The sequence below is a fragment of the Cucurbita pepo genome, chromosome LG07 (genome assembly GCF_002806865.2).
Source record: "Cucurbita pepo subsp. pepo cultivar mu-cu-16 chromosome LG07, ASM280686v2, whole genome shotgun sequence".
NCBI classification, from domain to species: Eukaryota; Viridiplantae; Streptophyta; class Magnoliopsida; order Cucurbitales; family Cucurbitaceae; genus Cucurbita; species Cucurbita pepo.
This window is the reverse complement of record NC_036644.1, coordinates 5,479,212-5,546,129: the sequence shown is the minus strand read 5'-3', so window position 1 is coordinate 5,546,129 and position 66,918 is coordinate 5,479,212. Positions and strand designations below refer to the sequence as shown.

Genomic DNA, 66,918 nt, shown 5'->3' with positions numbered 1-66,918 from the left:
TTTTTTTTTTTTTTTTTTTTTTTTTTTTTTTTTTTTTTTTTTTTTTAACAGCCAAAACAAATAATAAAATCATAAATAAATAAATAAATCAATCAATAAAAATAATTATAAAAAATAGTTAAATAACAATAATAAAAAATAAATAAATAAACAAAAAAATTATAAAAAAAAATAGTTAAATAACAATAATAATAATAATAATAAGTAAAGAAAAAAAAAAAAAATCTCACTTCTCTCTACTAACCTCCCTCCTTTCCCACAGTTATCTCTCCTCAACCCATCCTTAAGCCAACGCAAAAAAGAAACAGAAAAACAACAATTCTAAGATTTGAGAAGAAGTAAATGGCTTTTAAAGATTGCAAATTAAGAGATTTTGGTCAGTTATTACCTATCTCAGATTTCTTTTTCCTTTATAGTTATGGTTATAATAAATTAATTTAGGAATCTTCTTCCATATTTTACCAGGTCATGTAATAATCAGATCCTTTAGTTGGCAGATCTATAAACGGGAAGATCGTAACCCAACAATCGACTTAAAATTGGCTAGTAATATCTGTTTACAAAATCTATTTACAGAATGAAAATAATGAGAGAGAGAGGGAGATGGAGGAAAGATTGTTGAACAGAATTTAACAATAAAACAATAAAACAGGAAATATTAGATGTCAAGTAACTCCCTTAAATTTTGTAATATCAGAATTTTACTATGGCCAATCTAAATTAGAGAAATAATTTTATAGAATTCAAACTTGAAACTGATGGCATGGACTCACATAGGTTGACTTGGATTTCAAAGGACGGAATCAAACTTTCATTAAGGATATATTCGTGACAACGACTTAAGCTAACCAGGTAAGTGGCTTTACTATCGACATAGTTATATTTGACGTTGACACGTGCCTATGGTTCTGCACGTGTCATATATACTGATATGTGTGAATTATCTGTGAATCGGTATGCTTATATTATGTTTATGTTATGTTATAATATGTGAATTGTATGATAATAATTGTGGTACGATGTGTTCAAGAATATGTTTGAGATAGGATACGAGAAGGATGCACCAAACGAAATGTAACGATAGGAGTAAGATACATTCATGAAACATTAAGGTTAGGTTACATACCGGAGTGCTATGGATAGGAAAGATTGATGAAAGAATACGGTTAGGTTATGGGTAGAAAGGGATAGGTTTGTGATAGATTGATAGAACGACAGCGTTAGGGTACGTTCTTGTGACGATATGACTAAGGTACGTTACGTAATGATATGTCTGTGATAGGTATAAGAACGTTAAGGCTATGATAAGTTAGGGAACGATATGACCACGAAGTGTTTACGATACTCAATGTTTATGATACGATATATTGTGATGTGATGTGATGTGTCCTGTTTAGATTGTTTTGTGTGACCATTGAGGTAATTGTTGTATGAATTGCACGTTATAAAATGACATGTTAAAAGCATGGAGCGTTATGTTATGTTTTCTAAATTGTATGTATACAGCATGTTATGAATGACATGATATCACGACAAATGAAATGAAATGTAACCCCGTTAGGATTATGTATGATACGTAGACTGAAGATGAGAAATGGCATGTTAAGCATGAAAGATGATAGTGGGGTTATATTCATTAATGATAAAAGTAAAAATATTTGGGACCTCATGCATTATGTGTGCTCAAGCATTTGGGAGATACCCCTATTCCATCACGAGGGTACGGACGCATACATTCAATGGCAGGACAACGATCGTTATGTTTGCATAGCGCTACCGTGACGGTTACTAATTCTAACGGGTGTCCGGCCTAAGGAGCTCCCAGAGTATGCTCGCCGAACAAGGAAAGTGGCCCAGCGGTGTGCGAACTGACTGGTGAGCTCATACTTGCATGTATGATCTGTGTGTAGAGTATATGGTACATGTCCAAATTACCCATTAGAACAGTACCGTAGGAAGACAGATTGAAAGATAGGTCCCATCATCTCGTTTGCATGTGATTGTTGCATTTAACCTCAATAGTGGAGTCACTTACTGAGTATTTCTTTAGATACTCAAGCCATGTGCTACTACATTTTTCATGTTAAGGTAAGGCATTCTTGTACGGCTGACGATGACATAGCAACTCGAGACCATGACACATGCAACAAACGACTAGAATAGGATGTTTTTAATTTAAACTCTTATTTATTTGATTTAGTCGTTTGTTGTATCATTTTAAAGATGTTTTCGAAACACGTAAGTCCATGACTGTGTTTTAAGATAAAGGTTATGTTTTATGGAATTTAAATGAAGTCTTCCGCATTCAATGTTTATGGTACGTATACAGTATCGACCTTAAATTAAGCAGAAAATTTTGGGTCGTTACACTTTTATTAAAGGAAAATATATTGTATTCATTTATTATTCTTTCTTTTATTGTTCTATCATAGCTTTTTCGGTTTAACAACTCTGATCCTTTCTTCTCCGTGGCTTCCGAATTCTCTTATCATCTTCTTCCTTTCAACACTCTAATTCATATGATCACCATCAAACTTTCTTCCTCCAATTATCTTTTTTTGGAAAAACCAACTTCTCCCTCTCCTTGATAGTAAAGACATACTGGGCTATGTTGATGGAACTATGGTTCCCCCACCTCGCTTTGAACTAGAAACCTCCTCAACACTCAACCTCAAATATTTGGCGTGGAGAGCAGCCAATCAACGACTTCTCTGTCTCCTACTCTCCTCTCTCACTGAGTAAGCCATGGCTGTTGTCGCTGGTCTCTCTACTGCATATGATGTTTGGCTTGTNTGACATGATATCACGACAAATGAAATGAAATGTAACCCCGTTAGGATTATGTATGATACGTAGACTGAAGATGAGAAATGGNTGCTGAGTATGCCCGTGTCTTCAAAAAAATTTGTGACCAACTTTCTGTCATTGGCAGACCCGTCGATGACATTGATAAAGTGCACTGGTTCCTTTGTGAACTCGGCACCGAATTTTCAGCTTTTTCTACTACTCAACNATGAAAGATGATAGTGGGGTTATATTCATTAATGATAAAAGTAAAAATATTTGGGACCTCATGCATTATGTGTGCTCAAGCATTTGGGAGATACCCCTATTCCATCACGAGGGTACGGACGCATACATTCAATGGCAGGACAACGATCGTTATGTTTGCATAGCGCTACCGTGACGGTTACTAANTCTAAAGCTGAAAGTTTTGAGTTGTTCCAGCACTCCCTTGAGTTCTCTAACTCCTCTTCTACAGCATTCACAGCCACTAATCGTGGTCGAACCTATGGAAACCACCTTACTTCCTCTAACAACCAGCGAGNAACAAGGAAAGTGGCCCAGCGGTGTGCGAACTGACTGGTGAGCTCATACTTGCATGTATGATCTGTGTGTAGAGTATATGGTACATGTCCAAATTACCCANAAACAACTCTTCCAATCGAGGACGAACCCACTCAGGTCAGGGTTGTCGACCACCTCACTGCCAAATATGCCGCATAGAGGGCCATTATGCTGACCGCTGCAACCAACGATATGTTCAACCTGATTCTTCTCATGCTCACCTTGATGAACCCTTTAACACGTCATGTTCTATTGCTAGACCCAATGTTGCTCATTGGTTTCTGGACATTGGGNGTATTTCTTTAGATACTCAAGCCATGTGCTACTACATTTTTCATGTTAAGGTAAGGCATTCTTGTACGGCTGACGATGACATAGCAACTCGAGACCATGACACATGCAACAAACGACTAGAATAGGATGTTTNTAGGAAACGATGCATCCCTACCCATTACCCACACCGGTACTCTTTCTCATGTTCCAAATATTCACTTATTAGATGTCTTGGTTGTCCCTCATCTCACTAAAAATCTTCTTTTCTAAATTAACGTCNGACCTTAAATTAAGCAGAAAATTTTGGGTCGTTACACTTTTATTAAAGGAAAATATATTGTATTCATTTATTATTCTTTCTTTTATTGTTCTATCATAGCTTTTTCGGTTTAACAACTCTGATCCTTTCTTCTCCGNCTCCATTACATTTACTAATAATCTTATTACTATCCAGAATCGTTAAACAAGAAGGGTGGTGGCAACCTGTAAAAGAGATGGAGGGCTATATGTGCTGGAGCGCGGCAACTCTGCTTTTATTTCAGTCCTTAGAAACAAATCTTTACGTGCTTCATATGATTTATGGCATGCTCACCTGGGTCATGTGAATCATTATGTTATTTCTTTTTTAAATAGAAAATGTCATCTTTCTCTTACGTCTTTATTGCTTTCTCCATCATTATGTAATACTTGTAGTCTCATGTGTTAGATCTTATTCATTGTGATCTTTGGGGTCATTCTTCCGTTAAATCAAATTCGGGTTTTCTTTACTATGTTATTTTGATTGATGATTACGATTCACTTGGTTTTATCCTTTAAAATTTGAATCTGATTTCTTTGATATTTTTCTTTAATTTAAAAAATTTGTGGAAAATCAATATTCTTCTCGTATCAAGGTATTTCAAAGTGATGGAGGTATCGAATTTACTAGCACTTGTTTCAAAACTCATTTACGTAATTTTGGCATCCACGATCAACTTTCTTGTCCATATACACCTGCACAAAATGATCGTGCTGAGAGAACAACGTCATGTGATTGAGACTGGCTTGGCCCTTCTCTTTCACTCTCATCTTTCTCCTCGTTTTTTGGTTAACGCCTTCAGCACTACGGCTTATATTATCAACCGGTTGCCTACTCCACTTCTTGGAGGTAAGTCACCATTTGAACTCCTCTATGGTTACACTCCACATAATGACAATTTTCATCCCTTTGGTTGTCGTGTTTATCCTTACTTGGGTGATTATATGCCTAACGAGCTTTCTCCCACAACATTCCCTATAGTTTTTTGGGTTATAGTCCTGCTCATAAAGGGTTCCGCTATCTTGATCCCGCCACCTATATATCACCCGCCATGCTCAATTTGATGAAACTCACTTTCCAGCTATCCCTAGCTCAGGCCCAACCTCTTTCCTCTCTTCCTATTTCAAATTTCTTGGAGCCACATCTTTATCATATTGATTCATCTCCCCTACCACTTCATCATCGCACATTCCTTGATCCAGTTCATCCCCGTGTGATATTTGTTCTGACCTTGTGGATGAGTCTGTGCAGGTTGATACTTCTCTTGCAGGTTCCACTTTGCCACCTTCGACTTCTGATTCGACCTCTATTGAACCTACTATTGATTCCTCTTCTTTGGGCACTCATCCTATGATTACACGAGCCAAATCTGATATATTCAAAACTCGTCATCCAGCAAATCTTGGTATTTTGGGCTCATCTGGACTTCTTTCTGCTCTTCTTGCATCCATTGAGTCAAAAGGATTCAAATCTGCGGCTAAGAATCCTGCTTAGGTTGCTGCCATGGATGAAAAAATTGGAGCGTTACAACAAAATGGTACTTGGACTTTGGTTACTCGCCCTGCCAACACCAACATCGTGGGTTCTAAATGGGTGTTTCGTATTAAATATTTACCTGATGGATTCGTCGAGCGTTTCAAGGCTCGTCTTGTTGCCAAAGGTTATACTCAGGTTCGTGGTCTTGACTACACTGACACTTTCAGTCCGGTTGTCAAAGCTACCACTGTCCGTGTTGTGCTTTCTATTGGAGTCACAAATAAATGGTCTCTTCAACAACTTAACGCCAAAAATGCTTTTCTCAATGGAACTCTTATTGAACGTGTTCATATGGAACAACCTCCTGGGTATATTGATCCTCGATTTCCCACTCATGTTTGTCTATTAAAGCAAGCTCCTTGTGCCTCGTTTCAGCGTTTTAGCTCATTTCTTCTCACACTTGGTTTTTCTTGCAGTCGCGCTGACACGTATCTTTTTGTCTTTCATCAGCAATCTAACCTTATCTATTTGCTTTTTTATGTTGATGACATTATTGTTATTGGCACCAACTCATCTCTTATTGACAGCTTTACTCGCAAGCTTCATTCTGAGTTTGCTACCAAAGATTTGAGTTCTCTTAGTTACTTTCTTGGTCTTGGAGCTTCACCCACTCCTGATGGTCTCTTTATTAGTCAGTTAAAATATGCTCAAAATATTCTTACTCGTCCTTAGTTGTCGATAGCAAACCAATCCACACTCCCATGGTTGTTTCTCAACACCTGATTGCTGATGGTTCTCCTTTCTCTGATCCTACTCTCTATAGATCTCTTGTTGACGCCCTTTAGTACTTGACTATTATGCGTCCAGATATTGCCTATGCTATCAATTCTGTCAGTCAATTCTTGCATGCCCCTACTGCAGATCACTTTCTTGGTGTCAAACGTATTCTTCGCTATGTCAAAGGAACACTCCACTTTGGTCTTACCTTTCGCCCATCCACCGTTCCTAGTACGCTAGTCGCTTATTCGGATGCTGACTGGGCTGGTTGTCCCGATAATCGTCGTTCTACATCCGGCTATTCTATTTATCTTGGTAACAATCTCGTTTCTTGGAGTGCCAAAAAGCAACCTACTGTCTCACGCTCCAGCTGTGAATCTGAGTATCGTGCTCTTGCCACAACTGTTGCTTAACTTCTTTGGGTTACACATATTTTGCATGACCTCAAGGTCCCTATTTCACAGCAGCCCTTACTCTTATGTGACAACAAAAGTGCTGTTTTTTTTAACTCTAATCCCGTTTCTCACAAGCAGGCCAAACATGTTGAACTAGATTATCATTTTCTTCGAGAACTTGTTATCACTGGCAAACTTCGCACACAATATGTACCTTCTCATCTCCAAGTTGCTGACATCTTCACAAAAAGTATTTCTCGATCTTTCTTTGAATTTTTCAGATCCAACCTTCACGTTCGTTCAAATCCAACACTCAGCTTGCAGGGAGTGTTAAGGATAGTTGACCGTTCATTATAGATATTTGCCTTGGTGTAGTGGTTTCAGCAAACATTAACATATGTGTTCGATGAAAATCCCATATTGACTAATTTAGGGAATGATCATGTTTAACTAACACTGTGGACCGAGAAAACTTGCCTATTCTTATTTAACCTATTTTTATATTCCTTCTTATTTTTTAGAAATTTGAGAATGAATAAATAAAAAGTAAATAGAATAACCCAATCCATCTTTTTATTAAAAAAAAAAAAAATGATAAAAATAGAAAATTAAAACAGTTAGAAACCAAGCATAAGCCACGTGAATTTCACGAACCTTAACCACATATCGTTATCCAATGAGAGAGCAAAATATCAATTATTTAATTTTAATTTCTTTTTATTTCAAACATTATCCAAAAATAATTTAATTTTCATATAATATATAAACAAAATACACGTAGTCTTCTCCTTTTGGAAGCTCCGGTACCTGCCAACGTAAAAAACAAGCTCGAAGCCTGGCTTAAACTTTAATGTTCATAACCAGACACCTTGGATCGCTCTCCAATGCCGATCTCTCCATCCCTTCAACTCCTTCGATTTCCTTCCCAGCCACTATCCTCATCCTCTCACCACCGTCTCATCTCTGATCTTGCCTCTGAATCGCGCTTCTTCCGTTCTCCATGGCTTGCCTCTTTGGCTCCGTTGCGGAACTGCCGGATGAAGCTATCTTCGACAACGAAATGTTTCTCCATGTCCAATGAGGATGAGAATTGGAGTGATTCGGAAGCGTTGGTGTCCGATTTGGACGAAGGGGGAGATCGCGAGGATGATATTGGTGTTCAGCAAGAGAATCCTGTGGCCACTGTTGCTTCTGCGCAGAGGATTGCTTCCTCGTCGCCGAGTGATTATCTGTCGCTGGCGATCCGAGAGCTGGTTTATGAGGTTTGTTTTTTCTTTTCTTTGATGCATTTTGCTTTTTGTGTGAATTGTGACGTTTAATTGCGTAGTGAATTTCTTATTTTCTGTATCTTTTACTGTTTGAGATCTATGAGAGCCTGTTCAAATTACAAGTCTGCTATTGCCTATTCGTCGTCAGTTGCTAATTAGGGCCAACTTTCTTTTTTTGTTAATGTTGAATAACATTTTGTGGAATGACTTCCTGACATTCTAAAATCACATTCGAATTTTGATGTTAAGAGTGCAAAAGGTTTATTATTTAATTTCTAAACAGTTTAAAGTGCTAATCCACTAGTAATTTATTGTGTAGTTTTTAACTCGCTAAACTTTTGATCGTGAATGTAGTATATCTCATCAATCAAGAGGTTAGGGGTTCAAATTCTCCTACCCAATCGAATCCCATCACCACAAATGGTTGAACTAAAAAAACTCATATTTTAAGAATCTCAGTAGCCATCATGCACTGTAAAATCATAGCCCGATCATATAAAAGATGCAAACTTATGACTTTTGAGAAGTTGAACGTCTGATATTTTCCACAAAATCCCCTTTAAGGGCTGCATGTTTACAAAATTTCAGCTTATGTTAAAACCTTGTGTTTAATCTTCCACTGAATGAAGGGTTAGTTATCGTTTCAATTCCTCATATTAGATCTGGATCTTGATGCCTCAACCAAATGGTTTCCTGTTAGAGATTTATTTGAGGATAAGGGGAAGTTTTTACTCTCAATGCTCATCTTTATTGTCAACTTAGGTGGTAGAGGTTAAAGCCAATGGAGCCATATCCACTAGGAAGATTAACAGACGCCAGCTGTTGAAGTCAAGTGGTGAGTAAACATTTCCTGAAATTTTAGGTTCTCGTTTCAATTCTTAGTTTCTGGATGTGTACTAATAAAAACTTGAGTCTGTATTGACTTCTTCTCTATACTTCCGCTCTGAAATATCAATTGCTACTGGATGTCTTACTGGTCATCTTTAACCCTTCACGATTTTTAACCGTGGAATGACAAATAGGATATTATGCTACATTTTATTAAGAAACTATATATTTTCCATTCATTATTTTTCTCTTGTGGACATTGTTTAACCATCAGGGCTTCGTCCACGTGATGTTCGAAGTGTTGATCCATCTTTATTTTTGACAAACTCAATGCCTACATTACTGGTATATTGATTTCCACTTCTATAATTCCGTTGATATTCTTTTGTGATTTGCTTTTCATGTTGAATCATTAGCATTTGGCATAAAAATTTGAAATCAAGAAATTGACCATAAATGATACTCAGCAAAGTTTTTCTTTTGTGGTTCACATCGCAGGTTCGTGAACATGCTATTTTGCTTAATCTGGGTTCGCTTCGAGCAATAGCTATGCGGGATTGTGTCCTTATATTTGATTATAACCGGTATCCATCTAACTTAAAAGTGGCGCCATATTTATTTGTCATACAAAATTCGACATTGCAATTCTCTTTGCATGATATTTTCAGTCCTGGAGGACAAGCTTTTATTGAATCATTGTTGCCTCGATTGAACCCAAAAAACCTGAATGGAGCGCCAGAAATGCCATTTGAACTTGAGGTTAGTAATTCTTGTAAATATATGTATGCTTGCTTCATATAATTAAAGTTGGCAGATGAAAGAAAAATTAGCTTATGAATTGCGATATTTCCGTACATCTAACAATAAGAAGTTTCCTAATTAGAATTTGGTCCAGAGGAAGCTTACCCCTAGAAGCAATGAAAAATTACCACTACCTTTGAGATTCTTATACCATTTGAAGTTGCTGAGAAGATCTAATTATTATTGTGAGCAGATAGATCAGCTTTTAGATTTGGTTTTGTTCATATATCCTGATCATAAAGGTTTACAAATTAGAATCTTGCATTGAGAGGTCAGTGAAGTGTTCCTACCAATTCTGAAGCTTACATTGAATTTTTTCTACGATGGAGGTCCAAAAATCAAATTTGTTTAGATTACCGTTGAGGGGAAGACCCAAATAGGAAATCGGCCATTTCTCAATGCTACAACCTGCTATGAAGTAAACTTCTGCACTTCCAGATCATCTTTGAGCTTCTTATATCAATCTTTGATTATTGTTTAGACCTGAGAAAGGCTAAAAAATTTGACGATATTGAACGGATTAACAAACTCACTTCAAGAGCAATTGGAAAAAGAATAGTACAAAACTTCATAGAGAACCATTTATCCGACCTTGTTTATCCATTAGTAATCATGGTATTGATCATTTGGTCTAACTCCCCTAAAGGGCTTCATTTTCCCCTATGATTTTCCATTAGTGACACTAGAATAACTGGCACTGAAGAGACAAGCATTCACCCCACTCTACATAGATCACTAAAGCTTTTGGCTTCCATGATAGCGTTTACAAACTTAAACCAACTTTACGAAAGGCCTTTTCCGGATCCAATTTGAGGTTTGATGTGTTCAATTTCCTTTTCTAAGCATCACCGAATTCTAGACAATAACAATAATTTGTTTTCTCCCGAAAAACTGATTGGTATTCTGAAATTGTTTAGATCCTTTAAATATTTCAATAAAAACTTTGTGGGTACTGATTTTGAACTCAGTTACCTTTTTTGCACCACAGTTTCTTGGAATAAGAAAGATGTACATCTATTTGATGCTCGTTGCTCTCTTTAGTAGTGTCATTTTAGAAAAGATCGTGGAACAATTTCAAAAACTTAAGCACAAGAGTGTTGCAATCTTTTCTGAAGAACACTGCTATAAAATCACCTAGTCTAACGGCCTTGCACATACCACACTTTTCATGTCTTTTAAGATATTGCCTCCATAAAACTTTTCCTGCAGCTTCCTTTACCGATCAGAAATAGAACTCCAATGAAGATTAGACCGGAAGACCATGTTCTGGGGACCTTAGTAAAAAAGGAATTGAAGAAGTTAAGAAGCTCATCTTCAATCTCCCTATCGGTTACTGAGGTTTCTACTTTTAAATTAGCAATCTATGAGACTAAGAACTTCTTCTACCTTCTATTAGCCGAACAATGGAAGGAAGAGATCATGGTGCCATTTACATTTAGGTCTTTGCCTCCAAAAGTTTCTTCTTAGTGTGAAATTGAAAAACTGGAACTGAGGTTGAGCCTAGTGTCCTCTGGATGGTCTAGGGAATAAGAGTCCTCTAAATTGTAGAAGGCCTTTTATAACGAAAACAAGCCTTTTTATAGTTGGTGAGAATTGCCGACAACCTTTTTCTTCCAAATCTTGAAGGATGATTATAAAGCTTTCAATTTTTTTTTTTTATAAAATGTGGCACACCCAACCTTACCATAAATGCCGGAATTTTTCTTGATGATCACAAGTCACATGTACTTCTAATCTGAAAGAGGTGAGCCCACATTTGAATCCCTCAGCTCTCGAGTATGATTTTAAAGCTTTCAATTTTTTTCATAAAACGTGGACGCCCAACCTATATGCCGGAATTTTTCTTTATAATCACAAGTCGCATGTTTTCTAATCTGAAAGAGGTGAGCCCACATTCGGATCCTCCAGCTTTCGAGTAGGATAGGAAATGATTAGTTGTTTACTCTAATCTTGAATCATTGACGTAGCAAATTTAGGGCATCACTTTTGATTGGCAAGAAATCTGTCAAGAGAGTTTATCAGCTTGTCAAAAACCTTCATATTCCTTGTTGGAATATAGTGTAGTAAACTCGAACAGAGAAAAACCACATATTTGAAGGGAAAGCGTTATATTTGAGGAGAAAGCTTGACAAAAAGAAAAAGAAAAAAGAAAAAAGAAAAAGGACAAGACTGCAATGAAAGTTTCTCATAATTAAAAAAGGGTTAAATGACAAATTTGGTCGATGTGGTTTTGAGAATGCTAGAACTCAGTCCCTATAATTTTAATGTTAGAATTAGTCTCCATAGTTTGATAAAATCTCTATAAATAGTTCCTTCTGTAAGCACAATATATGAAAGGTTTAACAAATCATAGGGACTATTTGTTAGGTTTTTTTAAATCCTAAGGATGAGATTCTAGCTTTTAAAACCATAGTGATTTAATTCTAACTTTCTCCATAGGGATCAATTTTATTATTTTTGGACTAGTAATGGAAAATGTCTTCCTTGAATCGGTGGTGCCAGTAGTTCATGGTCATCATGTGAGCTTTTGAAGCATATTTTCTCATAATTTGCATTAGTTTTGCTTCTTTGTTATTGTTTTTTTTACGTTGCATTACTATAGTTTATTAAAGATATTATTTTACTTAACTTTTCTAGGTTGTTGAAGCTGCATTGCTTTCACGAACACAGCGTTTTGAAAAGCGACTAATGAAAGTAGAACCTCGTGTGAGTATGGAAACATAGTGAGTATATATATAAATAGTACTTCGTTTTCTGTTTCTTCCATTTAATCTTGAGATACACATAAATAACAGCGGCCAAACGATCAAAGGATCAAATAGATTGGAACGAAAGAGTCTGAGATCGGATCGGATCGGATGAGATACATCTTGATTGGTTTCACCACCCTAGAGATTGGAATTATATTCAATTTTTATTCGGTGGGACAAAAAAATAGATTATTATTTAATTTAAAATTTGCAATCCTTTTGTGCTTTCTTCAGGCCTTTGGTTCTATGTTTAATGGGTATTAATTTCAATGCTGAGGTGTTCTTTCTTTTAGAACACTCTGATCGTTCCGATGGTATTTTAATTATCAAATGATAAACATAATAATTAAAAAAATTACCATACTTAAATTAATGGATTCATGGAATATAATCTTAAAGAAGTGTTAGCCTTTATTATTTCCAATCTTTCACAACTGTAGTGATGAACATTACAACTGTAGTGATGAACATTGTTTTGCGAGCTAAAAAAAAAGAAAAAAAGAAAAGGAAAACTTATTTATAAAGTGCGTTTGGTTTCAGGTTCGAGCTCTACTTGAGGTATTGCCCAACAAATTAACTGCTACTGGGTTGGAACAACTTCGTATTAGCAAGCAAACTTTGGTATAGTTTTTTGAATTTATTCTGATAGAGTAGTTCAAAGTATATCTCGCTGTGATATCCAAAAATGAGTAGTTTCAATCTGATTACCTTCTATTCCATATTTGGACGTAAGGTTGAATTAGGTTCCAGGGCAGGGGCTCTCAGACAAATGCTTCTTGATCTTCTGGAGGATCCACAAGAAATACGACGTATCTGTATTATGGGAAGAAATTGCACTCTTAATAAGAGAAGTGATGTTGTGGAGTGCTCTGTTCCGTTGGATAAGCAGATTGCAGATGGTAAGTCATACACATTCAATTATCACATTCATGATTATCATCAGCTTTGATTTCAGTGTTCAACTGTTTTTTGTGATATTTATTGAACTTTTATCTGCAGAAGAGGAAGAAGAAATAGAAATGCTGTTGGAAAATTATCTCCTGAGGTAATTTTGATATTCGATAAGCCAGATTACACAATTCTAGAGAGCTAGCTTCAAATATTTCCATACAAGTTGTAGTCTTTTCATTTTTTTTTTTTTTTTCTTTTTATATGATAAAACTTGATAGTCTTTGGGTATCGTCTTTGTCCTTCTTCAGTATTGGCAGTTTGTAACTTCATATTTGGTTCAATGAGAGTTTCTGTTGTCTGTCGACCAAGTAAACTTGTGTTTGAAGTAAGTCAAGAACATATTTCTTTTGATTAACAAAAATACCTTTCTTAGATCTTGCAAACTCTATCCCTAAAAAATACTTTAAGACATCCAAGCCTTTGATCTGAAACTCACTTTGAACCTTTTTTGTTCCTAAAATCAACCAAACCTTCTTCATGATTACTTCTGAGAATGTCTTCAACTTAAACAATCAAAATAGCATTTTTATTATTCTTAGGTTGTTTATAGAAGATTGTATGGTCTATTTCACTTTAGAGGTATCGTGATAGCTTTTTCAAAGCATTCAAACCAAGCTCTTGGAGACTGTTTGAGACCATATGATGATTTCTTCCATATGTAAATGTAGCAATTTCCAAGTTCCATTTCAAATCTTGGTGGTAAACTTATAAACACCTCTTCATCGAAATCACCAATGAGAAAAGCATTCTTAACATTTAGTTGTTGAAGTACCAATCTAAATTAGAGACAAGATGGAGTTGATTTTTGCGGTGGGAGCATAATCAATTTCATAAATTTGAGCAAAGCCTTTAGCCACTATTCTAGCCTTGAATCTTTCTACACTGCCGTGAGTTTTAACACCCATTTGCATCCCATGTCCTTCTTATCCTTTAGTATCTTTCTTAATAGCAATAGGATTAGAAATAATAGGCCAGATATTTTGAACATTCAAATGATCAGAACAAAAGAAGTATTACCAGTCCTTTCATCATCGAGATCAGCAGAGAGATTTCTAGCATCATTGATCGAAATTTCAAAATGATTTTGTGTAGAATCAACTCTCTGGTCTTGGTTGCTTCGATCGATTGCTGTTCTCATATAAAACTTCAACTTAAGAAATCGACCTCTTTCAGATTTAGGAAATCGATCTATGCTTCTATCATCAATCAATTAAAAAGGGCCACTGGATAGAGTAGAAAGAACTACTTCGGATCAATATCCTGTTTGCCTCACTTTGGGTAAGGGATCTTGGGGTCCCTCTCCTTATTAATGAATTCTAGGCTGAACTATCATTCCTTCTTGCGGATGGTTGAAAAATGGTGGTTGAAAACTTCTTTACATGGCTGGCCAGGACACGACTTTATTTAGAAACTAAGGGGGCTTAAGAAAGAATTAAAGTTGTGGTGCCAGCTCACTTTTGGTCACCAGAAGGAACTGAAAATTAAACTTCACAGTGAGCTCATGAACATTGATTTAAAGGAGGAAAATGCTCAATTGACGGAAGCTTATTTGAAGAGAAGGTTAGAGATTAAAGCAGACCTTTCGTCTATTTCAGTCAATAATGGTATTTTTCCTTCTATTAAGTTTGGCTTTGGATAATGAAATCGAGAGCGAGTTTATTGATTTCTTTCAGAATTTATTTAGTAAAAAGGCTGGTGTTCAAACTTTCCCTGAAGGGATTGATCGGGAGTCCAATTTCCGACGAGCTTTACCGAGATAAAAGTCTACAAAGCTATGACTGATTTAGGTACAAAAAAAAAAAAAAAAAAAAAAAAAAAAAAAAANAAAAAAAAAAAAAAAAAAAAAAAAAAAAAAGAAAAAGGAAACCCAGTCCCAGATGGTCATACAGCTGATTTATAATCGAAGGATTTTGGTTTTTTTTATGGAGAGAGTGTATTAGGGGTACATATGTTTGGCTAACTACTCCATTATTATCAATGGCAAACCTAGAGGTAAGTTTCAGGCTTCTAGAGGACTTCGACAAGGCGATCCATTATCACTCTATGTTTTATCCCTGGGATTGATTGCATGAGCAGAATGCTCTTGACGGCAGAACAAAAAGGGCTGATACAAGGCTTCCATATTGGTTCGTACCCACAATTGGTATCTCATCCATCTCCAATTTTCAGATGATACAATTCTCTTATCCTCTCCAAAGTAATCATATCTTGTTAATCTCTTCCGAATTGTTCATGAGTTTGAGGATACATCAGATCTGATATTAATTGCTTAAAGTTAGAGTTTTTGGGAATTGGAATAGATTTACAGCAAGCTGCACATCATGCTTCATACTTCGGTTTTAAGCTTGATTGTTGGCCGACTACCTACTAATTGGGTTACCGCGTAATGGAAATTCCCGGAACCTCGCCTTTTGGGCCCCTATTATTGAAAAAGTAGAGAAACAGCTACTTTCTTACCAATTTACCATTTCTCCTTGTGTTTTGCTCTGAATAAGGTTACCAAATCAATAGAGAAACTATACAGACACTTTCGATCGGGGGCGGTATTGAGAAGAAGTGCAGCCACCTTATCAAATGGTCTTCCATACAAGTTTTTATTGAAGATGGAGGTCTGGAGGTTTTTGATATTCATAAGAAAAGTCTCTCTTTTAGCAAAATGGATTTGATGATTTTATCATGAAAAAGAAGCCACTTGGAGGAATATTATAGCATCCAAGTTTGGCACCAACAATTGCAACCAAAAACTGGGGAGCTACTCATTGCACACATCCAAGGGTCCTTGGGCTTGGTAAGAAGACTTTACTTTGGAAAGACACTTGGCTGGAACCAAAGAACTTACAAACACGCTATCTTTTATTTCATTTGTCCCAGAGAAAGGAGGCAGCCATTATTGACTTGGGCTTGGAATCTGTTTCTTGAGGAGAAATTCTAGAACCGGAAATTAATAACTGGGCTACTCTTTCTCATCTTTTATCATCTTTCAGCTTCTTGCAACAGGGAGATAGAGGAGTTTGAACTTTAAAGAAGGATGGATTGTTCTCCACCAGATAGGTTGATAAACTGGGTTTGAACTTTAAAGATAGATGAGTTCGAGACCGATTTTATTTTACTGCAACTTGAAACACCTTCAAACTAATTGTTGTATTTGGTACTACTTGCCTATTACTTGAGTTGGCCAACCAATGTATGATTTTATTCACGAATTTGTGGAATGAATCGTGCAAGCTGATGCAGTTTTTTCCCTTTTGCATATGCAGATGTGAATCTTGTCATGGTCAGGCTGAAAGGCTTCTGGATTCTGCAAAAGAAATGGAAGATTCAATTGCCGTCAATTTGAGGTCTAAACTACCTTACATTTACCTGTTTAATTGGTTCTCAGCTTGTGTGTTTCTTGTTATATTTCAGAATTCACATCGAAATAAACTGAGGTTGAAAAAGGGAGTCATCATAGGTTTGACTGTGTAGACATTCTCAGAAGCGTGACAGTAACATATAGATCACTTAGCTTAATTATCATAATTTCCATGAATTATTTTATTTTCTGAAAAAAAAAAATGATCCGTGAGTGAAGACATATTTTTTGTGGTTAATCATATCCCTATTTCCTGTATCAGGAGAAGCTTTGAAGAATAAGTCTTGTTTTTTCTTCTCTCTCTTATTCTTCAAATAATGAATCAAAGTTTGTTAAGCATGTTTTAGTAGCCACGTAACTGTTTATGTTCCCTATTTTGAATTAGCTCGCGGCGACTTGAGGTTAGCAGGGTGGAATTGCTTCTTCAAGTTGGGACATTTTGTGTGGCTGTTGGTGCTTTAGTTGCAGGTATGCTCTTTAAGGGAAAAAAAAAAAAAAAATGCTATCTTTCATATTCAATTAGGAAATCGTTTATGAACCGAAGGTAATCACCTTCCAGAGAAAAACAGGTGAGGAATATTGAGTTGAAGAGATCTAAATCGTTCTCAAAATCAGGTTGAAGATGGTTGGGAGGGAGTCCCACGTTAGCTAATTTAGAGAACGATCATGGGTTTATAAGTAAGGAATATATCTCCATTGACATAAGGCCTTTTGGGGAAGCCCGAAGTAAACCCATGAGAGTTTATGCTCAAATTGACAATATCATGTCATTGAGGAGTGTCGTTATTCCTAACAAATCAATCCTAACCTTGGTAACATAACCCAAAAGAAGAATCACAATTGTAATAGGCAGGCAAAAAAGAATAATATACAGAAAGAGAAAAAAGGTAATTTACAGAACTAAATGCATGGAATAACTTTGACAAAAGAATTTCGCTTCCAATTGTACTTTAGCCATTGTTTTTCACATCCATTTTGCAGGAATATTTGGCATGAACTTACGATCTTACCTTGAAGAACACGTGGTACATTCTTTAAAAGCCAGTTTCTAAACAATATTCAAGTTCATTCAACATGGCCAATTGTCTTAATTCTATTACGTATTGTAAAATTGATGCCCCCTTGTCACGATGCGTGCAGTTTGCCTTCTGGTTAACAACAGCTGGGATTATTGTGGGTTCGGTTGTGGCATTCTTTCTCGTTTATTCATATTTCAGAGATAGGAGAATCCTATAAGCTAAATAATAATTCAGGTAGAAACAATCTCCTCATTTGAAACTGTACCTCATAAGTTTCTCCAACTTCTAACTTTTTATGTTAGTTTAATTTTTATCTCTTAGCTCTGAAATGTTCTACGAAATTTGCATAAAAAACCATTTTAATTATGTTACTAGTTTTGCAATAGATTGCCTGATAGAAATCCCTCTTTTGTTCATTCGTTTACTGATTGTCTTAGGTGGGTTAGTATTTGAAATCATATCTAGCAGTTTCATTGTTAGAAACAAGGAAATATGTTGCAATAAATGGAAAGGTTTAGAGATCATGCTTTATATCAGGTTACTTATTTACATATTTTGAATGCTCAGCAAAAAAAAAAAAACTATATTCGATCTGAATCTCATCGGTTTGCACAGGTCATTCAACCACCCATTGTTGGATGTGCTAAATATCCCATTGATGCTGCAGCAGCGGAGGTTGCATTACGTGGGATTACATGAATAACATATTTTCTTATAAACCACGAATTTCCATAATGGTACGTTATTGTCCACTTAGAGCATAAGCTTTTATGGTTTTACTTTTAATTTTTCCAAAACTCTTGTACGAATGGAGATATTATTTTCTTGTTTTTATGAACAAAGTCATCCTTTGTTGGAAAACCCAACCAAGAGATGATAATATTTAATAAAATTATGGAATTATAAATTTAGAAGAAGTAAAAAAACTGCTATTTACTTTTTCCAAAATGCATCCTAGTTAATTCATAAGTAAATTTGATATACTACAGATGTAGATTTAAAAATTAAATGATTACGTATGATTTACGGGATAGATCTACGCTCATGTTAATCATGATTTTGTATGATTATGCATATATTATACGAGACACCAGTATGATGGAAAGTTCATTTATGAATGCATATTTCGTGTGAAGTTAAAATCATGAAATGTATGGAAATATTTATGTGCATCATATTATTGAACTCACAATAAATTATTTGTGTTCCTTTCTTCATCGGTTTCAACTATGTGTAAGCATATGCTAGCATACGGATTCGTTTGCCTAATGGGTCAATGTACACGTGTGTAGCCTATGTGTAGAGAAGTACTATGCATCTAATCATATTCGAAAATGAAAGTAATATCCAAAAATGAAAGTAGAGCTCGTCAAAGACTTTAAGCCAAAATACCAAATGCAAATATACCAAATGCAAATGAAAGTGGATCCATTTTTTTTTCATTCCTGAGGAAGTGCATCATAGAGAAATGATAGACTCGAAGACCCTGAAAATGCAAAACCCAAATTGGTGAAGAATATGGTCCGTGGGTTTTACAGTCCGTCCCCATTAACCGCTCGGGCATCGACCCGGGAAGAATCAATTCCAGATTTTCCCGATCTAAATAAAGCAGGTTTTACATGAAGAAGATTTGGCTCAGCATGTTCTATTCGATACGGGTAGGAAAAGAACCCAACTCGATATTATTAAAAAAATAGATCAACAAATTATTGAAAATTGTTTTTCTGTTTTTCTCGCCAAGTCGAATTGCTTTATCAATGAACAATTTTAATGTATATTATGTGTTTGTATTTTTTAGTCACTCATTGAATAACATCATATACTCATTCTTTTCCTAATATTATTTTCAAGTAACGGCAATGAGAATATAAAAATAAAGTACTTTTATAATTACACCTAACGAAATAAAATTATAAGTGTCATACTAAAACATTTTAGTATGACAAGACGAGCGAGTAGAAGATTTTAGACATGTAGTTTTTGGATTGATTAGGTTGGTGACTTGAATAATCGAAATAGAGTTTGTAATCCAACTCAATCCTCTATTTTCGAGTTGTATTGGATTGTTGGATTATTTTTTAAAATTATTTAAGAAAATTCATAATTAGAAAAAAAAAAATCTTATTTATGTACGATGCAAATATCAAACATTTCCAAGTCGCAACATACCACTAATATACAATTTGTCAAATAATCTTCTTAATAATTTTAAAAGTAGGATTGGGTTATAATTTTTTTTTTTTTTTGAGTTGGTTTGGTTGACCCAAAGATAAAAAAATCTAACTCCGAACCAACTAGAATTTTCGGTCTTAAAAAATTTAACCCAAACTCAAAGTTAAATAAAAATGTAACAAAACCCAATTTTTATAATTTTGATTATATAGTCCGAATTGATATAAGATTTCTATTGTTTTTCTCTCTTCTTTCTAATACTTGTTTTATTTTGAAAATAAAATTGATATATTTGAAATTATTTTTCACTCCTATTCTTCACCACCACCAACTGCCACCATCCGTCACCGACTGTAATGCTTTTACTTATTTTTGTTTTTGTTTTGCGATGTTAAATGATTTAGACTTCTATTTCTTTGGTGTTTTTCCTGTTTTCTTTCATGTTCTTGTGGGTTTCTTTCTTTATTTATGGTCATGTCGATACCATCGTCTTCCATTCGTTAATTTTCGTGTCGTTATTGTTCTTGTTGTTGTAGCAAAGTGGTTGTTCAGTTGTTGTAGGATGGTTAGATTTCTCTGTTTCTTATGAGTTAAGAGGAGGATGAAAGTGATGGATGGTTGAGTGTTTTTTTCCCACATAATTCTATTTTGGTTAAGTACCATCTTCAATGTGCAACAGCTTCTAATGTTCAAAGTTTTAATTCTCGATCGGATTACCTATGAATTCTGATCGAGATAATCCTACTAGAAACGAACGAAAACTCATGCCCAAACTCCTAAACAATAGCGTCTCGTAAATGTTGAGAACGGTTAGGAGGAAGTTCTACCTTGATTAATTTAGGGAATTGTAATAGATTTATAAGTAAGGAATACATATTCATTGGTACGAGGTCTTTTGTTGAAGTCCGAAGGAAAGCTATGAGATCTCATGTTCAAAGTGGACAATATCATACTATTGTAAAGAGTTGTTATTACTAATATGGTATTAGAGTCATGCCCATACCCTTGACTTAACTATGACAATAGAATTCTCAAATGTTGAAGAAAGAAGTTATGAGCGAGAATGATCATGGGTTTATAAGTTTTTATGCAAGCAGAAGAACCTTGTTTTGCAAACTATCGACGTTGTGTGAAATATTTTCTAGAACAACATATTAAAATGAAATCTTACGAAAATGAGGAAAAATCGAGGCTAAATCTTGAAATACTTACTTCTCGATCTTCCTTAATTTTTGTCAAATTAGGATGATTCAAATGTCCATTTAGTTCTCCTATAGCCCTTAAGCAATTCTTATAAGGGAACTTTGGCCAAGTTTAGAGTCTGAATTTGCAGGAACGTAGATGATTGTTTCTCCTTCTTTCGGCCTCTCAAACCCTAATTCCTTTTCTCGTTTTATCCTTTCCTTTTTTTTTCTTTCTTTTATTATAACATAATCTCCGGTTTAGTCGGTCACAAACCTCTCTACCTCATCATGATCTTCAGCCTCTAAAACCCCGAATAAAATTTTAGAACTTAAAACTTAAAAGAAAAATCAGATATTTAATTCTCGGAGGAGCTTGAATGCACGAATTGATGTGTTCATTCAAAACGTAAGTACCTCCACTAAAACAATTGAGTCCTCCAATATAAATTGAACTAATTCGACATTCTTACCATAGCAACTCAAAATAGTTGCATTCTACTAACCGAAGAAAAATAATAGGAAATTTCTTACAATCGTAAGGAAAAAAATAGGAATTTATATATATTTTTATTAATTGATACTATAAATTACAAGATTATTATTATTATTATTATCATTATTATTATTATTATTATTATTATTATTATTATTTATTTATTTATTTATTTATTTATTAATACTTTTATAAGATATGTTTTTTTCGTTAAAAAAAATAGAGTTTTAAAAATAGAAAATTGATTTTCCAGAATACCTCCAAATGGTCACAATCTGCGGAGGCGATAGTTTAAGACGGGTCAGCCTTCCCGCCATTTTCGTCTAAGGAAAAAAAATTGAAAATAATGTTGAGAGTGGGATTTGAACCCACGCCCTTTCGGACCAGAACCTTAATCTGGCGCCTTAGACCAACTCGGCCATCTCAACTTCATGTCCTAAATGGTAAATTTAATAAACTAATATTATATTTAAAGGGAATTAATTAATTAAACTCTTTAAATAATAAATTTTCATTCATAAACTATAGATCACTCCACTACAGACATGAAATGATATCACTACAATGTATTTATCTTATAATTATTGTATTTCATATCTAAACAATGAACATCGAATTCAAACCATCATTTGAAATATGTTGACATTCATTGAATCAAAACAAGTCGAAGCACATACCATTCGAATGATTACGACCTTACACTTTAAAAATACAACAATCGGGTGGAAAGAGAGATATGATACAAATAAAGTAAGTCTCTCGAGTCTTTTCTTTAGGTTAACTATTATGTGCGGGACATAAAACCATCAAATAACAAGTAGTTAATCATCGAGGTAGACCCGAACGAGCTACAACGTGGGTCTTTAATAAACCTACATATTAGGGTTCGAGGGGTCCTTTTCATGTTTGTTAAAGTTTAATGCTACACTATTCACTTACAGGTTGGCCATATGATATGATATATAATGTTCATACTTTCTCTCCTTTATTTCTTCAAATCATTTTTTAAAATTAAAATTAAATTATTAAATGCGTTTTTTTTTGGAATTAAAAATAAATTAGTATTTTTAAAATATATATATATATATATATATATATATATATATATATATTTACCATGCATTAAGTTGATGAATAGTACCGTCCAATCATGGATGAGTACGGCTTGAGTTCCTTTAAATGAAGAGAAATATTGATGNTTATTTTTTACTTTTTTTTCTCTTTTCAATTTTAGGATCTCATTTAATATAAAATTTAACTATATTTATTAGATTATTTTATTTAACTAATAATATTAATTTTAATAATATGTTAATTTATAAGTTTGGTACAAATAAAACTAAATTTTAGTTTCTTTATCATTTTAAAAATTAAAATTCGTTTTTATAAAAAAATTATAGATTATTTTTAATATAATATTAAATTATAAAAAATTTAGATATGTGACAAACTCAATCAACTACCTGAATCCAGATTTGGGTTGGTTGAGTTATAAACTTATTCCTCAACCGATAACCATCTTTCGGCTAACCGAGTCTCCTCCGTCCCTCGGGACCAACAAGGGGTAGTACAGGAATATTCACCTGTTGTCCATCGACTACGCCTTTCGGCCTGATCTTAGGCCTTAACTCACCCTCTGTGGACGAACCTTGCAGAGGAACCTTTAGGTTTTCGGGGCATTGGATTCTCACCAATGTTTGCGTTACTCAAGCCGACATTCTCGCTTCCGCTTTGTCCACTACTACTCGTGTGGGTGCTTCCCTTTAAAGCGGAACGCTCTCCTACCGATGCATTTGGATGAATTTAATGTAATAAATAAAAATTTATAGTTTGAAATTTATTGGTAAATTTAAAATATACTGTTTTTTTGTTTATGATATTTAATTTTATATTTATATTTTTTTTATTATTTATTGTTTAACCATCCTTCAAAATAGGTTTTTTTTTTTTATAAATGTATTAAAATTGAGTTGCAAATCTTAATTGATTGAAAATAAATAAACAAATATTTTTAAATAAATAAATGATATTTTACCGACTAACCTTTTACTTTTGTTAAAAACAAAAATTTAAATAAATGACACTAACAACTCGAACCAACCCAACACAAAAAATTTACGGTTGAGTTAGGTTGGGTTCATTATATAACCAGCGCTAAAATTACAACCTGAACAATCAGATCGAGTCTGAAAAAATGTATCAACCCGATCCGACTCAACCCACGAACACCTAATAAATTAGAATAAGTGATAAATATCTAATTTTATGAGTATTGATTCTTCTAACTGTATGTTGAAAATTTTGGTATTAAGCTCGAGCGCTACTATACCTTGTTTGATCGATCTTGTAGTCAAATTTAAATATTTTAAGACGGTGATCGACATTTAATATATTATAATTAACAAGAAATATTATTGAATGGTGAAATAAATGGAGAAAAGAAATGTCTACATCACATACTTTCTTATTATAAAAAATAAAATAAAAAAATAAAATAAGAATCAAAATATTTTTATATTCAAATTAAAAGGTTACAACAAGAAAACCCAATGTGGGGTTTGTTAAATGATTGGGTGTGGTGAGATCTATAAATAATTACATGGGGAACATCATGGGAAATGAATTATTTCCATAATTAAAAAAAAAGAAAAAAAATTGCTATAATTAATTAAATGAAATTAAGTTAATTAATTAATTAATTACTTGATTAAAAAGGTGCTCTTTGAGGGATGCCTTTCCTCCTCCTTGAATTTGAATGTGAAGGATGCGTGTGATTTTGGTATATTTCACCTTCTTGGTTTCTCCTTACACGCAATTCTTCTTCTTCTTCTTCTTCTTCTTCTCCCAATCTTCTTCCTATTCTTTCCCTTCTTCTCGACACCTCCTCGTGTTTCTGCTCGTTCGGGTAAAAGTTTGAATCCTCGTTCTTGACCTAAGCCACGCATGAAAACGGCAGTTGATTTGATAGTATAAAACCCAAAACGGAGATTCAAATCTAAACTACGCTCGAGTAGGTTTGCAACTTATGGAAAAGAGTATTTTCGCCGAAAGCTTATAAAGAAGAAGAAATGGTCCGTTAATACCTATAGTTACATTATTGTTTTCCATAATAGCACGGACCCACTCGAGGTTAGGTAAGTTATAATGCTATATTAGGTCATTTTATAAAGTAGGTAAATTATCAATTTCATCATTAGATATGTCAATTTCATGAACTAATGGGTCATTTTATCAGTAAAATTTAAAATAATACATAAAGTATCAACTTGAGCATAGTTCAATTTGAAGTCAAAGAAATTTACCTTGCAACCAAGAGAGCAGAAACGAAAGGGATCCAAGAGACATCTACTACAAATCTCACACACGTGGGTGCCTCCTTTACTAGCCGAGCTCTTCGGCTGAGGTCTTTCATTCAAAAACAAAACTCTCGCGCTGTTTATCACATACGTTTGAATTTCACTTATATCCAAAACTTTCTCGATCTCTGCTACTCTTACCACATCATGGTACGACGATCTCCGAATCTACATGAATTACAAATTCAAGAGGCTAAAAATTGATACCCACATTGTGAAATAGAGGATCATGTTCGATTATGATAAGGAAAACCGACCTGAATAACATGGTGATCGTGGTGTAGGTCGGATCGGCAATAGAAGCAGAACGAGCGATGATGACAATCGAGGCAAAACATATTGCATTCACTTCTCGGAGCGTCTTTATGCAAAGGACACACATAGAAAAACGGCGTGGACAGTAAAGATTCGAGCCATGTCGGGATTACCATTCTTTCTTTGTTTTGTGTTTGGTTCCCGAGAAAATCCCAAACAATCCCAAGAAAATTGGGTTTTATAAGCATTGCTTCATTGCCATAAAGAATGGAAAGGGATGAGTGAACTGGTTTTGGATTGAACGGTCAGGATTGGGAGATGGTAGGTCAAGTGGAATAATGGCCTTTGGATTGCATTAGGAAAGGGGCGTGTTTGGATCTTACGCTATAACTTGGTTTTTTTTTTTGTTGGTGGCCTTTGGTGAGTACGCAAAGTCGGCAAATAAATAAATAAATAAATAAATAAATAATAAAGAAAATAAAAGTCTGCGTTTTGGACGGAGAAATTAAAATAAAAATGGAATTAATTGATTAAAGGAATAAAATAAAGGAAAATAAAAGTGTTGTTTTTATCCTTTACTTGACGAGGGTTCGATACTTGGTAGCGACTTTTTTTTTTACTTTCAGTTAGATTTTCATTTCAAGGTTTGTTAAGGAAAGATACAAGTACAAGTATTCTATAGAGAATAAAACAATGCCTTTCTACAAGGGGGTTTTTTTTTTTCTTTTGTGTGTTGTTATTATGATGAAATTACAATAATACCCCCGATGTTTATCTATTGTTTTCGTATGGATCTGGTTGCCACTTTTTGAAGAAGGTCGACAACAAGAGTAAAATTTGTTTGAAAGGGGAAGAACGCATCCTACAAGATGTGAAAATTTTGTAGACGTTAGTGGTGCTTGCCTCACAAACTCTGATGCTTAAATTAGCGAGAGATTTAGAAAAATATGTGAGTTCGTGAGGCTGGGTGGAACTTACATCTCTCCAATATAATTAGGATTTCTTTGGTTCCTTGTGTTGGATCGGTATGACAACCCTAAAGGGGTGATGTAACGCCCCAGATCCACCGCAAGCAGATATTGTCCTCTTTGGGTTTTCCCTTTCGGGCTTTCCTCCAAGGCTTTAAAACACGTCTGCTAGGAGAAGGTTTCCACACCCTTATAAATGGTGGTTTTTTCTCCTCCCTAACCAATATGGTACATCACAATCCACCCCCCCTTCTGCGCCCAGCGTCCTCGCTAGCACTCTTTCCTTCCTCCAATAGATGTGGGACCAATTGATGTGAATAAGATTTTAACCATAAAAGTACTTAAGCATGCTTCATTTTTCTAATTACGATACTTTTTAAAGATGGGTAGAAAATGATAATTAATACAACACAATAAACACTTACAACATCCAATAAATCAGAATAATAATTTTGAAATTAAATAGAAAAGAGTTAGAAAATATAACACCATAGTTTTATAGTAGTCTGGTCAAACTTGACCTACTTCACTCCTCAAGTGACTCTTGAGAATTTGAATAAAAAACTTTCTCGATTCTTTCCACGGATTAGAGACCAACCCGCTCTTTTTACGAGTTCAAGAGCAAACTCAATTCTTTCCGCAGCGTAGGATCAAACCCGTAATACAAGTATTTGAATTTTGTAGGAACACACTACAACTCTTTAAAACAGTAGATTTACAATTTGAGCACTCACAACTAATATAATATAGTAATAATAAAAATCAATGTGAGTAACGGTTATATTCAAATTTATATTAAGTATAAATAATTTTATTTAGAAATGTAAAAAAAAAAAAAAAACTAATTCTTGTCTCGACCGTAATTTCTTCATTTTAACTATGATTTGAGTGACTATGAAGTCGTCGAAATTTAATTTTTGTAAGGGTCAAGTCCACGTTTATAGATATTGTCCTCTTTGAGCTTTCCCTTTTAAGGTTTAAAACACATGTGACGGGTAAATATTTTTATACCTTTATAAGGAGTGTTTGGTTCTCCTTACGAACGAATGCGGGATATCAGACTTTTAGTCTTATGGGAGTGTAAGGCTATTGTTCGAGTTATACTTTTATAGACTATTCCATTAATTTATCATCTGTTTTTTAGGTACTAATATACTTACATATAGACCATAACACCAAACCCCAAACCCAAACGAGAGTTAAATACCCAAATTTTAATTTAAATATTTGACAAATTATAATCAAAACGATAATTCACACAACGACCGCTTGGAAACCAAAAAGCACTTACCATCCACGTGGACACAAATTAACAAACAAGACCGACACGTGTCATCCATGTGTCCTCTCCGCCGATTCGTGCAAGCTTTTGATTTTCACAATATAAGTTATAACCACCATTTAAACTAAATTCCCTTTAGAAATATTGGGAACGACGTGTCGTCAAAGCTATGCCGCCGAGGCGATCCCGTAGAATTGTCGGTTCTGTCGTCCGGACAACCACCAAGGTAGTGGAAGAAACTGTGCATGTGGCTGTGGTGGAGGGAGAGAGCCAGGATGTTACTCAAGAGCCAGCAACGGCGGAAACCGGCGGCGATGGAGTGTTTCGGAGGAATATTCCGGTGGAAGACCCCCAAACTTCGCCGGTGTGGGGAGATGTCAAGCTGACAAGGCCTGTAGATTCCACCTCAGAGGTCACGGAGGACAAGGATGTGACGGGGAAGATGGAATCTAAAGCCAGGAATGGTAGTAATTTAACATTACAATAATGCTAATAGTTTGTTTAGAGTAAGTCCTAACCTTTTGTTTTGCAGGTGTCGTTAGGTATAACGACTCTCTATAATAGTAAGCATAAGCTCTCATGTCTTTGCTTTGAGCGTCTCGTACCAGTGGAAATGTATTTCTTACTTATAAATACATGTCCATTCACCAAATTAGCTAACGTGAGACTCTCCCTCAACAATCCTCCCCTCGAACAAAATACACTATAGAGCCTATGGAGCCTTCGAACAGCTTGCCCTAATCGAGGCTCGACTTCTTCTCTGGAGTCTTCGAACAAAGTACACTTCAACATTTGAGTCATTTTTTACTACACTTTCGAGAGCCTCCCCTGAGGCCTATGGAGCCCTCCATCATGCTCCACTAATCGAGGCTCGACTCCTTTCGGAGCTCTCCATCAGGCTTCTCTAGAATTTNTTTGGTTCCCGAGAAAATCCCAAACAATCCCAAGAAAATTGGGTTTTATAAGCATTGCTTCATTGCCATAAAGAATGGAAAGGGATGAGTGAACTGGTTTTGGATTGAACGGTCAGGATTGGGAGATGGTAGGTCAAGTGGAATAATGGCCTTTGGATTGCATTAGGAAAGGGGCGTGTTTGGATCTTACGCTATAACTTGGTTTTTTTTTTTGTTGGTGGCCTTTGGTGAGTACGCAAAGTCGGCAAATAAATAAATAAATAAATAAATAAATAATAAAGAAAATAAAAGTCTGCGTTTTGGACGGAGAAATTAAAATAAAAATGGAATTAATTGATTAAAGGAATAAAATAAAGGAAAATAAAAGTGTTGTTTTTATCCTTTACTTGACGAGGGTTCGATACTTGGTAGCGACTTTTTTTTTTACTTTCAGTTAGATTTTCATTTCAAGGTTTGTTAAGGAAAGATACAAGTACAAGTATTCTATAGAGAATAAAACAATGCCTTTCTACAAGGGGGTTTTTTTTTTTCTTTTGTGTGTTGTTATTATGATGAAATTACAATAATACCCCCGATGTTTATCTATTGTTTTCGTATGGATCTGGTTGCCACTTTTTGAAGAAGGTCGACAACAAGAGTAAAATTTGTTTGAAAGGGGAAGAACGCATCCTACAAGATGTGAAAATTTTGTAGACGTTAGTGGTGCTTGCCTCACAAACTCTGATGCTTAAATTAGCGAGAGATTTAGAAAAATATGTGAGTTCGTGAGGCTGGGTGGAACTTACATCTCTCCAATATAATTAGGATTTCTTTGGTTCCTTGTGTTGGATCGGTATGACAACCCTAAAGGGGTGATGTAACGCCCCAGATCCACCGCAAGCAGATATTGTCCTCTTTGGGTTTTCCCTTTCGGGCTTTCCTCCAAGGCTTTAAAACACGTCTGCTAGGAGAAGGTTTCCACACCCTTATAAATGGTGGTTTTTTCTCCTCCCTAACCAATATGGTACATCACAATCCACCCCCCCTTCTGCGCCCAGCGTCCTCGCTAGCACTCTTTCCTTCCTCCAATAGATGTGGGACCAATTGATGTGAATAAGATTTTAACCATAAAAGTACTTAAGCATGCTTCATTTTTCTAATTACGATACTTTTTAAAGATGGGTAGAAAATGATAATTAATACAACACAATAAACACTTACAACATCCAATAAATCAGAATAATAATTTTGAAATTAAATAGAAAAGAGTTAGAAAATATAACACCATAGTTTTATAGTAGTCTGGTCAAACTTGACCTACTTCACTCCTCAAGTGACTCTTGAGAATTTGAATAAAAAACTTTCTCGATTCTTTCCACGGATTAGAGACCAACCCGCTCTTTTTACGAGTTCAAGAGCAAACTCAATTCTTTCCGCAGCGTAGGATCAAACCCGTAATACAAGTATTTGAATTTTGTAGGAACACACTACAACTCTTTAAAACAGTAGATTTACAATTTGAGCACTCACAACTAATATAATATAGTAATAATAAAAATCAATGTGAGTAACGGTTATATTCAAATTTATATTAAGTATAAATAATTTTATTTAGAAATGTAAAAAAAAAAAAAAAAACTAATTCTTGTCTCGACCGTAATTTCTTCATTTTAACTATGATTTGAGTGACTATGAAGTCGTCGAAATTTAATTTTTGTAAGGGTCAAGTCCACGTTTATAGATATTGTCCTCTTTGAGCTTTCCCTTTTAAGGTTTAAAACACATGTGACGGGTAAATATTTTTATACCTTTATAAGGAGTGTTTGGTTCTCCTTACGAACGAATGCGGGATATCAGACTTTTAGTCTTATGGGAGTGTAAGGCTATTGTTCGAGTTATACTTTTATAGACTATTCCATTAATTTATCATCTGTTTTTTAGGTACTAATATACTTACATATAGACCATAACACCAAACCCCAAACCCAAACGAGAGTTAAATACCCAAATTTTAATTTAAATATTTGACAAATTATAATCAAAACGATAATTCACACAACGACCGCTTGGAAACCAAAAAGCACTTACCATCCACGTGGACACAAATTAACAAACAAGACCGACACGTGTCATCCATGTGTCCTCTCCGCCGATTCGTGCAAGCTTTTGATTTTCACAATATAAGTTATAACCACCATTTAAACTAAATTCCCTTTAGAAATATTGGGAACGACGTGTCGTCAAAGCTATGCCGCCGAGGCGATCCCGTAGAATTGTCGGTTCTGTCGTCCGGACAACCACCAAGGTAGTGGAAGAAACTGTGCATGTGGCTGTGGTGGAGGGAGAGAGCCAGGATGTTACTCAAGAGCCAGCAACGGCGGAAACCGGCGGCGATGGAGTGTTTCGGAGGAATATTCCGGTGGAAGACCCCCAAACTTCGCCGGTGTGGGGAGATGTCAAGCTGACAAGGCCTGTAGATTCCACCTCAGAGGTCACGGAGGACAAGGATGTGACGGGGAAGATGGAATCTAAAGCCAGGAATGGTAGTAATTTAACATTACAATAATGCTAATAGTTTGTTTAGAGTAAGTCCTAACCTTTTGTTTTGCAGGTGTCGTTAGGTATAACGACTCTCTATAATAGTAAGCATAAGCTCTCATGTCTTTGCTTTGAGCGTCTCGTACCAGTGGAAATGTATTTCTTACTTATAAATACATGTCCATTCACCAAATTAGCTAACGTGAGACTCTCCCTCAACAATCCTCCCCTCGAACAAAATACACTATAGAGCCTATGGAGCCTTCGAACAGCTTGCCCTAATCGAGGCTCGACTTCTTCTCTGGAGTCTTCGAACAAAGTACACTTCAACATTTGAGTCATTTTTTACTACACTTTCGAGAGCCTCCCCTGAGGCCTATGGAGCCCTCCATCATGCTCCACTAATCGAGGCTCGACTCCTTTCGGAGCTCTCCATCAGGCTTCTCTAGAATTTTCGAACAAAGTACACCCTTTGTTCGACACTCGAGTCACTTTTGACTATAACCTGCTCACAATTTTTTTTATTCGACGTTTGAGGATTCTATTGATATGACTAAGTTAAAGGCATGAATCTGATATCCTTTTATGAACCACAAATCTGTACAANTTTGTTGGTGGCCTTTGGTGAGTACGCAAAGTCGGCAAATAAATAAATAAATAAATAAATAAATAATAAAGAAAATAAAAGTCTGCGTTTTGGACGGAGAAATTAAAATAAAAATGGAATTAATTGATTAAAGGAATAAAATAAAGGAAAATAAAAGTGTTGTTTTTATCCTTTACTTGACGAGGGTTCGATACTTGGTAGCGACTTTTTTTTTTACTTTCAGTTAGATTTTCATTTCAAGGTTTGTTAAGGAAAGATACAAGTACAAGTATTCTATAGAGAATAAAACAATGCCTTTCTACAAGGGGGTTTTTTTTTTTCTTTTGTGTGTTGTTATTATGATGAAATTACAATAATACCCCCGATGTTTATCTATTGTTTTCGTATGGATCTGGTTGCCACTTTTTGAAGAAGGTCGACAACAAGAGTAAAATTTGTTTGAAAGGGGAAGAACGCATCCTACAAGATGTGAAAATTTTGTAGACGTTAGTGGTGCTTGCCTCACAAACTCTGATGCTTAAATTAGCGAGAGATTTAGAAAAATATGTGAGTTCGTGAGGCTGGGTGGAACTTACATCTCTCCAATATAATTAGGATTTCTTTGGTTCCTTGTGTTGGATCGGTATGACAACCCTAAAGGGGTGATGTAACGCCCCAGATCCACCGCAAGCAGATATTGTCCTCTTTGGGTTTTCCCTTTCGGGCTTTCCTCCAAGGCTTTAAAACACGTCTGCTAGGAGAAGGTTTCCACACCCTTATAAATGGTGGTTTTTTCTCCTCCCTAACCAATATGGTACATCACAATCCACCCCCCCTTCTGCGCCCAGCGTCCTCGCTAGCACTCTTTCCTTCCTCCAATAGATGTGGGACCAATTGATGTGAATAAGATTTTAACCATAAAAGTACTTAAGCATGCTTCATTTTTCTAATTACGATACTTTTTAAAGATGGGTAGAAAATGATAATTAATACAACACAATAAACACTTACAACATCCAATAAATCAGAATAATAATTTTGAAATTAAATAGAAAAGAGTTAGAAAATATAACACCATAGTTTTATAGTAGTCTGGTCAAACTTGACCTACTTCACTCCTCAAGTGACTCTTGAGAATTTGAATAAAAAACTTTCTCGATTCTTTCCACGGATTAGAGACCAACCCGCTCTTTTTACGAGTTCAAGAGCAAACTCAATTCTTTCCGCAGCGTAGGATCAAACCCGTAATACAAGTATTTGAATTTTGTAGGAACACACTACAACTCTTTAAAACAGTAGATTTACAATTTGAGCACTCACAACTAATATAATATAGTAATAATAAAAATCAATGTGAGTAACGGTTATATTCAAATTTATATTAAGTATAAATAATTTTATTTAGAAATGTAAAAAAAAAAAAAAAAACTAATTCTTGTCTCGACCGTAATTTCTTCATTTTAACTATGATTTGAGTGACTATGAAGTCGTCGAAATTTAATTTTTGTAAGGGTCAAGTCCACGTTTATAGATATTGTCCTCTTTGAGCTTTCCCTTTTAAGGTTTAAAACACATGTGACGGGTAAATATTTTTATACCTTTATAAGGAGTGTTTGGTTCTCCTTACGAACGAATGCGGGATATCAGACTTTTAGTCTTATGGGAGTGTAAGGCTATTGTTCGAGTTATACTTTTATAGACTATTCCATTAATTTATCATCTGTTTTTTAGGTACTAATATACTTACATATAGACCATAACACCAAACCCCAAACCCAAACGAGAGTTAAATACCCAAATTTTAATTTAAATATTTGACAAATTATAATCAAAACGATAATTCACACAACGACCGCTTGGAAACCAAAAAGCACTTACCATCCACGTGGACACAAATTAACAAACAAGACCGACACGTGTCATCCATGTGTCCTCTCCGCCGATTCGTGCAAGCTTTTGATTTTCACAATATAAGTTATAACCACCATTTAAACTAAATTCCCTTTAGAAATATTGGGAACGACGTGTCGTCAAAGCTATGCCGCCGAGGCGATCCCGTAGAATTGTCGGTTCTGTCGTCCGGACAACCACCAAGGTAGTGGAAGAAACTGTGCATGTGGCTGTGGTGGAGGGAGAGAGCCAGGATGTTACTCAAGAGCCAGCAACGGCGGAAACCGGCGGCGATGGAGTGTTTCGGAGGAATATTCCGGTGGAAGACCCCCAAACTTCGCCGGTGTGGGGAGATGTCAAGCTGACAAGGCCTGTAGATTCCACCTCAGAGGTCACGGAGGACAAGGATGTGACGGGGAAGATGGAATCTAAAGCCAGGAATGGTAGTAATTTAACATTACAATAATGCTAATAGTTTGTTTAGAGTAAGTCCTAACCTTTTGTTTTGCAGGTGTCGTTAGGTATAACGACTCTCTATAATAGTAAGCATAAGCTCTCATGTCTTTGCTTTGAGCGTCTCGTACCAGTGGAAATGTATTTCTTACTTATAAATACATGTCCATTCACCAAATTAGCTAACGTGAGACTCTCCCTCAACAATCCTCCCCTCGAACAAAATACACTATAGAGCCTATGGAGCCTTCGAACAGCTTGCCCTAATCGAGGCTCGACTTCTTCTCTGGAGTCTTCGAACAAAGTACACTTCAACATTTGAGTCATTTTTTACTACACTTTCGAGAGCCTCCCCTGAGGCCTATGGAGCCCTCCATCATGCTCCACTAATCGAGGCTCGACTCCTTTCGGAGCTCTCCATCAGGCTTCTCTAGAATTTTCGAACAAAGTACACCCTTTGTTCGACACTCGAGTCACTTTTGACTATAACCTGCTCACAATTTTTTTTATTCGACGTTTGAGGATTCTATTGATATGACTAAGTTAAAGGCATGAATCTGATATCCTTTTATGAACCACAAATCTGTACAATCGTATGATACTCTCATAAACTCTTATTCGTATGATACTCTCATAAACTCTTATTCGTATGATACTCTCATAAACTCTTATTCGTATGATACTCTCATACACTCTTATTCTAGTCAACGTGGGACTCCCTCCCAACAATTCTCGACAGGTATTAGAGAAAGTAGAAAGAAACACGAGAAGAAAAAGGAGAGGGAAGTAAAGAAGAGGAGAAGGGGCGGGGGAAGAGAAGGGTACAAGAGGTACGTGTTCAGGGTGCTGAAGCAGGTGCATCCGGAGGTGGGGATATCAGGGCAAGCCATGGTGATTTTGAACAATCTGATGAACGACATGTTCGAGAGGCTAGCTGAGGAGGCCACAAAGCTCTCCAAATACACAGGCAAGCCCTAATAATATTCAAAATAACACACTCCTTAAAAACGACCAATTCTAGTAACCTTTGGATTGTGGTAGGCGGGCAGACGCTGTCATCAAGGGAGATACAGGGGGCGGTGAAGTTGGTGTTCCCGGGAGAGCTAGGGAAGCACGCCGTTGCTGAGGGGACTAAAGCGGTGTCAACTTATGTCTCTTATGATCATAGGAGAACCCGACCATAGTTATTACAATCTTTTTTTGTCGCTCATAATAATCATTTTGTATTGTAATTACTTCTCCTTATGTGTCTCTTTTTTTAACTTTGGTTATTGTAAAAAAGGATTAATATGAAGAATTATTTAACTTCAAATTGGGTATTTTATGATATTTATTGTTAAGTATTGGAACGAAGGTTATTTGACATTTTGAAGAAACCATGCAAGTGGGACGGTTGAGACCATTGTGTTATATGAGTGAATGTTACAAATAGATAGTCATAGTTATAGAGGCCGGTTGGGCTTTCTTCTACTTTACATACTTGAGGCTAACCAATGTCACTCGTTTATAACCAATATTCTATATTTCATTTTTTCTTTCTTTTTCTTTCTTTGTTTTTTTTATGTTCATAGATTGAAACTGAAAAGTTTGATGGACTCAATTTCAATTTCGATATCGTGTTGTTAGATTAAAATTGAAAAATTTGATGGACCCAATTTCAATTTCGATTTCTGAAAGATGAATATGGAAAGTTATTTGTACCCGAAAGAATTTCAATTTCGATTTCTGAAAGATGCATATTGAAAGTTATTTGTACCATAAAGATCTTCATGAACCTTTGTCGGGTATGACCACGGAGTAATGTAAGCTCAAGATCGACAAGCCTTAAGATTGATCTGGTTGATGCTGTCCAGAAACGTGACATTCAACAACATCAAGGAGAAGACGACGTCGGACATATTGAAGGCATTGTCGAATATATACAAAAAGTTATCGGCTATAAACAAGGTGTATTTGATGTGAAGATTGTTCAATCTACAAATGTGTGAAGGTGGGTCTTTTGTAGATCATGTAAATGAATTCAATATGATTATAAGTCAACTAAGTTCGTTGGAAATTAATTTCGAGAATGAAATTAAAGCATTATTTTTTATGTCATCTTTACCCGAATCTTAGGATATTGTTGTTGGTGTGAGCAGTAGTTCTCAGGAATCTGAGAACTGAAGTTCGATGAAATCCGAGATGTAGTTCTCAGCGGAAGTATTCGCAAACCAGAAATTGGAGATTCATATGGTGGTGCTCTCCGTGGTGACCAAAGGAGAAAAAGTAAATCGAAAGACCCAAACAAAGGTAAATCAAAATCAAAGAATTGTGGAATTTTTTTAAATAAACCAAACGTAACGTGTTGGATTTGTGGAAAACAAGGTCACTTTTGGACAAATTGTACAAGACCAAAGAGTGAGCAGAATAAAAAATCTGAGGATAATAATGATTCTCTAAATTTAGTAGAAGACATGAGAGATGCTCTAATCCTCAATCTTGGTAGTCTGATTGAATTTTGGATTTTGGATTCAGCTACATCTTTACCTTCGTCTCCAAATAAGAAGTTATTTCGAAATTTCAGATCTAAAAATTTTGAGAATGCATATCTTGCCGACAAAAAAGCCTAGGAGATTGAAGGAAATAGGAACGTCCGCATAAAAACTCCTGCAGGAATCAGTAGATATTAAAGAATGTCAGAACCCGGTGTAAAGAAAAACCTATTCTCTATTGGTTAGTTGGATAACATAGGTTATGTAGCAGAGTTTAGGATAGTTTGTGGAAGATTGAGAAGGGTGTCATGGTGGTAGCACGTAACACAAAATCTCGAACCTTATACACCACTATAGGGTTTATAAACATGGCTATTATTGTTGAGAGTGCTTCAAATTCAAGTCTATGACATTATAGATTTGGACATATGTGCGTTAAAGGAAGGAAGATGTTAGCTACGAAAGATGTTTTAGAAGGCCTAAAATCTATTGATATGGGTCATTGTGAGAGCTACATTATAGGTAAAAAGAAATGAGTTAGCTTCACAAAGTTTATCAGAGAACCGAAGAAAATATGGTTGAAAATGGTCTATAAAGACATTTTGGGACCGTCTTCAGTTCATCACTTGGTGGATCAAAGTTCTACATCACCTTCATCGATGATTTCAGCAAACAGGTTTGTGTTTATTTCCTAAAAGACAAGTCATATGTGTTTGTCACCTCCAAGAAATGGAAAGTTGAAGTTGAAAATTAGATCGGCTTAAAGATCAAATGCTTGAGGTCTGACAATGAAAGAGAGTACGATAAGTCAAAATTTAAAACATTTTGTGAAACTAAGAAAATTAGACTAATGAGAATAGTTTTCGTAAGACAAGACAAAATAATGTTGTAGAAAGGATGAACAGAAATGAGCGGGTAAGGAGGATGAGAATTCATTTTTTGGACTACAAAAAACATTCTGGGCTGATGCTGTGGATACAACATTCTATTTGATTAATAAAGGTCTGTCAATATCCCTGGAGTTCAAATTGACAAAAGAAGTATTAACAGGAAACAAACTCAATTATTCTCACTTATGAACTTTTGGTTGCATTGCATATGTTCACATTGATCTAGAGGAAAAACAAACTTGATGCTAAGGCTGTGAAGTGCTACCTCATAGACTATGACCTTGACATAAGTAGTCACCTTGGACTTTTCTTAAGAAATACTGGTAGGAATCACTTGGATTTTTGTATGAATCTTAAACCAAGTATGAATTAAGGATATATGACAAAAAAAAAAACACTAAGAACCGAGAGTTGATCCTGAACCGATCAAATTGCTTGAGATTTAAGTAAGGTTAAAATTGTTGGGTTTTATGTCCTAAAACTCATAGTTTGTAAACAAAAACATATTCTATTTTAATAAAGTTATTATTGTTGTTTATTCAGTAAAGATTGTTATTGAATAAAGTGAACTTTACGATCATTAATCTAAATCCAATAAACTAAGAACACTCTGGCTATAGTATGATTACTTGAACTATATGTAGAGACATAAGAGTGGATCAAGTTCAAGTATATAGTCAAAATGATCTATAGTATAAGGATAAGGCTGAGTACCTTATTCTGGGGACACTATGGATGCGGCCCACTTTTGTATATGATATAAACAATGCGATCACTAAATTGTGCATGTGGAGACATGTGAGTGGGGGCGTCCTATGCAATGAGTATTGCATAAGATCGGACCATGAAGAAAACCACTCTCACTTTATAATGTCGTTTACTGTTGAGACTGATTTTCTTTTCATTCGATAACCTAGGTAACTCGGTTTTAATCCTAAGCTAACCATGAACTCCTGTTTATTCGGAATTATCCTTAGATTTGCATGGGTGAGAGTGGCTCTAGTTCACCGACTCAATAGGCCTCCCATTTGAGGGGTAAGACTGGGTGAATGGCTAGGGACGTAGGGTACAAGATGGAATTTACTCCTACCCACTTTTAGGGATAGAAGAAAGGTAGTTCCCTTAAGCACTGACTCCAGGTCTTGAACAAGGGGCCCCACCCTCTCATTGGCCTGAGAGGGATTCGGTTTACTGGTTGGACCACAAACCAATTGTTTATTAGAGGATCAGTGAGACATAAGGAACAAGAAGTAACTTCAGGGGTAAAACGGTAAATTGACCCAGCTCTAGTTACGAACAACCTGTGAAGGATCGACTTACTAATCATGGTTATATCAGATGGACAGAAATATATCTATAGTGAGGGGAGTGCAACTACTAGGCTATAGTGGAGTGTCCTAGTAGTTAACGAATGTTGGTTAACCAGGTTAATGAGTTTAATCGGTTAATCTTGAATCGTTGGAGCCCATGATCTATAGGTCCATTAGGTCCCTCTGCTAGCTCATATCGGACTAAACCATAGAACAGTGTGACGAGTGAGTTCGAAGTGTTCGAATTCAAATTAGGGAATATGCGTTACATATATACGATATATTTAACCGCAATTTTATTTTATTTACGAAATAAACGAAAAGAGAGAATCTGAGATATTTAAATAAGATTTAAATATCTTAATCAATTATGTGTCGGAATTGACTGGGATTGGCATTTGAATTAATATTAAATATTAATTAAATAGTTTAATTAATCGTTTAATGTTAATTTAATCATGTTAGTGGAATTTTGAATAACAAAACTTGCATGCTTGCCAAATAAACCCCACAAGTTGAGTGGACTTTTGAGCATCAAAATTTAGTTAACTCTGTATGCTTGCCACATAATCCCAAAACATTTGAGTGGAATTTTGAGTGTCAAAATTTGGTGATCTCAAATTTGCATGAACATGCAAACATGACTCTTTAAATAGAGTGATCATGGTACATGGAAGGTCTTCTTCTTGTTGGGAAAAAACCTTCAGAAAAAACTCTCACAAACACTCTCTTCATATATACAAAATCCCTCCCAAGTTGGAACCTAAACCAAGTTAGAGCAAGTTTGGAACCTAAACCTCTTCATATATACACTCTCTTCATATATAAATAGAGTGATCATTAGAGCAAGTTTGGAACCTAAACCAAGTTAGAACCAAAGAAACACAAGGAAACACCTCAAGACTCATCTAGAACCCTCCAAAGAATTGATCATTACTCTATGACTTTTTAGAATAACTCATGATTGTTACTATGATGAGTTCATGAAGGCATGTTACAACTTATGTCTAAGGAATTAAGGACCTTAGAAACTTACAAAATTGAGAACCAAGAATAATACCACACAAGCTCTACAACTACAAAAGTAAGAAGAATGCTAGGTATCACTCAAAGGATAAGGGACCAAGATCCTCAGACTCAGAAACTCAATTGCAACCCATGACCTCCCCATATTTTCTTTGCAGGATGTCATATTTGACCTCATGTTTCCTTCCCCTAGAATCAAGAACCTCCTAAGATCTCCCATGGTATAACATTCTCATGACTTAGACTACACTGCTTGGAACGCATGAAGCCTTGAGCATATGTATTCAAACTGTCACTTGGAACGTATGAAGTCTTGAGCATAGGTATTTAGGCTGTATCACAAGGCAAGCCCTAGATGCAGGATTAGACTACATCGCTTGAAACGTAAGAAGCCTTGGATGTAGGTTTTTAGACTATGCCACTTGGAACGCATAAAACCTTGGGTATAGATTTTCAGACCGTATCGAAGGCAAGCACTAAGGTGTGAGTTTAGACTACGTCGCTTGAAACGCTTGAAACCTTAGACGAAGGTTAAGACTGTGTTGCTTGGAACACATGAAGCTTTGGACATAGGTTGTAAGCTTCATGACTGATACCGTAAATCCTAGGGGGAGTGTCTTGGAGAACGAACCAAGAACAAAATAAAAACCTAGAAAGTGCCAAGAACAAGACAAAGATCAAAGACTAGAACATGGATCAAGATCCAAGTTCTAAGGACAAGAACTAAGAACGGAGAACCATAGTACTAAGACCCCTTGGATCAGAACAATGGTTTATGAATCCAAGGACCAAGGACCAAGGTCTTTAGGATAGAACATGATAAGAACCCACCTGTCAAGAATAGAACTAAAGGACCAAAGTACTTACCACAAGAATAAGAACAAGAACAAGAAAAAGAAAAAGAAAAGAAAGAGTGTAGTACCCTAGCATATCAATGACACTATTAAGAGCCTACAAATAGGCTACTTAATGAGTCTTTGTTCTCATTCTTTACTTTTCATTTTTTTTTAGGTACGAAGGAGCTGATCGAGGTCGGGAGCGGACTCTGGAGCCAGTACCATAGACAAGCCTCACTCGTCGTCCTCATCCCTTTTGTTTAAAACTGTTTTGTGTTCGTTCCTTATTTTATGTTTTAACTAGTATTGTGTATTTTAACTACTTATATATAAACATTATTTTGTTATAACATAAATATGATGTAAATTATGTTTCACATTTTCTTTGTTTTATTTCACAAAAAAATTTACCTGTCTTTTTAGTGTTATCGAGTTAGCCCGATCCTTACACATCTAATACCTTTAAATTTTTATTTTTTATCACTTCTCAACCAAGAAGGTCGGCTTGGCTTTTGGAAGAGGCCAAGACGAGCACATCCAAGACGAATAAGATATGGCTATCCAAGGAGTTAGTTTCCCTAATCGTACTTTTCACGTATAAAAATCCTATTCATAGTTTTCTCTATCCAAGATGTGTCTTGAATCATTTACCATCTTGATCATTTGCAATTTTGATATTCAAATTCCTTGGTAGAACACCTTCAATCCCCCACAAAGGGTGTCAATTGTTTATGCACAAATCTAGGCAAAGTGAATGCATTTGACTTGCACTAATTGAATAATGAATTTGTAATTGGAGGGGAAAATGTAGTTAACAAAACAAAAGAAATTACACATCGATGTAGTACGTGCTATGTGTCACGATCATGCTTGTCTAAGGTCTATGGCTGCTTGTCGGATATCTTAGTTATTCTTGTCCAAGACGTGTCGTCCATGCCCGCATGCCCATTCCAAACCCCGTTTATTAGCTTTCATGTATAGTTAGGTCTTTACTATTACTGTCATGTCAATATAGGAGTGTATTACTGTTCACCAAAATCATGTCTACCCTCCCCAGGGCTAAAATGTCCCAAAATTTATTATAAAGGGGATGTGACTAGTCGTCAATTCTTCCTACTCAGGTTACATGCTATCAAAATTGTGGTGGTTGCTTATTTGCTTTTAGCCTATAACATTGTTTCTTACAAACTGTTCTCAACAAATTTTCTCGACATGTTTTCTAAAACACTTTCTCTCAAATGTGATTGAGGCTCGATCATAGGTCCAAATTTTTTCCGTTTTACAATTTTCATATGATTGACTTGTTCGTCGGATTAGAATAAGTGTTGCACAATCGTTGTTCTATTGTCACAAGAGTGAGACTATGACAAGTGATATTAGAGCCGACTCAGCTCCTTAGATCATAATAATGAAGCATGTCCACTGCAAAATAACTGGGCAAGTCCCAAGTTGACTGGCTGGTAGAGATCGAATGTTAGTTGCTCTACTTGAGTGAAGATTCTGATGGAATTGGGCTTTTGGAGTCTTGCATGAACGAGATTATCGCTAAAGTCAACATGATCGAGGAAATGGTAGGCCACCTTGAGGCAATGTCAGTCTCCAAATTAATGGTTAGGGTGAAGGCACTAAAAGACAAGGCCACAACTGTGGGTGGCTTTGAGCGCGAGGATAGTTTGTTGGGCTCTATTGCCCGAATGGAAAAACATATCAAATGCCTAGAAAATGCCCAAAAATCGATCGTTCAGATGGTTTCAGAAATATCTGAAAACTTTGGAGCAACCCTTGGAGTGGTTAGGGTTGAGGTTGTGGATCTAAGCGCCAAGCTAACCTCACCATGAGAGCATTGGGGAACCAAACTCTAAGTAGGAGTGTGGTCTAATTTAACAAGGTGAAGGTTTTGGAGCCTAAGCCCTTTTGTGGGGGCTCGAGACGCTAAGACTTTGAATTTTATCTTTGACCTCAAATAGTACTTTTGAGCCACAAATACAATGACAAAAGAGGTGAAGGTCACGTTGGTCATAATGCATCTAGTTAGCGATGTAAAGTTGTGGTGGAGGTCCAAGTACATGGACATTGAAGATGGCCGATGTACCATTGACACTTGAAATAGTTTAAAACAAGAATTTCGCTCACAAATCTTCCTAGAGAATGTTGAGATAATAGCTAGAAGGAAGTTAAGGGAGCTAAGGTATACTGGGAATGTCCGAGGTTACGTTAAGCAATTTTCTGGGCTTATGTTAGATATTCGTGACATGTTCGAGAAAGACAAGACCTTCATTTTTGTTGAGGGGCTAAAGTCGTGGGTGAAGGCCAAGTTTTACGAATAAAGGGTCCAAGACCTTTCCATTGCCTATGCTATAGCTGAAGACTATTTGACCTTAGCAACGATCAATCTCAAGACGAAAGCGGAAACCAAACTTCCTAAATGGAAATAATAGAAATTAGTGACCCAACTCCCCCAAAGAAGGGGGAGATAACATACTTGAAGGCAAAGGAGGGGAAAATGAGTCTTTCCAATAGAGAGGTAGAACTTAATGGCAGAGACCTCATAGCCAAAATAGTTACGGTAAAAGCTCTTTGTCTTGTTTCATATGCAAGGAGGCCTATCGAGAATCTGAATGCCCACAGAAGGCGGAAGAAACTGAAACACAGTTAGTTAAAAATGTTGAACACCCCCACATGGGGACACTAAATTACTTGTCTACTCTCCAGAAAAGAGTGAAAGAGATAGAAGAGCCAGTGGAATGCATGTTGATGCCTAGGTTAACTATAGAGTGGCCAGGAACAACATTGTCAACTCTAGAACCACCCACAACTTCATGAAAGAAACCAAAATAAAACGCTTGAACATCCTTTGGCATTGAGACACAGAAAGACGAAAGTCGTCAACTCGGTAGCTTTATCTGTCTTAAGAGTTGCAAAGAGAACTCTGATCAAGTTGGAGACTTGGACCAAACAAACCAACTTTGTGATAGTCAAGATGAATGAATTTGATATCATGTTAGGGATGGACTTCTTGCTAGAACACAAAGTCATTCACATGCCCCTAGCAAAATGGTTAGTATTAACAGGGTCCAATCCGATAATCATTCAAAAAAACACCCGTCAACCAAAAGGGGCGAAATTGATGTCGACACTACAGTTAGAAAGGGATCTTAGCCATGATGAACCTACGTTTGCTGCCATTGTCATAGTTGAAGAGGGGAGCTCGAGTGAGCTAGCTCTAATAGAAACCTCTCGTTCGCTACAGAAATACTGCGACGCAAGACTAGAAAGTCAGACAAAGTATTTATCTCCACCTAGGAAAATAGATCACGAGATTAATTTTATGCTAGGGGCGAGACTCCTGCCACAAACGTGTGTCATACGGCTAAATCTAAGCTAGCTGATTTCCACAAACAGCTAAATGACTTGCTGAAAGTCGGGTCCATTAGACCTGCAAAGACTCTTGTCAGTGGGTGACCACTGCTTGGGAGAGACACCAAGCCAACATCTCCATCTCCCCTTCAAAACAACTCATGTTTAATCAGGTTGAATGGAGGAGACAGAGACAAACCTTCAAAACAACTCATGTTTAATCAGGAAGACCATCCATATAGATGAAGAGAAAGGATGGTCTGAAGCATCAACCACGACAGTCGCAAAATGGAGAAAGAGTTTTGATCAAGTTGAGGTTAGATCAACTTCAATTTCAAGATAACAAAAACCAACGACGGGTGCAAAAATACTGTCAACCAGTCAAAGTCATTCAAAAGGCCAGGAAGGCATCATATAGGACTCAATTACTCCCATGGATGCAAACTATCCTTGTTCTCCACGTTAGTAACTTGAAGCGTTACTATCTCGATCAGAAAGACACTAGGCACAAGGAGGTGGTACAATCTCATGCCACGAAGAAGAGTTTCACTACAAAGAAAGTAGGTGAGATTTTGACAGAGAAGACGCAAAGAGCCTACGAACCAAGAACTATTTTTCATCAGTTCCTGGAATATGGAAGAGACTCCTCAAGGCAGGGATCAGCTGGGAGCGCGTCAAAGACCTGAAGCCAATTTCATCCTACATCGCTAAGTTTGTGAAGAGTCTGTTGACAAGGACGTCAACCAATTGAGTGGGGGAGAATGTCAAGGTCATGCTTGTCCAAGACGTGTTTTCTGAGGTGGCGTGTTGAATGTCCCGGTCATGCTTGTCCAGGATGTGTTGTCCATGGTCGCATGCCCGTTCCAAACCTTTTCACTTGCTTTCATGTATAGTTAGGTCTTTATTATTCATGTCGTGTCAATACTAGGGTGTATGACTGTTCACCAAAACTATGTCTACACCCGCTAGGGTCAAAATACCCCAAAATGTACTATAGGAGGATGTGACTAGTCGTCAATTCTTCCTACCCAGGTTATATGCTATCAAAGTTGTGATTGTTGCTTAGTTGCTTTTAGCCTATGACATTGTTTTCTTATAAATTATTTTCAATGTATTTTCTCGCTCACGTTTTCTAAAAAACTCTCTCAAACGTGATTGAAGATCGGTCATGCGTTCGAATTGTCCACGACTTACGATTTTCATTTGACTGACTTGTTTGTCGAGTTAGAATAAAAGTCATACAATCATTGTCCTTTTGTCACAAGAGTGTGATTGTGACACCCATACACACTCTTGATGAAAAATGTAGCCAAATTTGCTAAGAGAATGATGTTTTTGTTACCTATTTATATGAGAATTAACCTAGGATTTTTTCTTTCTTTTGAATAGTATTATAAGATGGACGAAATGTGCTTCCCAAGGCTTCATTGGGTCATGGGCGTGTGAGATGCACGCTCACATGTGCTCAGCTTTCAGGCCGTTTAGCTTAGTAGCTCCTTTATTCGTGGCCAATCTTACCCCGGGTCCTATATGTTCCCAATCAGACTATTAGTAGTCTTCTATCTCTACTGGTTTGATCCTATTGTCCAAATTTACCAATTCTAGGTCCAAACATTAATAATCGATTAGGTTTATTAACTATATGGGAAATTCAAGTCATATCATAGGAACTTTCGTAGTTTATGTGGGGGATACAAGTCGTACCTCTTCTTAAATTAACAGAATCACATACGACTTTGTGCCCTACATGAAAAATAAAAGTTTTATTGTTGTTCTTGGGAAGCTACAAGTAGATGAGGAGGCATAAAGCATTATTGTGGGCAGTATGAAGCAAGTGAAGATGCGAATGAAAAGCCAATAATAAGGCGTGCAGGCCAGGTGAATAATTTTGCATGCTTTGGCACTGGAAATGGGAAACGGTATCCAATGCAGCAGCTAAAGCCAAGCGCCTAAGCTACAGACAATTGGTAGAGAAAACAGACAGAAGCTTGAAATGACACTGTCTTCAATAAAACCACTAACAACGCCAAGCATGTTGGGGCCATCACGCAATTTTATGCAAAATGGGCCACCTTCATACTCTATCACGTCAATTTCTTAATCTTGCCTCTATTCCAACTCATCTTTTGGTTCGGCTAGGAGTGTTCGTGAATTGGTTGGATCGAGTCGTTCTATTTTTTTAGATTCGATATAATTATTTGAGTTGATAAACTTTTTTTTTTTTGGCTCAAATAACGTTTAGTAAATTGTGATATCCCATATTGGTTGGGGAGGAGAACGAAACACGATTTATAAGGGTGTGGAAACCTTTCCCTAGCAGAAGCGTTTTAAAGCCTTGAGGGGAAGCACGAAAGGGAAAGTCCAAGAAGGACAACATCTGCTGGCGGTGGGCCTAACCCATTACAAATGGTATCAGAGCCAGATATCGAACTATGTGCTAGCGAGGAAGTTGTTCCCTGAAGGAGGTAGACACGAGGCGGTATGCCAGTAAGGACGCTGGGCCCGAAGGGGATTGGTTGGGGAGGAGAATGAAACACCCTTTATAATAATAAAGCGTGTTGAAACTTTTTACTAGCATACGCGTTTTAAAGCCTTAAGGGGAAGTCCAGAGAGGACAATATGTGCTAACGGTGGGCCTGGGCCGTTACATAAATGATGAACTCAACCTTATGGGTTTAGTTAGTTCAGACAATATGTGCTAGCGGTGGTGAAACTTTTTCTAGCAAACGCGTTTTAAAGCCTTAAGGGGAAGCCCAAAGAGGACAATATGTGCTAACAGTGGGCCTGGGCCGTTACATAAACGATGAACTCAACCTTATGGATTTAGTTAGTTCAGAGAATATGTGCTAGCGGTGGACCTAGACTATTACATAAATAATGGACTCAAACTTATGGGTTTGGTTAGTTCAGGTTGTTCGTATTGTTTATAAAAGAAATATATGTATATACAATTCTATCGTATGCAAGAATGTATATTTTAAAATTAATAATAAATTCAGATTAGTTCGATTGAACACAATTTAATTTTAGTAGAATCCATGAACCAACTTGATCTATAAAGTTTTTATATATTTGAACTCAACCTAACCAAAATAAGTTTATAATCCAACCCAAACCGCACGAGTTAGGTTGGGTTGATCAAATTTTTTTAAGTTATCAGATATTTTGAACATCCCTAGCTGATCTCTCAATTATAAACATACTTTGCCTTCTAAGTATTGGAATATATTTTACATAGCCTTTATTCGGATTTTGTTAATAAAATATTTTATGTTATTTTTAGGATTGGTAGTTTGTATTTTATTTAAAATGAAAATTGGACTTTAGATCGCGCACAGTAGACTTTAGATCTCACAGTGGACTTCAGATCTCACCCGTACTTTCAATCCAACTTCTGTTTCTCATTCTTAACATGATCTCATAACTTTTCATTCTTAAAACTAAGAACATTTTAAAGCACTCGATTGTCGGGATACTTTTACAAGAAGGTGAGAAAATGAGAATCCAAGAACTTGGATTCCAACATGTTGTCAAAAAAATGAGAGGGCCAAATAAAATGGCTTTTTTCCCAAGAAACATACTACGTGGTCTGTGTATGAATAAATAGAATTTGACCCATTTTGTTTGAGCCATCCATTCCCCACATGTTTTGTTTATATCCAAGATGTTGGCTCATGAATTAGATGACCTTTCATTTTTGTATCTTCTTCAAATGCATATCTTTTATGTAATCTTTTCAAGATATTGTTAGAATCACTTTTCGATCTTTGAACTTAATAACGTATATTTTCATTTTCATTTTTTTCATTTCATTTCTATTCGTGTATTTCATTTTAAAATGTATGATTGATTTGATTTTACAAACTTTGTTTGTTAGTGTTTGTAATTGAAATGGTGTGTCGATAAAAAGGTGAACTTGACTCTTGTTTAATATGGCCACCTTGTTTGAGGTAAAATTTTACTTTAATAATATAAATATATGTATTATTCAATTCTAAGCCTATAATTTATTCGGTCTTGAAAGTATCTTAATATGTTAGTACATTCAAATTGAGAAGGATGCAAGTGTCATATCTTCGTACTTCGATTTTTAGGTTTTCGATATTAGAATTCAACTTCGATGAAGTTGAACAATAGTGTTCGTCTCTTAGTTGTCAGTTGTCATGTGAGAAAATTTATTTAAAGAAACGAGTCTAGTGATCTATTATAAATCTATGTTCTTTTCGCTTGGAAGTTTGCTTGTTATGTGACATATGATTAATTGTACATTATTCTAATGTATTTTGAAATTTTTATGAGACCTATCCTTAGCATAATTTGATACTAATTTTATGGTATTTACACGTTGTGTGGTTGCATATTTAACCAATAAGGTAACCGAAAGGAGTGTTTGAGGTCATTGTACATGGTGGACTAACGTTTTTATTCCTAGTTCTCTGTATGGAGAATTAGGCTCAGCTAATTTAAATTATTAAAAATGTTTAAATTATTTTATGCAATATTAGACTTAGCTAGTTTAAATTTATTAGGAGTAAGTTTAAATTATTTTATGCAAAATTAGGTGAGCAATTTCGAGAGTAGAATTCTAACTTATAATTGTTGCTTAACATAATTGAATTTCAGAGCAATGTTAAGCCAAAGAGTCATAGTAATTTTGGCCTAAGCCAACCAAGTAAGTGACCTTACTATCAACTCGATCGGAAGAATTGCCTTATGTATGACGACACGTACCTAGTGAGCCTTACACGTGTCATTTATGCTTTACGTCATATGATGATGTGATGACGTTATATGATGATATGTTATAAAATGACGTGATGACATTAGATGATGATGTGATGTTATATGATGATGTGATCATGTTATACGATGACTTGATGACGTTAGATAATGATGTGATCATGCTATATGATAATGTGATGATGTACATGATGTCGGCATGATGATGATGATGCATAATAATAAAATGATGTGAGACGTATGATAATGAAATGACTTAATATGATAATGTTTCATATTAAGAGGATGTGCATGTACTAAATGCCACGATCATTATGACGACGAGTTTTCAAAAACACAACCCTAGTTAATGTTAACGATGATAAATGTATGAAGGACAATGCATGCATGTTACTTAGACTAATATGTGAATGGGGTATAGGGTTGTGCCATAAAGATGATAAATCATTGGGACCTCATGTATTTTGTGTGTACATAAACATCGGGCTACTTCCCCTTTTACGATGATGAGTATGGATGTGTATACTACGACGATGACGGTGATCATGTCGTGCATGACACTCAAGGGTATATTGACTTTCGGACGTCGCTTCGGACAACTAGCTTGACTATGGTGAGTCCAGGGAGGGGGGTGCAAACCACCTAGGGACCCCACACTCGCACGTGTAGGTCGTGTGTAGGGAAGTACTACATATCCAATTTTGTTCAGACTAAAGGTCACCCCTACGATGGTTTTAACTATAGGTCCCTAATCATGAGTTGCATATGCTTGTCTTCCCTGACCTCAATCAAAATACTCAAATCGAGAGCTACTTCTATTTCAGATAAATGCAAGGCATCCCTATACGGCTGACGACGACATCGCAAGTCAAGACCATGACATATGCATAGGATAATGGTATTTTATTTCTTAGACTTTAGGTTAGCATACCGTGCTTTTACTTTTATTGTTTATTTATTTCATTTAGTATTTCGTTATATTGTTTTAATGAAGTTTTAAATGTTTAATTCCGCATAAGAGCATAGGTTATAGCGACCCTAACCACTTTAGATTATAAGAAATCTAGAGTCATTACACAACCCAAACCAACCCAATCCAAAATTTTATAATCTGGTTCAAAAAAATTATAATTTGAATAGTTAGACTTGACCTAAAAAAAACGTTCTAACTCGATTAAACCTAATGCCTGAACACCTGTACCAATCGAAATCGAAATGGAAAGCGTGGGGAAAATAGGATTATAAGCTTTTGTGAAGTTGAAGAATTAAATAAAGAGAGTAACGAGAGAGATTGAAATTGGTAAGTTATTGAAATGTAGTTAAGTAAGGGCAATGAGAATACAAAAAGAATAGTGGGTATCCAATGGAAGTCCCCAAATTATTGCACAAAATGTATTATTAAGGAGAAAGAGGATAAGACTTTTGTGTCGTGTCGTTGTTAACAACGTGGAAAATCCAAACCCATCACCTCAGCTTCCTTTAATTTAATATACAAAACTTTTACACAAAGCGTACCATGGAAGTCCATCCATTTCCCTATCTATTTTTCATACAAATCTTCCCCAACACACCAAAAACAAAAACCCTATAAATATTATGTCTCTCTCTCTCTCTCTCTCTCTCTCTCTCCCAAATTATTCCAAACTCATCTCTCTCTCTCTAACCCATGTCTGAATTTCAAAACTCCGATCACCAAAAGTCATTAGAACCTCCAAAGCCGGCGGAAGAAGTTGATCGGAGCAAGGAGGAAGATGGGGGAGAAGCCCTCTTGGCGGCGGAAGATGGCGGCGGAGAGAGCTGCCGAACTCCATCGTCTCTCAAACATCGAATTCCGACCGCTGGGAGCTGCCCGACGACGCCAAGAAAGAAGAAGGTTGTGAGCAAGAGGAAATTTTCAGATCAGAGCTTTTTTGAGAGTACAAGAAGGGAAGAGGTAGAGTCCTTGTTTGGTTTGTTTTATAGGGTTTCTTCTGGCAAAAGAAGATGCACTAGTATATAAAACCCACATATTTCATATATATATATATATATAAATCACAACATATTTAAGAAAAATTAATAAATTCTACACTTTCGATTTTAGGGTCTATTGTATTGAACGCTCGACCAGTCAAATATTGTCGTGAGTCTATAATATAAAGTATCTTTCATCGGTTCGATAGCTAAAAAGGAAATTAGATTTCTAAATTCGAGATCCAATTAGTACACTCTAGATTCATAGTCGAAGGGCTAACAATTATTTCTCATTACTCTATTGAATTCTTAATAGAAAGCCTAGACGAAGAATCAGGTATGTTTTACCGTGAATTTCCTGATTACTTAAATTTAGATTCACAAAGGGTCTAATAGTTATTGTGTTGTTAAATTGCGATTAAACTAAATGCTCGACCACTCAAATACTGTCATGAGTCTATAATATAAAGTATCTTCATCAATTCGATAACTAAAAAGGAAATTAGATTTCCGAATTCGAGATCTAATGAGTACACACTACATTCATAGTCGAAGGGCTAACATATCAAGATTTAACAGTTATTTTTCGTTACTCTATTAAATTCTTGATATGAAGTCTAGATGCAGAATCAGGTGTGTTTTACTGGGAATTTTTCTGATTGCTTAAATTTTGATTTACGAAACTTCGATTATATATTTCTCCGAATTATAATCTAGTGTAGGAACCATAAGTACATATATGTCTAGTAATTTTGATGATATTGTTGGTAGTGCATATAGGTGTAAAACATAGTATCATATTCATAATTGAATGCACGTGGGAGAGTATTAATTTGCATGAATGTGTGGATTTTAGGCTGTTTAGAGTAACCACACACTATTTTATAGGTGAGATCTATTTGTTTTTAAAATGTCTCTGTTTTTATATTATAAAAGTATATACTTTATTTAATTTAATTTTCATTCATGAATGCGTATATTATAAATAATATATCTTTAAATTTTATATTATTTAGTTTATTTAGTATTAACGGCCCTAAATTTGTACTAATCTAAAGTCATAACTGTTATCGTAAGCTCTTATGTGGAATTTAACTCTTAAAACATCATCGTTAAATCATAACTTCATCTTAATATATAACATCATCCTCGGTCTTACGTGTTCAAAAACATAATTCAGAAGCAAATTAAAAACAATAGTAATAAATAATTTAAAACATGAAATGCATAACGACCTATTCTAATTTAAATCTGAGAATTTAAAAATGCTACTCATCTATGCATGTGTCATGGTCTCTGATTGCAATGTCGTTGTCAACCGTATACCACTTTGCCTTTACTTGAAAATGATGTAGTACACGGTCTGAGTATTTCGAGGAATACTTAATAAGTGACCCCACTATTGGGGTCGTGAAAATAAAAACACATGAAAGTCATGTTATAAGGTCCTATTGTTAAAAACATCGTAGGGATGGCCTCCAGTCTGAACTAAATTGGATGTGTAGTACTTTCTAACACACACACGACCCACACATGCGAGCATGAATCCCCTGGCGGTTCGCACCCCTTCTGGATCCATCATAGTCGAGCTAGTTGTCCGTAGTGGCGTCCAGAGGTTAGCAGACCCCTGAGTGTTATGCATGACATGATCACTGTCATCATCGTAGTGTACGCATCTGTACTCATCATCGTAAAAGGGAAAGTAGCCCGATGTTTATGTACACATAGAATGCATGAGGTCCCAATGGTTTCTCATCTTAAAAACATTTTTATGACACAACCCTAATTCCATCATTATACTACTATAAATCATATATATAAAGCATAAATGACACGTGTGGATGCCACTAAGCACGTGTCATCATACATCAAGCAATTGTCCAACCTATCCTATACTAAGGCAACTTATTTGGTTGGCCTTAGCCAACGTTTCCCTAAATTCAAGTACGCTAGTTTTTCGTTCCTCGAAGTTGCTCCAAATGCCATCGAAACTCGTTTTTCTAATAGGTGGTTCATTTTGTTTGGGTAGTACTTCACAATTCTAATAAAATTGAACTTAAATTTTGTGAAATAGGCATCATACTAACCTTAATTAGGGTTAAATTAGCTTCGGAATGGTGGAAATTGGTGTATTTGTCTTTTATCGAGGTGAGGAGCTGATTTTTGAACGGCAGAGCCAAGTCGAGCCGTTTAAGCGGTCTTAGCCAAGGGACTGCTTTGCTACAGGTGATGACACGTGGCGAAATGGGTGCGTTGACGCGTGTGCAGGCCGAGTTGGGTCGAGGCGTGGGTTCAGGTTGTGGTCTCAGTTGTGGATTTTGAGCCTCAGGTGTTGATCGCTGCAGGTCTGGGCTGAAGCGGATATTGGGGCGAGGTGTGGGCTGTGGCTTCGTGTTATGGATGCAGGCTGCAGGTGGGTGTTGGGGCCGCCATTGCAGGCATGGATAAGCTGAGTACAGAGGGTTGGATACTGGGCTGGGCTGGTTGCAGGTGGGTATCTGAGTTCGGATATGACCCGGTTGGGTTCGTCTTCCCCCGAGTTTGGATATGACACAAGAGAGAGAAGACCGTGAAGAAGTGGCCAACTAAACCTGCACCACTTTACTAGCACAAATGACCAACTAAAAATATATAATATATCAAATTGTCAAAAGAAAAGATACAACTAATTAAGTAAAAACGTTAATAAACTAAATAAAGAAAATCACAGTCTTTTATCTAACATCTTTCAGTATTTTTTCTTGCAAGTGACGTTCTGGGGAGGCTGACACTCGCTTGGTGTGTCGTGTGAGTGAGTTGCGAGGAGGGAGGGAGCGTGGGCCATTTAGTCGGCGAGAATTTTGGCACTCGCCGGAGTTCTCGCATTCTCCAGCGACAAACTTAATTTTTTTTTTATACCGACCATTATATTAATATTTTTACTAGAATGTCTGGACTGCAATTAAATAGTTGCTTGTTAATCAACTTGTATGAAGTTTTGAAAGATCCACACTCGTTCATATACATCAAGAGTCATTAATGAAAAGAACGCTCCTTTCTAGACAAGAAACCGAACATGACATCTTCCTTTGAATATCCAAGAAGAAAAAGATTCTTTTAACATAGAACAAGAAAAGTTCTAACTCAAATCATGATGGACCATTTAAGTTGTGTATGGAACCAAGAACTTCTAACTCAAGGAAGGTATATGAACTTTACCCTAATTAGATATATTCATGTTGACTATAGAGTATTATATATTTTCTTAGGTTTAATTTTTATTTTTTATTTTTTAATTTTGATGACATATTACAAGTTATTTAATTTCATAGAATTAAAAATTTAAAGTTAAATTTTGAATTATATATTGAAATTATATAGTTTAATTGTCAAACCCAAACCCGAGAAAATTGAAGATCGAAATTCAGAAAATCAATAAAAATCATTACAAGTATTTTATTTATAAATAAATAATTGAAAAAAACAAAACGTCAAGGAACCATCTTAGATTATTGAGTTGGAACATGGTGAACAAGAAGAGCACGTAGCCTGATCAAATCTCAAAGATCCACATTGCATTTGATATTATCCAAAGGTGTCGAACCATTGATCTTAAGCATATGACGATTACAATAGATCTCCATCGATCGACGTTTTGATATCCATCCATTAATAATGTATCTAATAGAGACAAGACCATAAATTCTTAGAAAAAGACAAAATTTTACATTTCGTCATGTTTCTTTTATACGAACTCAATTTAGAAGTTTAGAAAGAAAATTATAATTTAAGTATAAGCTAATTTGAATCAAGAAAGTTGGGAAAATGTTATAAATTTGTCATATATTGTATTTTTAAATTAATTAATTTAGAGAGAAAATTATAATTTAGGTTAAAATTGTATTAAATTAGGCTAAATCTGACCAAGTTTGTGAGATCCAACATCGGTGGGTGAGGAGAACGAAACACCATTTATAAGGGTGTGGAAACCTCTCCGTAGCAGATGCGTTTTAAAAACTTTAAGGGAAAACTCGAAAGAAAAAGTTTAAAGAAAGCAATATCTACTAGCGGTAGGTTTGGGCATTTACAAATGGAATCAAAGTAAGCCCGAAAGAGAAAGTCCGAAGAGGACAATATCTGCTAGTGTAGGCTTGGTAGTTACAAATGGTATCGGAGCTAGACATCGGGTGATGTGCCAGCAAGGAGGTTGAGCCACAAAGGCAAGTGGACATGAAGCGATGTGCCACCAGCAAGGTGTTGGGCCCCGAAAGGGGTGGAGGACAATATCTACGAGTATAGGTTTGAGCAGTTACAAATGGTATCGGAGCTAGACATTGGGCGATATCCCAGCAAGAAGATTGAACCACAAAGACAGGTAACATGAGGTGATGTGCCACCAATTGGGGAGGAGGAGAACGAAACACTCGGGAGAGCTCAAAGAGACAATCGCATTTTAAAAACTTTGAGGAGATCGGAGCTAGATTATGAGATCACACATCCGTGTTAGGAATCACGGATCTCCACAATGGTATGATATTGTCCGTTTGAGCGTAAGCTCTCATGGCTTTGTTTTGGGCTTTCCCAAAATGACTTGTACCAATGGAGATAGTATTCCACACTTATAAACCCATAATCTTCCACTAAATTAACCAATGTGAGACTCACTTTCAATAATCCTCCATCCGTTGGGGAGGAGAAGATAAGTATTTGAAAGTAAAATATAATTTGAAATCGTGGAGTACAAGGAACATAAGTCGAATGTTTATACCTGATGTTTGCCGACAATTGAAGCTCGGGACTGATCCCATCAAACTTCACCTTCTCTTGCAACCGAGGCAATGGGTATACGAAGTCGATAGGAATGGTCGGGGACAAGACGGTTAGGTTTCCCGGCACCTGGGAGAAGTTGCACACGACCATCTCGAACATCCTGCCCATCTCATTGATTGTCATCGTCATATAATCAATGTGGATGGCGGCTTTCTTGTTGGGGTTGAAGCTTCTAATGTGGAAAGAAACGGAGGCATTGAGCTTCCTGTCGGTTAAACTATGGAGTGTAACAACGCCTCTTTCCAAGCTGAAAACTGGTTTCTTGGGGGTCACAACAAGCCAACAAGTAACTAGTGCAAGCCCGACAAGGACCATTAAGCCCAACATGCTTCTTCCTATGATTCTCAATAGCCTTGTCCGGTTTGTTGTCCTATGCTGCCCATTGGAGCTACCTCGTTTTGGTGGCTGGACAATGGTGGATGATGATGATGATGATTGATCTGGTTGGTTAGTAGTGGAGCTCATGTTGTTGAGGGGGATTTGTTTTGGCTTGGTTGTGTCTCTGTCTCTTTCACTTTTGTTTTCTTTTAGCAAAGTTTGTGGTTTCAGTTTATTTTAATGTATAAGTGGAGGGATGATTGGGATAAAAAGTGTGTGTTTGTGTGTTGCTTTTCTTGAGGAAGGGATAGAGGAATATATGCTTATCATTGTAAAAAAAAGGGACGATTTTAAAGATGGGTTTTGTGCTTACTTGTATTCCAAGGTTGTGTACTTGTAGTTCAAGATTTGGGTTGCTTTTGAGTGTATGGCGGCTGAAATGAAAGAGCACTTTTCGAGGTTTTCGAACTACATACTGCTACTAACTTGAGTAGAATTTAAAACGATTCGATAATTTGATCAATTTAAAAATATACATTTAGTAAATATATTTCAACCTAAATCAAATTAGTAGAAGTTCTTACAAAAGTACTCTTATCAGAAATATATTTGTACAAATCATAATGGAGTCTAAATCATGACTCGGGTCTATCTCAACTCTTATAACCCTACGGTTCATCTTCACTCTCACCTTGGTCTTGTAGCTCAGGTACTATCTAATAAAGAAGTGTGGCAAGAATGAGTATAAAAATACTTTATTTATAGGTTCTTAGATCACTCTTAAAAGAGTTAATCATTCATCTTAATCCGTATCTAAGTTCCACGTCTCTAAGTCTTAAGCATTATGAGGTTACCCTCTAGCTTCTACTAGATTATCCAAGCTCAACTTAGTGTTCTAGTTCTCTCGTTGCATAGCTTCTCATCATCTATCCCTATCAAGATTCCTTTTGATTGGTTCTCATCATTAGAGTAATCTCATTTCATTTCATTGCATACGTATTAGTTGATTACTCTTCAACTCATACACATTCATAATAAGTGAGGTGTAGCTTCGTCGTAGGTCCAATCTATTGGGAATGAGTATTTCATTCACACACCATAAGCATGGGAATGTCAAGTATAGCTATCGGCGTGAAAACCTTCTTAAAATCAACTCCTTGCTACTATACATACCCCTTTGCCACAAGTCTTGCTTTGTTCTTGATGATGTTCCCTTCACTACTATTCTTCCACATAAACACCCACTTCAAACCATGAGCTTATGATTGAGAGGTAAGTCGGTGAGTGCCTATGTCTTGTTCTTCTCAATAACTTCAAACTTTTTTTGCATTGCCTTGTGTCACATTGTCTCAGTTCAAACTTCTTTTTGTATCATTTGACCATGACTAATCATATTACTCTTCAAACTTGGGATGTAATACCTTGGTCAGTAGACGTTGATTATCCTTCTTATACTAGAACAAGATGAATTTGCCTAAGATCGATACAATTGATCCATGACCAAATTTAAAATTTCCAATGAGCTTTTTGTCAAGTTCTTTGAACTTTTTTTTTTTTCTCAAATTAGGGTTCCTCGCTCCATTATCCAAGTACCACATGCTAGTCTCTACTAGATCTTATTTTTTTGTGAGCAAGTTCATCATAAACTTCTCTTTATTGAGCATTAACAAGTTGAAATTTTTCTTGGTCAACATCAGTGCGAGCTCTTGGTCATGCATGAATGTGAGGTTCACCTCCTCATCATGCTTCGTATTACAGCACTCCACTGCATAGTTCCCATATTTTTCACAAGCGTAACACTTTATCGTTCTCTTATCCATCTAGGGGTTAACATTGTCATGGATTTTGTGAGATATTGTCATGGTCTCCTTTGCTGCCACGACTGCAGCCATGCTAGGACCTTTGCTTTCCATGTTGTGGTCGCTACGTCCCTTGGTACCTAGAAAAGAAAAAATCATATGTATTTATTTTCGTCTATGCAAGCCACTCTGCATGTGCGAGTAAGAGGTACTTCTCCTTCTTTGTCCCCATAGTCATGAAGTCTCTTCTAATGAGACTTAATACAATCAATAACCTCCTCAATTGACATGTTTTCAAGGTCGCTGAACTACTCGATAGAGGTAACAATTTGCATGAATCTTAGGAGACAGCTCGGAGGAACTTCTTGACGACGAAGATTCCTCCACCTCGTTGCCTAACGAACAAATGCCTAAGACGATCGACGTCAACTTCATAAAAAAATTGTCCACCGACTCACCATCCTTCATGCGAATAACCTTGAAATCGCTCATCAATTTTCACCTTTGCTTCCTTGACCCGTTCCACAATCATGTTGCCTTTGTCGTGTTCTTCTTTGCCAACATGATAAGGACATCTTTTGAGACTATTTCGTAGATGGCAGTAAGAGTCATCTTATCATTGAGCTCCTCAATGTCATCACTATGCTCGATGACTTCCTACACGCCTTGTATCATCTATATTAGAAAAATTAAAACATCTTTATTAACCACTCTACACAGTTATTCTTCATGAGTTCAGGTACTAGAGTGTTACACTCTCATCTTTTCCACTCTTTATCGTCGTCCCATCTCATCTCGCAACTTTGTGTGATGATGGCCCCAAAACCAATAACTGAAATAGAAAGAAATGAAATAAATAACAAAATAATTTGATAAGAGAATTTCTTTATACTAGAATACTTCGAGGACAATATAATTTTCAATTTTCTCTTTGAATAAAACATACATCTAATGGTTATTTAATGGATAGAAAACACCAAAAATTTTCTCCTAAAAATACTACATGGTTGATAACTTCTACCGTGAATATTGGAAGGTTAATAAATTTTGCAAAGATTAAATCATGTACAAGGGAAACTTATTGACAAACTATAGCTTTCAAAGTTGCTCGAATCAATCTAACTAGACCAAATTGAACTGAACCGGTTGAATTAGACTAGACTGATAGAAAACAGTATTGACGGCTTGAAATATCGCAGAAAAATGCAAAACCAACAACTAGCAACATACTATGCAATCACAAGTATCTAGAGATGTCCACGGGGCGAGGATAGGGAAGCCTTCCTCATTCCCATCCCCGCCACCTGTTTCATTCCCCATCTCCGCGAAATTTCCAATTCGTTTTTGTGAGAATTGGGGCAGAGATTTTTAGTGAAAAATTTGCAGGTCCATGCGGATATTTTTTCCTTGTTTATCATTCTTTTAAAAATATTACATTAGAGTCTTTATCAATCTAAAAAAATCTACCATATGTAGTTTTCACAATCGGAGTCCAAAATTATCTAATTTAGTTTTTAACATATATATATTTTTAATATGCATTGAGAATAAATTTATATTGAATGGAGTGGAACGGGCTAGTGAATATAACACCGCCTCAGCCCCATTTATCCAATGGGAGAAAATGTTCCTCACTTCCTCCGAATTCTCCATCTAAACGAGAAATTTCCTCCTCGTTCGAGGCGGATCTTGTAGGACCCCGACCCCACAAATAAAATAGACATCTCCAAAAGTATCTATGCCAAAACACACAACCGCATGAGGATGTGGCAATTGGATTGTTGCTTATGAATGGTGGCTGTTAACAGACAAGAAACAAAATCAAAGGGAGAGAGCCGCAATGGAAGAGGGAGAGTGATGAGTGCAATCACTGCTACTATTTCTTTATGAGGAGAATGGAGCAGAGTGTTACACGCATGCTCGTCCAAAGCATGTTGTCCATCGCCACATGCCCTTAACAAGCCAAATCCTTAATGTCTTCCCATGTTGTAGTGTTTTACTTCTGTATTTCTAGGGAGTATGAAGTTTCAAAAAAATCATGTCTAGGCATGACATATATGAAATGTCTAGATGTACTATAGGGGATATGATTAGTTGTCAACTTCTCCCTACTCGATAGTTATATGCAGTCAGCTGTTCTTGTTGCCTTTTGTTTACATTCCCATATAATACCAATCTCAATTTCTCAAATCTTGCTTTCAAAACTCTCTTTTAAAATCTCTCGACCCCCGTTTTCTAAAACTTTCTTTTTGAACCGGGGCTAGAGGCTCGAGCATACGTCGCTTGGTCGTAGACGACATAAGAACGAATAGGCTTAACTCACTTGTTACTGGGAAGTAAGTGCCGCACAATCGCAAGTCCAATGTCATCAAAGTGCAATTGTGACACAGAGCCGTTGCAGAAAGCCGGCTAGGGTTTTTCCTTTTTTCTTTTCCCTTTTTTCCTCATGATGTTACATCAATAACCTTTTAATATATACTTCAAGTATTTGGATAATTTTTTATATTGATTAAAGAATTTCAATGGCCTCATCACCCACTCAAACATATTCTTCAATAGATATCAAAAGAATGGTGGCCATCGTTTTAAATCCAGTTTTATTGAACAAGTTAGAATATAATCATTTGAAACTATGAAAAGTTACCGTAAAAAATCCCAAAACCATCTTCCTTCAAGACTTACATAGGCCACCCTGATTGAAATAATTCTTACTTCTCTTAAACTTTAAGCATATTAGCAACTTTAAACAATTCCATTATAATCTACTTTCACACTAGTAAACTAATATTGAATACTTTAGAAATTTTACTATTTTTAGCAACTCGATACACTCACTCTATCAAATAGGGATTTGGGATACAATTTCAAATAAATTACAAAAGATCTCGAACATATAGATGGACAAACAATTCAATACGACTCTTATTGTGACGGTGGAGCTCGTGAACACTCTCATCTCGATTGGCCGTCAGTGAACCCTACAAAAATGAGGAAAGGGGAGAGTATAAAAATAATCAGTAAACTATTGAACACAACTCTTATGCGATATTAACACCAATCGAGAAGATATTGCAATTCTCTCTTATAATACTACTAAACTTTGCTTTACTTGAGATTTATTTGGATGATGGGTATTTATAGTAGAGACGGAATAATTTATTCCTAAAATATCTAAATCATTTTCCTAAAATATTTAGTTTTTTTATTCTTAAGATACCTAGATCATTTCTATAAGATACATAGATAGAGAGCTCATCTGATTATTGGGTTTGACCCTATTAGGCTAGTGATAATATTTTACATTCCACCTATAGTAGTCCTCATTCGTTGCACCATGTTGAGCTGAAAGTGACAACCCTTACATTTCTCAGTACTCTGTCCTCTTGAGACAAGTTTGCCACTTGGTCATCCCTATTCTTCCTTCAAGATTCTCTATAATAAAATTGTAATGCATCTCTACATGCTTTGTTTTAGCATGAAATCTCGAATTTTTTTCGAGGCAAACCACATATTGGTTGTCACAATGAATTGGTACCCAACAGTCAATTTTCTGGTGCAAATTCTCCATTGAGGGTTTTAGTCATGTACTTTCTTGAGTTTCTCTATATTTCGCTTCTGTAGTTGACAATGATACTATTGGTTGCTTTTTGTTAGAACAAAAATTGCTCCTGAACTTAGCTTAACCACATCCTCAATGATTGATCTTTAGGTATCGTGGTATCCTACATAGTTAACATCATAGTATCCAAGTAGCTTGCAGTCTACGCTTCTTTTGTACAAAAGACCATAGTTGATTGTAACTTTGACATGTCTCAAGATTCGTCAAGCCACATCCAAATGAGCCTTTTTCAGACTTTGCATGTACAAATTAATCACTCCAACTACAATCTCAAATCTATTTGGTCAGTTCAGGTAGATATCTCAGTCAAACTCTCCATGCAAAAAAGAATTCTTCACATTTATCAGCCATAATTTCTAAATTATACTTGTCACAAGCGTTAGCGGGACTGGTACGGTAGTGATCTTCGCCACTGGACTAAACTTTTCATCATAGCCTAGTCCATATTGTTGAGAGAACCTTTGAGCTACAACTCGAGCCTTATATCTCTCGCTTAATTCATCTTGGGGATGGTCGCTTGTGGATGTATATAATAAAATGATGTATAATTCATAAGAATGAGTGCAAGTATAAACTATCACAAGTAGCACGTAATAAGTAAATTATCGATTCTATAGATAAGCTATCTTTTTTGTTACTTTTATTGCTGTAAATTAAGTGAGGTTTCGGGTATCATTCAAGTGGGTATTGGTGATTTTAAACTAATTAAACAAAATTAATGCAGAGTGTCATTACTGTCGAAAAATAGAAAACAATGAGAAAATCAACAATAACGGGGAAGCTTCGGCCAAGATGGATTAAATAGATAAGTTATTGAGTTTTCGGGTGAATTTTATCTCCTGTTAATAGACTCTCAACCCACTTTCGAGGGTCTTGCATGGTGATTACTTCCATAATCGTTTTGTAATTTCTATTAACAAGGCTCTTGGAGAAGAGTCGTTTATAACCCTTCTATTACCTTCAAGTATCCTTGCAATGGAACTAGAGTATTAAAGAGAAATTCATTGTTCCCTCTCTTCTTCCGAATAAGAGAACAACTGACCAACTAAACAAACATGTAAATCATTAACCCAACTCTTTAATAAACAAAAATCATGTCGTCAACATACTTAAACTACATAAAACTCTCTCGCCCCCCTATACAGTTTAGCTCTCCATACAAACTGAATTAAACAGAAGAACCCACATCTCAATTATGTAAAATTGATAGAATAAGAAAAGAGAGGAAGGAAATAGAGAGTTATCAATCTTTGTTGTTGTTCTTCAATGGAAGTTCCCTTCTTTTGAGCTCTCCCGTTCACCTCTTTATCTTAATCTTCTTCTTGGTCGTCTCTTCCAAATTACTAATTAGAACAAATGGAGCAAATAATGAGAGAATGGTTTGTAAACTCTTCTTTGAAGAAGAGTTATAAGGGACGCTTTATTTTGTAAACTCACTTGCCAAAGATGAGTTTTAGTCTTAGCACAAGTTCTTAAGTTTGATTTTTTCTTGATTTTTTCATTAGTCAAGGGGCTCTCTTATAAGTCCTTTAAAGAAATGCTCAAGTCGAGTATACATTCAAAATTTTAATCTGGCGCCTTAGACCAACTCAATCATCTCAACATTTTTAAGACTCATTTATAGAGGAGTAACTTCGCTGTCTATATATTTTATAGAAATGACTTAGCTTGATGCATGTCCTTAAGGTATACGGCCACTTTAGAGCATGATATACTTAGCTAGATTCATGTTTTTAGGCTAGCCTCTTGATTATTTGAAAATCAAAGGTTATCCATAAAGCTTGTTTCTTGTTTTGATTCATGGCTTAGAGTAGCATATTGATTACTTAAAAAATTAAAGGCTACCTAAAGCTTTCTAAAGCTTTCTCTAGTTGAGGTAGTATCTTGGTTAGGGTTGTCTTAAAGCTTATCTTGTTGTAGCATCTTGGTTACTTAAAAACCAAGAGCTCACCAGGAGTTCATTATGTCTTAGGGTAGCCACCTAATTACTTAAAATCAAGGGTTATCTTAATCGTATCATGAGGTAGCATCTTGATTGCTTAAAAATCAAGACCTAACCATGAGCTCATCTTGAGTCAGGGTAGCCACACAGTTGCTTAAAAACCCAAGGGATAACCTAAAGTTTATCTTGAGGTAACATAAACCTAGAGTTCATCTTAATCAAAGGCAGCAACCTGCTTATTTAAAAATCAAAACTAACTTTGAACTTGTCTTGGATTCAGCTAACCTCCTTGTTCCTTAAAAACCAAAGATTTATCTAAAGCTTATCCTGAGACAACATCTTGATTACTAAAAAAAAAGAGGGATGAGCCTAGAGCTCATATTAATCTTAGGTAATCTCCTGGGTCGATCTATAGCTTATCATGAAGTAACATCTTGATTACTTAAAAATCAAAGGTGAATCTAGAGCTCCTAATCGGAGGGTTGTCTTCTAATTGCTTGAAAACTAAGAACTAACCCTATAGCTTATAACATATGTTGATTATGATACTTAATAACATTCAAGTCCTTAAAGTGAGCACAAATCATTAACTTCATGTCATGTTTATTGGAGTTAACTTTATGCCTTAACTCTTAACTTATAACCTTGTTTCTAAACTTCGACCCAAACTACTTTAAACTTAGAATATATTTTATGTTTTTATAAATAGGCATTACTTAATTTCTTAAACAATTTCAGGAAATTTGGATCTTGAAATGCCTTAACGAATTAGAGTCATTTTAAACTTAAATCTCCATTTACCTTTAAATATGTTCAATGACCTTGAACTCTACATAATCCTTACCCATAATGAAATAAGGTCTATTATAAAATTTCATGGTATTTGGATGTCATTTAGGTCTTGAACCGAAAGTAACCTTTATAGGTGCATCTCGGTTATTTTGCATCGTTTCTTGGTTTAGTCACTTATCTTTATCCAGTAACGATAAGATTACATATTATACTCAAGTTTTTAAATTTTGTGGTAGTGGGGTTCTTTTATTGGATTATTTTAACGTTATTTTATACTCGTGTAAAATACTCCGTTCGAGCCCTTAACACACGATTTTTAGTGTTTTCATTTCATATTTCCTTAATTCATGTTTAACTTAAGGTTCATGCTCAAATCCAAAGAATTTCTAAAAGTACTTCTTAAGAAAAGTCCAAGATGACAACTTACCTTGACGTTGACATTCGAGACCTTCATTCTCAAATTTTTGGTATCTGAAGTACTCCAAATTTTCTACATAGAATCATCATTGAGTCAGTTTCTAGAGTCTAATCGATTTCTTGAGAACGGTCTAAATTTGGTTTAATTTGAGAAAAAATAAGAGGTTTCAGGTTTGGGCTAACGTGGCCGGTTCACATCATCATCTTCTTCCCTAAAACATGGGAAGAGGAAGCAACATACCATTGTCGACGACCCTAAAAATGCTCCTATCCAACTTGATACACTAGCTTCCTTCCCTCGATTTATTCATAGAACCTCGAGATGGTGTTACAAGAAAGATGTAGAGATTGGATTCATACCTTTTCATGAATCATAGCTCAATATTACAAGAAAAAATATTGGAGTTTAAACCGAGAAAGAGCTTATTGGTTAGGATGCTCTAGACGTTTTTCAAGTTTAAGAGCTCATTTTGAAAGGATGAATCCTCGTGTATGCCCTCAGTTTCCCGATTCTTTCTCTAGTACATTACTCATTTTTCGCATAAATTAGAGGCTTTTGAGCAACTCGATAGAGAGCTCCTTAGCTCTCAACTTCTTCATGGATTCTTCTCCTATTATCCCCATGAAGCTCTTCGATTGAAGCTTAATGGATAGTGATGGATGAATTTGGATAGTAAATTTTCTAATGCAATCCTCCCGAGTTTTAGCTACATAATTGCTTGGGCAACTCTATATTCAGCTTTTGTAGATGACAATGATATTATTAGTTGTCGTTTGCTACAACAAGAAATTGCTCCTGAACTTAGCTGAACCGCATACCCAATGATTGATCTTTCGGTAATGTTATCTCCTACATAGTTAACATCATGGTAACGAAATAGCTTGCAGTCTTTGCTTCTTTGGTACAAAAGACCATAGTTGATTGTACCTTTAAAATGCCTCAAGATTCATCGAGACACATCGTGTTAGGATCGCTCAACAACACACACACTCGATCAAGATAAACACAAAGAACAAGATAGAGAAAATTCAAGGAGGAATATTGGCTAAAGGTTTTATTAATGACTTCAGGTATGTACACAAAAACCAAGAGAGAATACAGAGAATGAAGAAAGCACATTCTTGAGAGCACGACCTAATGGGATATATATATATATATATATATGGTTTCAGATTACTAAATATTGATTTGACAAATTTAACATACTAGATAGATTGTACCAAATATATCTCTACCAAATATTTACAAAATATCTACCATATATATACGAGATCTTTACGAAATATCTCCCATAGATATTTCTACCAGATCTTTTACTATAGATAGGCATCAGGCTCCATAACCCAACAATCTCACATTTGTAGACTGATCCAATCCAGTCAACCCCAATAATGTTCCACTTGGAGACTAATCCAGTAAACCAAGAATTTCATTCTCAATCTGTACCATACCACTTGAGGCTTTGCACAACCTCAATGTTCCAACATCAACACAACATGTTTTCTGGATTCTTTGCTCCCTCTATCTCCTCCAAACATATCACCATCTTTCACTAACCTCGGAGTGAAATGGTATCGCTTTATGTGTTTTGTCTTTGAATGATAGATCGGGTTCCTCGCCAACTGCATAACACTCTAACTATCTACCTGAATAATCTTCTCACGTTGCTTCTTGCCTAATTCTTCTTGATAGTCTGTCATCCATATCATCTTCTTTCCAGCTTCAACTATTGCCACGTACTCAGCCTCAACAGATGAAAGAGCAACACATTTCTTAAGCCTAGACATCCCATCATCCATGGCTTGTTCCCACTTGGTTGTATCATCCAACTCCTCCAACTGTAGGGCCTCATCAAGGAGCTCTCGTTTCCCTTCATCAATCACCAACCGATAGTGTAAAGAAGGTAAATATCTATTTGGTACTCTAATAACTCTGGATGATCTTTTCAACACCTACTCAGGTGTCACTTGCTCCGCTTCAGGTTCCTCAGCAATAGTCTCAGGAGTTTCTTGAGTATCCGCTACAACATTACTAGGTGAATCTTTTAGCAACTCAACCTCAACTCTCATTTGCTTCACCTCTAGGTTGTCCAAAACAGTCTCAAGAGTTTCTTGAGTATCTGCTACAACACCCTGTGAATTGTTCTGCAACTCAACCTCAACTCCCACTTGCTTCCTTGTCCCGAAACCTTTCTTCAATTCTCTCGCAGTTTTTGTGAAGCTAACTCGTTTATGTTTGTTCATAACACAATTCTCACACGGACTCATATCAACAGATTTCAGACCTTCCAAAACTCGTTTTGCAGCCAGTCCTTTGACGCTATATGTCCAAGTCTATTGTGCCATAGACTTGAATTGGAAGCACTCTCAGCAACAGCAGCCATGTTCATACACCCTGCAACAGTGTATAAGGTTCCATATTTTGTGCCACGTGCTACCACCATAGCACCCTTCAAAATCTTCCACGAACTTTTCCCAAACTTTGTTGCATAATATATGCTACAACTTACCAATAGAGATCAGGTTCTTATTGAGACTAGGAATATATTTGACATACTTTAATGTCTACTGATTTGTTGTCGGAGTTTTTATGCAGACATTCTCTTTTCCTTCAATCTTCAAGTCTTTGTTGTCGGCAAGATACAGCTTCTCAAAATTTTAGGACTTGAAATTACGAAATAGCTTTTTATTTGGAGGTGAATGAAAAGATACACCTGAATCCAAAATGCAGGATTCAATCGGACTGTCAAGGCTTAGGATTAGAGCATCCCCAATGTCTTCTACTGAATGTATAGAATCATCATCATCTTTTGAGTTGTGATTCTGCTTCCTCTTCAATTTTGTACAATCTGTCCGAAAGTGCCATTTTTCTCCACAATTCCAACCCTTTACATTTGGTTTATATAGAATCATCATCATCTTTTGAGTTGTGATTCTGCTTCCTCTTCAATTTTGTACAATCTGTCCGAAAGTGCCATTTTTCTCCACAATTCCAACCCTTTACATTTGGTTTATATAGAATCATCATCATCT

General features: G+C 36.0%; 4 protein-coding genes and 1 non-coding gene across 5 annotated transcripts; 2 read left to right on the top strand and 3 right to left on the bottom strand.

Moving 5' to 3' along the window:
- Positions 1–7,362: 7,362 nt before the first annotated feature.
- On the top strand, positions 7,363–18,456 carry LOC111799139 (magnesium transporter MRS2-11, chloroplastic-like). The gene is made up of 14 exons (XM_023682554.1): positions 7,363–7,829; positions 8,598–8,670; positions 8,938–9,008; positions 9,162–9,247; positions 9,332–9,422; positions 12,102–12,170; positions 12,755–12,835; positions 12,948–13,113; positions 13,214–13,259; positions 16,423–16,503; positions 16,903–16,985; positions 17,499–17,542; positions 17,658–17,770; positions 18,152–18,456. The coding sequence occupies exons 1-13, from the start codon at positions 7,452–7,454 to the stop codon at positions 17,751–17,753; spliced, it is 1,365 nt and encodes a 454-aa protein (XP_023538322.1). The 5' UTR covers positions 7,363–7,451; the 3' UTR covers positions 17,754–17,770; positions 18,152–18,456.
- A 3,276-nt stretch (positions 18,457–21,732) lies between these two features.
- On the bottom strand, positions 21,733–21,813 carry TRNAL-AAG. Its single transcript has one exon. It is a non-coding gene; the product is annotated as a tRNA-Leu (tRNA).
- A 2,107-nt stretch (positions 21,814–23,920) lies between these two features.
- Positions 23,921–25,369, bottom strand: LOC111799005. The gene is made up of 3 exons (XM_023682380.1): positions 24,999–25,369; positions 24,688–24,909; positions 23,921–24,317 (listed from the first exon to the last, which is right to left on the bottom strand). Exons 1-3 carry the CDS (start codon positions 25,242–25,244, stop codon positions 24,093–24,095), a joined length of 693 nt encoding a protein of 230 aa, XP_023538148.1. The 5' UTR covers positions 25,245–25,369; the 3' UTR covers positions 23,921–24,092.
- Positions 25,370–33,276: 7,907 nt separating this feature from the next.
- LOC111798521 (histone H2B-like) lies at positions 33,277–34,841 on the top strand. The gene is made up of 3 exons (XM_023681736.1): positions 33,277–33,596; positions 34,346–34,573; positions 34,648–34,841. Exons 1-3 carry the CDS (start codon positions 33,302–33,304, stop codon positions 34,788–34,790), a joined length of 666 nt encoding a protein of 221 aa, XP_023537504.1. The 5' UTR covers positions 33,277–33,301; the 3' UTR covers positions 34,791–34,841.
- An 18,770-nt stretch (positions 34,842–53,611) lies between these two features.
- On the bottom strand, positions 53,612–55,518 carry LOC111798522. Its single transcript, XM_023681737.1, has 2 exons — positions 54,937–55,518; positions 53,612–53,849 (listed from the first exon to the last, which is right to left on the bottom strand). Exons 1-2 carry the CDS (start codon positions 55,461–55,463, stop codon positions 53,729–53,731), a joined length of 648 nt encoding a protein of 215 aa, XP_023537505.1. The 5' UTR covers positions 55,464–55,518; the 3' UTR covers positions 53,612–53,728.
- Between the last annotated feature and the right edge of the window lie 11,400 nt (positions 55,519–66,918).

What these genes read in the sequence shown, in the direction of transcription:
- LOC111799139 (XM_023682554.1), top strand. Translation starts at nt 7,452, where the DNA reads ATGCCGATCTCTCCATCCCTTCAACTCCTTCGATTTCCTTCCCAGCCA. An exon ending in CTTATATTTGATTATAACCG is followed by an intron (nt 9,248 to 9,331) that starts GTATCCATCTAA and finishes TGATATTTTCAG; the next exon opens with TCCTGGAGGACAAGCTTTTA. An exon ending in TAATGAAAGTAGAACCTCGT is followed by an intron (nt 12,171 to 12,754) that starts GTGAGTATGGAA and finishes GTTTGGTTTCAG; the next exon opens with GTTCGAGCTCTACTTGAGGT.
- LOC111799005 (XM_023682380.1), bottom strand. Translation starts at nt 25,244, where the DNA reads ATGCTTATAAAACCCAATTTTCTTGGGATTGTTTGGGATTTTCTCGGG. An exon ending in ACGATCACCATGTTATTCAG is followed by an intron (nt 24,910 to 24,998) that starts GTCGGTTTTCCT and finishes TAATTCATGTAG; the next exon opens with ATTCGGAGATCGTCGTACCA. An exon ending in TCTGCTCTCTTGGTTGCAAG is followed by an intron (nt 24,318 to 24,687) that starts GTAAATTTCTTT and finishes TGCGTGGCTTAG; the next exon opens with GTCAAGAACGAGGATTCAAA.
- LOC111798521 (XM_023681736.1), top strand. Translation starts at nt 33,302, where the DNA reads ATGCCGCCGAGGCGATCCCGTAGAATTGTCGGTTCTGTCGTCCGGACA. An exon ending in GGAATCTAAAGCCAGGAATG is followed by an intron (nt 33,597 to 34,345) that starts GTAGTAATTTAA and finishes AATTCTCGACAG; the next exon opens with GTATTAGAGAAAGTAGAAAG. An exon ending in AAAGCTCTCCAAATACACAG is followed by an intron (nt 34,574 to 34,647) that starts GCAAGCCCTAAT and finishes GGATTGTGGTAG; the next exon opens with GCGGGCAGACGCTGTCATCA.
- LOC111798522 (XM_023681737.1), bottom strand. Translation starts at nt 55,463, where the DNA reads ATGAGCTCCACTACTAACCAACCAGATCAATCATCATCATCATCATCC. An exon ending in CAATTGTCGGCAAACATCAG is followed by an intron (nt 53,850 to 54,936) that starts GTATAAACATTC and finishes TGTCTCTATTAG; the next exon opens with ATACATTATTAATGGATGGA.